We start from the raw sequence: 72,089 nt of genomic DNA on the forward strand, positions 1-72,089 counted from the left end.
GTAATGTTCTTTTAATCTTACCAGAAAAATATGTTATCATTATAATCTTATTTGAGGTTTCATTAAGCTTCATTTGCATGTTTAACTCTATTTAACAATCTATAAAGTAGATATAAAATTAGGCAGTGCTATAAATATGATACAGAATTCATAGTTCAATAGGGGTGTGCGATGGGTTCGTTTTGAGCTCAAACAAAAATTCAGTTTTTGGTTTTTGTAAACCTGTTGACTTTGGTTTTCTCGAACAATGGGTTCAGTTCAGTTTTGGCATTTAGGCTTGAAGTTTTAGGCCAGAAAACAATTATCTAAATTAATGAATTTGGGTTGGGGCCTAAATGTTTTGGTTTTTATGGATCCAGATTGGTTATAATCCAGTTCGTTTTTTATGGTTTTCAGTATATGCAAAACTAAAACCGAACTAAAAATTTAGCTTTTGAAAAAAGCATTAAACCAAGCCACTGGTTTTAGGTTGTGTTCAGTTATGTCAGTTACTTCGGTTACATGTTTGTTATCTTGGTTAATAATAATAAAAATAATTTATTCCAGGTTATTCCTCCCGGGATGGATTTCAGTAGGGTCATCCAAGAAGCAAATGAGGCTGATGGGGACCCACCATTAACCAACACAGAAGGGTCTTCTCCAAAAACAGTGCCACCAATATGGTCAGAAGTATGTAAACATATACATGGTTTTTGTAAAATAATACATGTCATTTTTCATCTCTCTTGTGCATTTGTTTATCAGTAAAACGTTTGTTGCAGGTTATGCGGTTTCTAACAAATCCACACAAACCGATGATATTAGCATTGTCAAGACCAGATCCTAAGAAAAACATTACTACACTTTTGAAGGCTTTTGGAGAATGTCACTCTTTGAGAGGGCTTGCTAATCTTGTAAGTAGACCAGCTTGGTTTATGCGACTATATATGTATGTATTTTTGTTAACTTAACGAAAGATGTCCAAAACAGACACTTATAATGGGAGATAGAGATGATATAGACGAGATGACTGCTGGCAACGCTTGTGTGCTTACAACCGTACTGAAACTAGTGGACAAATATGATCTATATGGTCAAGTCGCGTTTCCTAAGCATCATAAGCAAAACGATGTTCCAGAAATCTACCGTCTTGCAGCCAAAACTAAGGTCTACAAGTTTTGATCATTTGTATATAATATGTACTGATGCAATCCCTTTTACTTATTTGCATATAATAAGTTGTGACTAGAACTTTGAATTATTTTTGTGACAGGGTGTTTTTATAAATCCTGCTTTGGTGGAACCTTTTGGGCTTACGTTGATTGAGGTTTGTTGTTATAGTCTTCCCGATTTGCATAATTTACCTTTTTTTTACTTTAGCACCAAAAGTTGGTATAATTTGATATGTAGGCTGCAGCTCATGGACTTCCTATGGTAGCAACTAAAAATGGTGGCCCTGTTGATATTCATAGAGTATGTTATGTTGTTCCTTTTTATATTTCAAAGTATGCATTTTATATGGTTAACACACCATTGTTCTATTTAAGGAGAGCGTTTGAATTTATGTTTTGAAATTGATTATTTCCATAATCAGTTTTAATATTTGGATAAACAAATCATGCTTCTGAGCATTTTGAAATTGATTATTTATATCACACAAGCATATTCTAAACACACATCCAAACAACCCCTTAAGTAGCATGTAAAAACCAGTGGTCATATATGTACACAATTGCAGGCACTAAACAACGGGCTACTCATCGACCCGCATGATCAACAAGGGATATCTAACGCGCTACTTAAACTACTGTCCGAGAAGACTTTATGGCAGGAGTGCCAAAAAAGTGGCTGGAAAAACATACTTATTCTCATGGCCCGAACATTGCCAGACATATCTAACACGCGTGGCATCATGTCGCATGAGACACCCCGCCTGGAAAACCGACACCCCTGCAGAAGGAATGTCAAAAGACGATTCCTTAAACGACTCACTTCGAGACGTACAAGATGCGTCATTGCTCTTATCCATAGACGGAGACCGATCGTATTCAATTAACGACTCGTCAGATGGTGGTGGAGATATTCAAGATCAAGTGACAAGAGTAATGAGCAAGATGACAAAGCCTCAATCCTCGGAAAAAGTTGGTGACATGAATAGTAATAGTACTAGTAATAATAATAAGTATCCGGTGTTAAGGAAGAGACGAAAGCTGATTGTCATAGCGGTTGATTATTATGATAGCAAAGGAGAGCCTGAAAAAGCTATGATTAATGTTATACAAGAGACGTTTAACACGATTAAAATTGATGCGCAATTCGGAAAAGGAGTAGGTTTTGCTATATCCACAGCTATGCCATTATCAGAACTAGTGGATTTCTTGAAAAAGGGAAATATTAAGGTGCATGAGTTTGATGCTATGGTGTGTAGTAGTGGAAGTGAAGTATATTATCCGTGTGCTTGTGAAGAAAATGATGAGCTCTATCCGGATCCGGATTATGCAACACATGTTGAGTACAGATGGGGTTCAGATGGTATCAAGAAAACCGCTTGGAAGTTGATGAATACGCCAGAAGATCAAGACGGAAAATCTGGGAAACCTTTAAAAGTGATTGAAGAAGATGCGAAATCTAGCAATTCACATTGTCTGTCTTTTCTGATTAAAAATGTTGAGAAGGTGTAAAACATAAGTTATAAGTTGTATAGCTGTATAATCCAACTGATTTGTGAATAACCTTTTTTATGATATTAATCTTGCAGGCAAGAAAAGTGGATGATTTAAGACAGAAGTTTAGAATGAGGGGTCTTAGGTGCCATCTTATGTATTGTAGAAACTCTACAAGAATGCAAGTGATTCCTCTCCTCGCCTCTCGAGCACAAGCGCTTAGGTAAATCATTTCACTCGCGAATGTGTAGATTTGGGTTCGTGTTTCGCCTTTAAACGGGAAACGGGCCAAATGAAAAAGACTTTAGCTCAAAGGTCAAACTGTCACATGAGTATGGGTTGAAAGTAGTATTTTTTTTATATTTAATGCATTATCTATTCAAAATTTAGAAGTTGAAAATTAACATAAACTGATCCGACTCATTTCAGTACGCATGTTAAAAGTTAAAACGACCCTTAACACAAATATGTTTTAACCAGTTGCCTAACATTTAACTTTATTTGTTATGGTCAATAGGTTTTTCTTTGTGCGTTGGAGATTAAACGTTGCCAATATGTACGTGCTCCTTGGTTAAACGGGTGACACAGATTATGAAGAACTCATATCGGGGACACACAAGACGTTGATTCTAAAAGGACTTGTTAAAACAGGTTCTGAAGGATTGCTTAGAACCAAGGGTAGCTACTACAAGGAGGATATAGTTCCTGAAGAGAGCCCTTGCGTTGCCTATATTAATTCAACTAAAGCCGAAGATATTGCAAGTGCATTAACGGGACTTTCTAAATGTGACTCATGATCATGAATATTTGATGTCAACCACTTAACTTTAACTTTTTTTCCAACCTGTTGTGGGCGCGGTAATAACATGTATCAATAGTGTCTTACGATATGAGTTTACATCGAAATTTATTTGGCTAGATGGTCGGATTTTCACTCTTGTAAGTTGCATTTCGGTTGTTAATGTATTCATTCTACAAATATGCACATGTAAATACATTACTGATCTTGAGAGATGATGATCTACAAGAACAATTTCATTGTAATTGTGAAAATAAAAAGTATTATGTGTGTCATGTTGATACATTTCTTTGTTATCTTTTTTCAAGTTATCGAAGTCGGCAAGTCGATGATAGAGTGTTTTCTCCTTTTAAGGAACCACCTTGTGTATCAAAACCGGTCAAACTAAACCGTTAATGCGCATATTTTGGAACACCAATCTTGTAATAAAACTAGTCTCATCCATAGGGGAGATAATGTCTCATAAGTAGGGGCAAATTTATGTAGTCCCACAAGGGCGGAAAAGGTAAACAAAAAAAAAATTGGAGTGAACCTTTATACAAAACTAACAAGTGGTGTAGTGGTTAAGGCTTTGGTTTGTAACAACAAGGTCCTAAGTTTGAATGCTCTCGGTTTTAACCTTTAGATAATTATATGAACTTTTAGTAATTTTGTTATTTTACTGCCGGTGAATGTTATAGGATTGAATAAATATTGTCCAAAACATCCAATACCTAAAAACTAATAAATAAATGTTAATGTGAAAGTAGTTGTCTTTATGTTATTATTGCTTATCCTTTTCCTTTTTAATATTTTTTTCTTAATAATATACCAACACCTCAGTAGTCTTGTAACTAAATTGTCATATTTGTTCATAAAGGTTGTAATATAGTTTTACAATGTTGATTATATCTTAAGACATTGGTAAAAAACTCAACCTTAATTATGTATATTTAATCATGAATAATAAACTAGGCATCAAGATCAAAGAACTAAATTGTAATAATCGTGATCTATGATGAGGAGATGATACTATGATTCATTCTAGTTATGATACCTTACCTTAATATGATGGGTGATTTTGGATAGAATAATCAAATGGTGTTTCTTAAGGAGTTTATATTTATCTCTTATGATCAATCCTAATGATTGATAATGATGATGAGTTAAGAAAACTCCTTTTATCTATATCTATATCTATATCTATACTAGACGAGTGCCCGTGCGATGCAGCGGGATATACAGACCTTAATAATCACGTAAGAGATTTTTAGGTGCTCATCGTTCCATTTAAAACCGTGTATTAAGAATTCTTGTTTTAAACTCAATTTAGTAGCGAAGTACAAATGAAACCGAAATCTAACCATTGTTAATCGTTTGTTTTTGTTGGGTTATAATTTTCAACGATTTGGTTTCAGTTTTCGATGATAAAAAACGGCTTGGCTCACGGCTTAGTTTAAAACCATCAAAACCGGACCACAAACGATTATACGTAAGATGTTATTTTTTTAACTGAAAATAAACTATGACAATATAATACTCAAATTAAAGAGAATTAAATGCTCGTTTTTATGGTGCAATTTTTTTAAAAAAAATATTAACGTATGAAAAAGTTATGACCGTTTAAAAATCGTGGGGGAATTTGAGTTAAAAGTGAAATTATAAATAATATATAGTTAAAGATGGAGGATAAAAGTGGTAATTATTCTTTAAATTTTCAAATGTTGATTAAAGTTGAGGGGGCATTGTTGTAAATAATTTGAAGAAATATGAAAGAAACGTTAAATTAGTGTTAGAATGTCTACTATGCCCCTATTTAAGGTTTTACAATGTGCTTGAAAATTTATAAATTACTTAAAATTGGGTGTCGGGTGGTGCATTATATATAGTATAGATTATATTATTAAGGAGGAGTGATGGTAATTTCACGATTAAAGAATGAGGACATATACGTCTTTTCGTAATAAGACAGAAAAAGTAATTTGCCGTTTCGTTATTTAAGCGTTTGGTATAAATTCATGAAGCTTCATTATTTATGAAATTACCCTTCAATCTTTTTTAGATGCAAAAGGTTTACTTAATTAACGCAAATAAAGTTTTAACAACACTAAATAATAAAAAGCCCACTAACTTCACAACTTTATTATAGGAGTCTTATTAACTATTATTAACTCGTACGTTAATTTATAGGAGTCTTCTCAATCCCTACTCAATTAATTTAGCGGTTGATTGCAAAAATGATGAGGCTATTGAGTGGTTCAATTAATTTAGTAATGATTAAGGTTATGAATCGTTCAATTCGGCAATTATGGTATCAATTCAATCAAAACATGATTAATAATCCTCTGCTTTAAATATGCCCTCCGTGGTCTAATCCAAACCAAATTGTTATTTTTTGTTGTTATCACAAGTTTCTTCTACAGCCTGCACACCAGTCCGAAGTGGCCGCCGTGGCTTTATGTCGCGACCGGTGACTCTATCGACGATCGTCGTTGAGTTCTTTGCTCCTTGGTATGAAACTATATGTTCTCGATTTATTGTTATTTTAATTTTATATGGATTTGATATGATTGAATGGTTACTTAAAAACCTAATTGTTGTCTGCCATCGTGCTTGAAGAAACACTAAGTGACCCGGTACAGATTATAGATAATCTGGGGGGTTAAGTAATGTTTCCCACGAATGAGGTCTAGCTGAGAAGGCTGCTCTTCAGGAGACCTGCAAAACAAACACCGTAAGCTCGTTACTGAGAAGGGGGGGGTTCCTCCTTGTGACCACCCTCCGGCGTGAGAATCAGACTAGGTTGCTCTGAATATAAGTGTATATTAAGAGATTGCTAGATAACTGGATAGCAGATGATCTTACCATTCCAAGATGTTGGAGTATTTATAGCCGAAGGTAGGTTTTCTAGAAGGTACAGCCGGCTGAATAGTATTCCTGTTCAACCAACAGTGGATTACGCACAGGCCATACTGGTTGGTGGGTAGGTTACGGCCAACAGTAACAAAGTCGGCTGCACTATTCCACCAACTGTAGGCTATGCACGTCCCACTTACTGTGGATTGTACGCAGGCCATGCTGGTTGGTGAATAGGTTACGGCCAACAGTAACACTATTCCACCAACTGTAGGCTGCGCATGCTCCACAGTAAGGGTTGGTGAGTAGGCAGCGGCTAATAGTGACAAACAGTACTAGAGGGTGCTCCTCCTCGCACTGTTGTCGGTGAGCTGTCACCCTGTGATTGGCTCATGGGCTGTTCTGGTCAGATCGTCTGTCCTATCCATACCTTGGTAGGTATGGTACAAAAGATCTTTCAGAATCAGACTGGCTCATTTGGGCGGGATTGTTCCCGCCTTGCTCATTCCTTCACGTGACTGCTGAAGTAGCTAGTGTCTTGTGCGTGTAGCCCTGCTGTCTGCGGGTAGCCTTCCCTGATGGCTTGTATCCGCAACTGCGGGAACAGGCGGGGTACTTCACCATTGGGAGGCTTTCCCTGCGTGTACAGCTTGCGTACTGCGCGTAAGATTCTATGAGCATGGTGGGTCCTGCGGGAGCAGATGGCCTTTGCGCAGACGTCCCTGTTCAAGGTGAGTCTTGCGGGACCAACTGGTCTCTGCTGGGACCTACCTCTTCAAGTCCCCCCAGTCCAATGTTCTTCTCACAAATGTTTAGTAAAGTGAGGTGAACTTTTGGACTTTAAGCAAGGGGTTTTGTAAAGTGCGTGAAGCGTGTATAAGTGCTACAACCAATTTTTCGAGGGTAGAGTACCGGGTTTCTACGTCTGTTAGTACACGGCTAACATAATAGATTGGCATCTGGATGCCCTTTCGTTCTACTAGCAAGACTGCCCCGGTTGCTCTATCTGTTGCGGAAAGGTATAGGATTAACTCCTCTCCCGCTTGTGGTGCTGTAAGCGTTGGGAGTTCGATCAGGCGTGACCGAATCTCCTGAAAAGCTGCTTCCGCTTCTGGTGTCCAGCGGAAGTGCGTTTTCTTCAAGCAGTTTCTCAGTGTTGACACGAAAGGAAACGACTTATCCGCATGGTTTGCCAAGAAGCGATTAAGTGCGACTAGTCGCCCATTCAGTGTCTGAGCCTGTTTGATGGTGGTAGGTGATTCCATTTTAACAATGGCTTCGACCTTTTCAGGGTTCGCTCTAAAGCCATCTTTAGTAACAATGACTCCCAAGAACTTCCCTTCTTCCATCCCAAATGAACACTTGCTCGGGTTGAGCTTCATGTTTATCTTTCGGAGCGTGTTGAAAGTTTCTTCAATGTCTTTCAACATCGCCTCAGGCTCGAGGCTTTTGATGACCAAATCATCCATATAGACTTCCAAGTTTCTCCCGATTTGGGCATGAAACTCTTTGTCCATTAGTCGTTGGTACGTGGACCCTGCATTCTTAAGTCCGAATGGCATCATTTTATAACAAAATGTACCATTGGGCGTCCGAAATGCGGTTTTGTCCTGGTCATCAATGGCCATGTGGATTTGGTGGTACCCCTTATACGCATCCAAGAAGCATTTAAGGCGAAATGGCGCCAACGAATCCACTTTGAGATCAATTTCTGGTAACGGATAACAATCTTTGGGGCATGCTTTGTTCAAATCTTTGAAATCTATGCACATGCGCCATTGTTTGTCATTCTTCGGTACCATTACGGGATTTGCAACCCATGTTTGATATCTACTAACGCGTACGATGCCTGCGTCAAGGAGTTCCTTGACTTGGGTTCTACACGCGTTAGTTTGTTCAGGCCCCATTACCCTGCGCTTTTGTACGATTGGCGTAACAGCCGGATCGCATTTGAGCTTATGCTCCGCCTTACTTCGGGGTACACCAGTCATGTCAGCTGGTGTCCACGCAAAGATGTCAGCGTTTTTCTGCAGTAAGCGCTTGAGTAAGGTGCGGGTGGGATCAACAATTGTTGGTCCAATGGTAACGGCCTGGTCGGGGTATTTGCCATTGAAGGCCCATTTTTCTGGTTCAGTGACGGTTGGTTTAGCCTTCTTCGGTTTGGGTTTAGATGAGACAGATGCAATGCATACCTGGGGAATGCCAGAGATCATTGCTACACCCTCAGCTGTTGGCCATCCCATCATGCCGTGGACTGAAGATACCACGGCGTTGAATCTTGCCATCCCATCTCTTCCGAATAGGATGTCGTATGTGTGGTGTGGCTTTTTCATCACGACAAAATCCACGTCTTCTGTGCGTGAATGATTCCCATCAGTAAGAGTAACGGGGAAAGATAGGATACCCAGGGGTGTTTCTGTACTGCCATCAAACCCTTCCATTGAAGCGTAGACCGTTTCCAAGCGTTCCTTGTCTTCATCATCCAGCTTATCAAAGAACTGCCTGTACATCACTGTCGACGAAGCGCCGTTGTCAGCAAGAGTGCGGGAGGTGATGTAGTGCCCCAGCTGGCTTCTGACGACGATGGGGCCTTCTTTGCTGGGGCCTCCTGGCACTCGCGGGAAGCGCACCTCAGCTTCCTTCCACGCGCATGGTTCTATCACCCGTCTTTTACTTCCTCTGACCTTGCCATGAACCATGTTGATGCTGATGTCGACGGGCTTTCGTCCGTTACCTCTGTACCGGTTGTCATTCCTTCCTCCCTTCCTGATCGATGCCACGAGATGTGCAAGCCTTCCATCCTTAACAAATGTTTCAATAATATCCTTCAAGGATGTGCACTCTTCAGTACCATGACCCTTTGTCCCGTGAAAATCACAGGATTTGCTTTGATCCGCATTAGGTTTCTGCCGGATCGATGGGGCTTTGGGCCATGGCAATTTTTCCGTGGCAAATATCTCCGTGACGCTCTTTGTGAGTGGCGTCCACCGGTGTTTTCGATTTGAAGGGTGTGTGTTGTCCCTTCCGCCAACAAGAGGGCGAGAGCTGGATGAGGTGTCAAAGTTTACCCTTGACTGCCAAATACCTAGCCTCCTCTTTTTGTTCTGCCGGGCGATCCGGACATTGTTCTCTCTTGTCCTCTGCGTGTAGAGGTGCGTACTCTGGGGAAGGTCCCTTCCCAGTTGCTTTTCCGTCTCGGCAAAGCGCTTTGTCGCCGTCATGATGGCATCCCATGTGGATGGCATGCCATCCTTACCCGTCAACGTGAGGATAAGTTCTGGGTATTCGGCGCCTTGGATGAAGGCGGCGCGAACCAGATCCTCACTTATGTTGCCGAGACTAAGCTTTTTGGAGTTGAAGCGAGTGATGAAGTCTAGTAAAGATTCATCCTCCTCTCTCACGCAGTTGAGGATCGTCCACTGCTCTTCAGTGTACTTCCTCTGTTGGCTGAAGTGCTGGCTGAACTTGTTCTGAAAGTCCGCCCAGTCATATATGTGGTGGATCGGTAAACGATCGAACCATGCCCTGGCTGCTCCGACCAGAGTCATCTGGAACATGTAGCACCACGTGGGTTCCGTCCAGTTGCTGACGGTAGCCCCCGCAATGAACCTGTTCAGATGGTCGTCTGGGTCGGATAGACCATCATAAGTGCCAATGTTTGACATTTGTTTGGCACTTCTCGGGGCGATTGCCTCCGCAATGTCTCTTGCGAATTTTGACCTTCCTGCATTTGTGGCAGTTGGTCTAAAGGTTTTGGAGAAGTCACGCGGGTTTCTCTCCGCGATTGGTTTAAAAGCTTCCCCAAAATTCCTTTTTGGTTGGACGTCCGTGTCCTTACGCTTCCCTTTCGCCTTATGGCGAGGGTTCGCGTCGGTATCAGACTCCAACTCGTCTTCTGAGTACTCGCAGTCACTGCTCATATTGAGGTGTTGGCGAGTACTGGTGAATTCGTCAGCCTGTTGAGCTGAACGCAAGCGTTCATCCAATTCGGCTTGGAATTCTCTTTGCCGTGCTTCGGCCCACGCCTTCACTTGATCTAGTGTTTGGCGAGGGACCTTCGTTCGTTTTTCCAGTTGGGTATCGGTGAACCCCAATGGAATATTTACTCCACTTGCCCCGGCTTGGGTAGTCGGGGTAGTGTTCGTAAGGATTGTATAACCGCCGGTGTTCCCCCCAGTTGCTGGGGTGGTTACCGGGGTTTCTTGGTCAGTTACAGGCCTTTGGACCGGAGTAACGTTAACCATTTCTTCAGAAATTGTGAAAACTAAAATAGTTCTAGCTTTTATGCACGGATGGCGCCAATGAAGAAACACTAAGTGACCCGGTACAGATTATAGATAATCTGGGGGTTAAGTAATGTTTCCCACGAATGAGGTCTAGCTGAGAAGGCTGCTCTTCAGGAGACCTGCAAAACAAACACCGTAAGCTCGTCACTGAGAAGGGGGGGTTCCTCCTTGTGACCACCCTCCGGCGTGAGAATCAGACTAGGTTGCTCTGAATATAAGTGTATATTAAGAGATTGCTAGATAACTGGATAGCAGATGATCTTACCATTCCAAGATGTTGGAGTATTTATAGCCGAAGGTAGGTTTTCTAGAAGGTACAGCCGGCTGAATAGTATTCCTGTTCAACCAACAGTGGATTACGCACAGGCCATACTGGTTGGTGGGTAGGTTACGGCCAACAGTAACAAAGTCGGCTGCACTATTCCACCAACTGTAGGCTATGCACGTCCCACTTACTGTGGATTGTACGCAGGCCATGCTGGTTGGTGAATAGGTTACGGCCAACAGTAACACTATTCCACCAACTGTAGGCTGCGCATGCTCCACAGTAAGGGTTGGTGAGTAGGCAGCGGCTAATAGTGACAAACAGTACTAGAGGGTGCTCCTCCTCGCACTGTTGTCGGTGAGCTGTCACCCTGTGATTGGCTCATGGGCTGTTCTGGTCAGATCGTCTGTCCTATCCATACCTTGGTAGGTATGGTACAAAAGATCTTTCAGAATCAGACTGGCTCATTTGGGCGGGATTGTTCCCGCCTTGCTCATTCCTTCACGTGACTGCTGAAGTAGCTAGTGTCTTGTGCGTGTAGCCCTGCTGTCTGCGGGTAGCCTTCCCTGATGGCTTGTATCCGCAACTGCGGGAACAGGCGGGGTACTTCACCATTGGGAGGCTTTCCCTGCGTGTACAGCTTGCGTACTGCGCGTAAGATTCTATGAGCATGGTGGGTCCTGCGGGAGCAGATGGCCTTTGCGCAGACGTCCCTGTTCAAGGTGAGTCTTGCGGGACCAACTGGTCTCTGCTGGGACCTACCTCTTCAGTGCTGAAGCTTGCAAAAGTAATTTGATGCTAATGATATTAATTATTGTGAATTTGAACTTGAAATCACTTCATGTATGTTTGTAGATCGGTTTTTGCTTTTGATTGTTTGTAAATTTGCGAGGAATCTTTTGTGTGGGTGTAAGCGTTAACTTGGTTGGAGCACGTGTCAATGGATGAAGTTGAACGCAAAGGAGGCAGTCTGGATGAGGCTTGAAGCTTGCATCAAATTGACATCGACAAACTGGTGTGCGCGGTGGTGTCTACGTATATATTTATTCATCCAACATCCGCTAATAACAAGTAAGTCTTTGATGAGGTATACTAATATTTTTCTCACCATTATTTCATTACATTGATAATACCCTGTTTTTTATCTGTGATGATTATGCTTGCACCTATTTGTTAGAAGTTATATTTGTAGGATTTTAATTGTGGTCCTTTATTCTACAACCACCTTGAGGTTCTCAGCTCCCATCATTGGCTAATGCTAGAGCCATGGTTACAACTATAATATGCTTATAGTATCTCATTATCACATTAATCTGTTAGATACTTTATTTATTATTGGTGATTTTTTTAAGAATTGATGCTTTATTATAAAATAAACCAGGAATCATAAATAAACTATCCCATATTTTGAATCTAGAAGTGATGAAACTCTCCCTGTGTGTTTTCTGATGACGTTGTGTACCTAGACCGTTTCATAACCCTGCATATTTTATGTTTAGTGTTTTATGTGGTAAGTTATTATGTTTGTCAGTGATGGAACCACACATTTTTTTAACTGTGCATATATTTATGTATATATATTTGCTAGAACTAATTTGGAAGCGGCCGGATTCTCCAAGTTACATTATGGCGTGAAGCATTGACATAAAGTTAGTATCGTCGGATTTCCAAGTTTGCATTTTAAGCTTGCAGCTTTGCTTTTTGTATTTTATTAGTGGTTTTGATGTAAGGGCGTTAGACGAAGCACTTTTATACATGTTGATGATATGTGCTTCGTTTTTTCCTAAATATGTGGTTTTTGTATTTTAAGTTTGATATTATATTTCTTCAGAACTTAACTTGATGTTTGACAGTCCTATTATATTTCCTAAATATCTAATGGGTAAAGCAGGAGCTGTTAGGTATATATTGATATGGGTCGGGTTTGCTTTAGTTTGATACGCTTTTTGTTTAAAGTTTGATTTACTTATTTACGTTGGTCTCGTCAGTTTATTATTTAGCTTATTTTTGTTTTTCTATAATACTGATTGGTGAATTTGGAAAAATTAGACTTAAAATATTTTTAATGTCCGTTAGCATCATGGAACATCCATATTACCCACGAGTGGACAACAAGAAATGTCCATATTTATTATAAGTTAATGCGAAAATACAATTTGAAGCTCATTACCACCTTCAATTTGGTCAATAACATGAAAGAATATTTCTATTCTCTACATGAGTACCTCTAGGCATGCTAGAATAATGGACATGGCCGTTGGGATTATAAGCTAAAACTTATGCAATAGTTGTTTTACTTGGTTTTAGGTAACGGGTCTAAGCAAGTTAGCCTATGACTCGTAACATGTTGGGACACTTTTATGGAAGAACTACTAAAAATAATATATATCTGTTATTATTAATGATGCCTTTGTTTTTTTATAAAGCAATATTATAATAATACTTCCTTTGATATTTGAGATTTACACTTTAGCTGCCTTTCAAAAAATTGGAAACGACAGACTTTAGCTATTTTCAGCCTATTTGACCCATTAGCAAAAAGATGTATTTGAATGTGTGACCCATTTATAAGGGAACGGGACAAAATTGCTACTTATGTTCTTTTATAGTTGGCGAAACGGACAGGTTAGATTAGTTCGTATGGATTGGTATGAGTTTGTGTTACAATCAATTGTTTTGAAAAAAATTACTTTTGGTTCAATCAAGGATTCTCATTCAATCAATCATACCTAGTGAAGTCCCACCAACCGCAAAGCTATAGGTAGGGTCTGGGAAGGGTGGGATGTAGGCACACCGTACCTCTATCCAAAGGGATAAAGAGGTGGCTTCCAGAGAGACCCTCAGCTCTAAAGTACATATGTATGAAGCAGTATAAAGGAAGTCAAAGTTCAACAGTAATAGTAATAATAATAGTAATGAAAATAATAATAATAATAATATATGGAAAGAATATACTAATATTATATATATGGGAAGAATAATACTAATACTGATACTATATATGTGACCATAAAAGGTAAATAGAAGCCCTAAAGAATTCCTTTCTCCCAAAAAATCCTTAACTCTAATTCTACTTCTTCATGAATTCATATCCTCAACCATGTCTTCGGAAAGGTTTAAGTCTATCAAATCATACTTAATCCTCTCATCCCACGTCAATTTAGGTCGTCCTCTACCTCTCCTCCCTTCTACAGTAATGTTTTCTACAGATCTAACAGGATTCGTCGGCTGTCTTCTCTTCACATGTCCAAACCATCTCAATCTCCACTCTCTTATCTTGTCTGCTATTTTCGCCTCCTCTAATCTCTTTCGAAACACAACGTTTCTTATTCGGTCTAACCTTGTGTGCCCACACATTCAACGTAGCATTCTCATTTCTGCTACCTCCATCTTCCGCACTTGTGCCTTCTTGATGGCCCAACAATCCGTTCCATATAACATTGCAGGTCTAACCGCAACCCTATAAAATTTTCCCTTTAGTTTAGTTGGGAAGCTCTTGTCGCACAATATACCTGTGGCTGCTTTCCATCTACATCATCCTACCTGAACTCGATGGGTCACATCACTGTTTAATTCCCCATCGCTCTGAACAAATGATCCTAGATACTTGAACTTCGTTACCTGCGGAACCACATGCCCTTCAATGGTGCTCTGTACATCCTCATTGTCATCCCCCCCCCCCCCGCCAAAATCACAGTGGAGGTACTCCGTCTTAGAGCGACTAATCCTTAAACCTTTTGTCTCTAAGGTTGTTCGCCACTCCTCAAGCCTCATGTTTAGATCTTGTTTCATCTCAGCCATTAACACAATATCGTCTACGAACATCATGCACCACGGAAGCGTCCCCTGAATCGACTTTGACAACTCATCCAAGACTACTGCAAAAAGAAACGGACTCAGTGATGACCCCTGGTGAAGACCTACCTCTACTGGGAAGAAATCAGTATCCCCCACTGGCGCACGGACACTTGTTGCACTCCTGGTATACATATCCATAATTATCTCTATGTATTTCCTTGGTACTCCTCTACCCTCCAAGCACTCCCAAAGCACCTGTCTTGGCACACTGTCATAGGCCTTTTCTAGGTCAATAAACACCATATGCAGGTCACGCTTCTTCTCCCTAAACTTTTCCATCGATCTTCTTAAAAAGTGTATTGCCTCTTTGGTGGAACGCCCCGGCATGAAGCCAAATTGGTTCACCGTAACCTGAGTTTCCCGTCTAAGTCTAACCTCAATCACTCTTTCCCATAGCTTCATAGTATGGCTTAGAAGTTTGATTCCTCGGTAGTTACCACAACATTGGGCGTCTCCTTTGTTCTTATAGATAGGAACAACAACGCTGCTCCTCCACTGGTCTGGCATCTTACCATATTTGAAGATAATATTGAACAGAGTAGTTAACCACATGACTCCTTCCTCACCCAAACACTTCCACACCTCGATGGGTATGTTGTCTGGGCCAACCGTCTTAGCCCTTCCCATCCTCCTAAGTGCAGTCTGCACCTCTTCTCGAGTGATCCGTCGGCAGTAGCAGTTATTCAGTTGTTGTTGTTGGACGGTTGTGTTGTCATGTTCTTCTTGGTAAGCTCTCCCATTGTTAAAAAGATTGTGAAAGCACGTTTGCCATCTTAGCTTGATGTCCTGCTCCTTGACCAATACACCTCGATGGGTATGTTGTCAGGGCCAACCGTCTTAGCCCTTCCCATCCTCCTAAGTGCAGTCTGCACCTCTTCTCGAGTGATCCGTCGGCAGTAGCAGTTATTCAGTTGTTGTTGTTGGACGGTTGTGTTGTCATGTTCTTCTTGGTAAGCTCTCCCATTGTTAAAAAGATTGTGGAAGCACGTTTGCCATCTTAGCTTGATGTCCTGCTCCTTGACCAATACATGCCCATCTGTATCCTTTATGAACTTCACAGGCCCTAGATCTTGCCTTCTACGCTCCCTATCTTTGGCAATCTTAAACATAGCATGTTCCCCTTCTTTTGTTTCTAAACGTTCATACATCCGTTTATAAGCTGCATTCTTTGCTTCTGTCACTGCCTTCTTCGCCTCCCTCTTGGCCGTTTTGTAGATCTCCCTCAATTCCACTCGCTCATCTTCATTCGTGCACCTCATAAGCTCCCTAAAGCATCCTTGTTTGTCCCTTATCTTGTCTTGTACGACATCATTCCACTACCAAGACTCCTTATGCCCACTTGTCTTTCCTATTGTGACCCCAAGAGTCTCCTTTGCTATTTGAATGATCTTTGTCGCCATATCTTCCCATATATGAGTTGAGTCCCCATTTAGTCTAGCCCTCGTCTGCAGTATTAGTTTATCCTTAAACAGTAGGAGATTTTCGTCATTCAAATTTCCCCATCGAATTCTTGGTGTACCTTTCTTCTCTCGAACAGTCAGCTTATTTCTGAAGCCTATATATGTCACCAGCAGTCGATGTTGAGCCACAACTGTCTCCCCAGGTATGACTTTGCAGTCCTTCCACCAACGTCGGTCTCCTTGCCTCATTAAAAAGTAGTCAATTTGCGTGTCGCGTCCGCCACTGCTAAAAGTGATCAAATGAGAATCTATTTTCCTAAAATAAGAATTTATAATCCCTAGATCATGGGCCACCGCAAACTCTAGGAGATCTATTCCGGTCTCATTCCTATCACCAAAACCGAAACCCCCATGTACGCCTTGAAAACCATCATTAGCCTTACCAATGTGTCCATTAAAATCACCTCCTATACAAACCCTTTCACCCCTAGGTATGCCCCCTACCACTGCGTCTAAGCAAACCCAAAATTCTCTCTTTTCCTGGTCACCTAAGCCTACATGAGGCGCGTAGGCGCAAACTACTGCCACTACTTCCTCTCCTAGTACTAATCTCAACACCATAATCCTGTCATTATGCCTAATCACCTCCACCACACTAGTGTGTAGTTCCTTAGCCACTAGAAACCCCACTCCATTCCTAGCTCCATTAGATCCCGAGTACCACAATTTATACCCATTACACTCAGCCCCTCTATGCCCTTTCCACTTAGTCTCTTGGAGGCATGCTATCTGAACCCTGCGTCTTTTAAGCACATCTACCAATTCTAGCAACTTACTATTTAGTGTTCCTACATTCAAAGAAGCCAAACGCAAAATATACTCCCTATCTTTACCTTTTCTTACACCCCTCGTTTCAGGACATGGTCTCATGTGATAGTCATGGTTCCTACTCTCTATGATTGCAACTAATCACACAAACATAAGCAATATAACACCCGATCAAAATGGTGATAATAATAATAATAATAATGGGTAGTACTAATAACAATAATACTAATTATAATAATAATAATATACTACTAATAATATTAATAATAATATAATAATAATAGTACTAATAATGAGCAAAGTATAGCAAACTTGATGGAACGTCAGTTCTGGTGGACTTCGTTGGCCGGAAAAAGAAGAACCAGTGGAGGGGAAGGATAACCCAAAAAATCCCTCGAACGGTGACCAAAAAAACAACCGCATTGTTCTCCTTTTATGACAACAGTTGCTTCTTGCCGGTTGAGAAGTCGCCTGAGGACTTGGTCGTATGGATCTAGCTTGTTCGTACAACCGAGATGCCTCGCCGGAACTATCTTTCTGGTCTGGAGATCGCCCGAGCTGGGAGACCTGCACAAACAAGATCCCACCTACCTTTTGCCCTGTGAAGCTTCTGGCCGAAGCAAACTCTTGCCGAAGCAAACTCTAACCTTTCGCCTGAGCTTTTGACCTGCACAAACAAGATCCCACAAACAAGCAAACTCTAGGGTCGGAGGAGGCTCTATCCAACGCAAGCTAGCCGTAGAAGAAGCCTTCTGCCGGAGAAGATGGCCGGAATGGCCGGAGGGATTTGGCTGTACGGAGGGTTGAACGGTCGTATGTACGGAGAGAATTTAGGAACTATTTTTTTTAAATCATTTTCTAGCTAAATTAGGAGAGAAAATATTTAATTCTTTATTTTTTATAGTGTAACTGAGGTAATTAAGATTAATTTGAGCTACTTTTATTTATTTTAAAGGAAGACTTATTATTATTATTTTTATTTGAATTTGTAAGGTAATTTGTCAATTCATGTTTTTTACTTAGTAGGAACGGACTGATTATTTTTTTTGGATCTCAGCATTTAATTTTAATGAAATAAATGCGCTTATTGCAGACATAGTGGGCAATTACCCGGCATGTTAGACCATGTGTAGTCATAAAGCTTCACATCCAGGGGTTATGCGCCACGTGGCGCCCAGTCAGAGTTATGGTTTTGTACAAAAACAGGCTGTAGTCATAACTCTCCACATCCAGGGGTTATGTGCCACGTGGCGCCCAGTCACTTTTACACTTTTTGTTTTTTTTTAATAAGAATAATCAAATAACAATAATATTTTATTAAATAAATATTACAAGAAAAAATAAAATGAGGTTTATATATAGATGGAGGATCCGAAAAACTGTTGGTAGGGCCGCCCGTTCCTCCTCCACGTCCTCGGCTTGTTGGTCGGGCCCGAAAAACTGTTTATATATAGATGGAGGATCCATATATAGTGAATTTGGTGTAAAGGAATTTTTATAGAGTTAAAAGAGAAAATTTTTATAAATTTAATGAGGTTTGATTGGGGATGAAATGGTTTAATATATAGGAAATATATTTTTTTTTTTTTAATTTTCCAACGGTCAATTTTGCAACGGTAACTTTGGATTTCGTGCCATTATCAGCGTTGTATATAAAACGCTTGAAAAATTGAAATCAACATAACGCAAGGGGGGCGGTGTACCCCCCGCGTTATGGCTCAAAACGCAGGTGGCAAAGCCACCACTACATATGGTCTTATTGGTGTTGTAGCTCTGTGGGTAGTGAATGACGTCATGCAAGGAATAAAGGTAAAGGCTCATTTTCTTTTCTGGAAATATTTTAAATGAAACATCCATTATAGGTTGACATTTTACGATAAGCAATATACTTTTGGTAGCTCTGGGCCATGTAGTTCTTGTGTTTATTAGCGTGTTTAACCACGCCTAGAGGCTAGAACCTTCAGCAATTGTTGCTTGAGTTGTACTATGCATACGAGGGAATATTTATAAACTTTTAGCCTATAGTTAGCCTTTTCTTTATATATAGGTAAACTTACACTTGTGAATAAGGTTTATGTATTGACGCCTCATTTATTAGAAAAAAAAAGAAGAAGAAAGACAATGGTTTAGTTTGCCTTTTAAGTGAATTTTATTATGTTGGTTTCCTACTTGCAGCTATGGGATCCTGAAAATAAGGCTGCATCTGATACAGATTATCTCTTGGTAATTATGTAGTGTTGCTTTCAAACTCATGTTTTCTTAAATTTTTATTTTTTTTAATCAGGCTGCCTAGAAACATTTGACATAGAGGATTTTGACAATTTCGATTGAAAAACGGATCCGCATGTGGGGGGTATTCAAGTTTATTTAGGGTGAGGTATGTTTATGAAGCCTAATAATCATACCATTGGAAATGAGCATTTCTCTCTATGTTAATGTGTGTGTGTGTTTGTTCAGCAAGATATATTTGTATTTATACCAAACATTATTCGAAGCACATTTGTGTATAAATAACATATTAAGAGGGTCGACTGCCACATAATGTTTTTGACAATCATATTTAGTACATAATTAAATGGGATTGCAGTGATCAAATTAAGACATGTACATGCACCAATCAGCCGGTGTCCCGATGATTGAGTGTTATGTGCCTTATGTCCAAGGCTTGATGCAAAACTACTATCGAGCCGGGGGTCTCACCGGAAGCAGCCTCTCTATCCCTATGGGATAGAGGTAAGGCTGTCTACATCTTACCCTCCTCAGACCCTACCATAGCATTGCTATTGGTGGGATATACTGAGTACGATGATGATGATGATGAAATTAAGACATGTACATACATGCATCATTTATTTAAATTTGGGTAGGCAAACAACAAACAATCTTTCATGCCTTAAAGCTTTATAGGATCTGCTTGAAGTTTGTTAATTACCTTCTAAATGTAGGCTAAACCGTCATTGTAACCACAAAGAATATGGCATGTGTCATGGCTCAACTTTGACTGCAAACTTAGTGTGTGTGTGTGATGATTGGTGGTTGGAAGGAACGTTTTGGTTACCTTAACACAGCGGAAGTCTTAACTTAAGTCGTTCGGGTTATGACAGATGCCGATAGCCAACAATAATAGACAATTAATAATAAAAGCATCATCTTTTATTATAAGAAAATATTTTACAAAATCATAGTTTATTACACGTGCTAATGCACGGTTTACAATACTTCACTTTTGTTCAAACATCCCACGCTCTCATTTCCAGGCCACCTCGAAATCTTCACTTACCTGAAAAGCATATTAAAATAATATTTGGGTCAAACACGAATGTTGGTGAGTTATTCCCGAGAAAACTTATCATATAAATATAGACAATTTATATATAAACAACACATGAATATAATAGTGTACGGCCATTATACTCCCAACAATACCGATCTTAACACGGTATAACACAATAACGAAACCCGCATTTTACCTTTAAACACAAAAAGAGTTAGTTGTAAACTAGCTAAGAATACAACGCGTGTATGACTACCAATTTGATAACTCGAAACGTATCATACTCGAAATATTCCCACTTTTAACCCAACGCGAATGGAAGTGGGGGGCGTCACCCCGATAGATCTACCAACATTTCTGTGCCCTCAATTCGGTTAACAGTTATTTAACCAAATTGATTCATCCCACAATAACGACAATTTGTAAAGTATAATGCGCTTTCAAAACATATATATATTTATAAATACGAATATAGATATACAATATGCTTTTCGGAGGAAGAACTTACCTTTGAATCCGATGTTTGTATAAACGCTCGTGTCCTATATTAGTACACGTTCGTTAATTTTAAATTCGGGTTTGACCAAAAATGGTTAACTATATAATGTTTGACCTATATATATATATATATATATATATATATATATATATATATATATATATATATTCTTATTCTAAAAATCCATACAAGCACACAACACATAAAGTTTACTACTTATAATTCTATAAATACATACTTAAAAATATAAACAAGTAGTAATCAACTAATAATTGTTTTATTTAATTATTTAAATTACTTATTAAAATTTATAAAAATTATTACCTTTAGTTGCTGGAGTGTTTTGAAAAATTTAATTTATTGTTTTATTTAAAATTTTAACTCTATTATAATCAGTTTGTCGGTATTGCCGGTTTCGTCAGTTTTGAGCTTAAAAACGAACCGGTTGTTATTTTGTGAAAACTTTTAGTTTTAAATTATCTAAAACACTTTTTATATAGTTTTTAGTCAATTTTTATTAGTTTTCCAATAAAAATGTTATAGTTTTTATTTTGTTGCCAATTTCTTAAAAAGCCACTTTTTGACGTTTTCGCGATACGAATCGGGTTGGTTTAAGTTTTGCTATTCTTGACTTTTCTTATACTTTAACTTATGTTAAATATAAGAATATTATGACTTTAGGAGCTGTTTTAATTCAGTTCCAAAATTCATGTCGGTTCACTTTTAAAAGTCGAACTTTCCGACGGTTAAAGTCACCGACAATCTATTTAAGTCACAATGTCAAAACCAAACCATTTGGTACAGCAAATATACATATAATAACAAGTAATATATTATCCTACCCATGTTTGATTATCTAACACCAAGTATGCACACAAACAATTCTTTTTCTACACATGCTCAAGCCTTAGCTTAAGGGGAGGAGGGGTGGTGGATGTGGTGGCATCACTCATCACACACCCCACCCAATCAAATGGTGCCACATCACCAACCCCAAATCCATCACATGTGATGGTTTTTTACTAGGGGTGGTGGTGTGGTGTGGTGTGGTGGTGTGTGATAGAATTTTTTTGTTTTTTTTTTGCAAGATTAAATGTTACAACGATAAATAAATAAATAAAAACCGACAAAGAAATGGTTGATATAGGCCTCGTCACGTTTCCGCCAACTTAGCCGACTTTTATATCATTTTTATAGCATTCAAAAGTTCAAGGTTTAATTCGTAAATTATTCTAAATTCTGTTTAAAAAAATGTGAAAGTTAAGGGGTTAAATGTGTAAATTATATTTAAAATATAATAATAATAATAATAATACTAACAAAACCCACAGCATAACTCCTTCTTCCCTGTTAATTTTCCGGCAATCCATCACCTCCGGCGACGGCTGCCCCCCAACGGTCATAACCACCCCCCTCCCAACGGCTCTTTTTCTTGGAATCAACCCTTCATCACGCGTGACACCCATCACGCAAGCTCCCTTTTTTCAGCATAACAAAGGGGGCGGCGGTTTTGAAAAGCCCATCACGCGTGATGGGGAGGCCACCACGCACCGCCCCGTCCGCCCTAAGCTTTCAACTATACAATGAACATGTTATTTTTATAGTCTCTACAAGGTGTTTATGTACCAAAATTTCCAGATCTTAATAACCCATATTAACCTCTTATTTCATCCCATTATCATCTTTTAAACAAACACATTCTTGATTCTTTAACAACAAAGTTTCTATTACTAGTAAGTAGCAATTTTTAATAACCTTATTATCATACCAACGATCTTTACTAAATTAATCCTAACCACAAATCTTTAATCATCCACACAAGATTATGTTCACTTATCAAATCATCTTGCAAAACATCTTGTACAATTTACAAAGTTCCTTTTATTAAGTTTAACACAAACTCTTGTTTATCTAGGTTATCATGTTTCATGCATCCTAGTACTTCTAGTAGATTTTATTCTCTTCCATATGTCCCATTCAATAACTTAGTTTGTCATTTTCAATCCATATAAAAATCAATACAAGACAAGTATGAGCTTTATGGTCAAAAATCAAATTTTTTGTATTACTTGCATGTGTAAGTAACTTTCCAACAAAATCAAATCTCTACACTTTTGTCAACCCTTTTCCAAGATCTTTTTTATCTTTTCAAAACCATTATTATTATTATTCTTACAACGTTTTCAAGAAATCAAGTATGTGGGTTTTCAAAATTATCATTCTTTCTTTGACCATTTTACCATTTAACAAGCTTACAACTTCAATCAACACCCAAATCAAAACCCACGGTTCTAATGGGTGTTTTTACCCATAATCCATTTCCAATCTTTTGACCATTTACACATTTATTTCCATTATTAAAACAATACTTAAACCCATTTGTTAAACAAACTCAAGTAACATCAATATGGACAATCTATACAAGCTAAAATGCAACCATAAATAGTCATATAATCAACAAAACCCATCTTATAAATTCACATGCAAACTCACGGGTCACTCACATGCATGCATACATCCACATTATACTTGTATGCATATTATCAAACATACCAAAATCAAGCTTTAAACATCAAATAGCAACTAATATACACAAATCTTGAAGTGGGTTACCTTGGATTTCGGATTTGGTGCCTATGGAGGTGATAATGTGGCCTTAAGTTACCTTATGGTTCCCTCTTTGGCTTCCTACTCCTTGTTATTTGCCTAATCCTCCATCAAAGCTCCTAATATTTAACAATGGTGTAAGGTGGTTTTTGAAATAGTGATGATGGTGAAGTGGTGGTGGTAACCGGTTTTATAGAGAGAGAAAGAGGTATAGGGTTTATGAGTTGGATGATAGAGTGTGAATGTGTCCATGTTTGAAGCTTCCAAGTAATCTAGGTAATCATTGTATGTGTGTATATATTAATATAATAATGCAAGTGGGTGGTTTTGTGTGAGAGTGGCGACCGTAGAGGTGGTAAGGGAGTGGAAAGGTTTGTGATAAATAATAATAGATGGTATTATCTAGGTGTTAAGGTTTAACGTATCTCGTATTTTATCTAGCCAAACGACATTCGTTTCTAATAATTTTTATCAGACTTTGAGAGAAATTGGATTACAGTCAATGTCTGCCTAAAAACATAATTTTCTGAGAAACTTGGTGTCAGGTCCTTACGGTGTCCTCTACTGGCTTTCGGTTACTTATTTTCTAATTTTCGCGATTCGAACATTCTAAAATTAAGTTTAAATACTATCTCTAATATCCTAACATAAAATTTAATTTTTCGAGGTCATCTTGACATGTTTATGAATTTATCTGTTTCGAGACATTACCCAGTGTCAATCTGTACAGTGTTAGTTACATGACAAAATTGAACTTTTTCGGGTTTCATATTTTAAACTCAACTAAAATCAAAGACTTTAGATAAAAATATTATTCCTATGTATTTATCTTACTAATTAATACGCGATTACGGTTAAGATAATTACCAGATTAGTATAATTTTTGGCGGTTGTCACAATACAAACGCCTACCGATAAATGAATCCCATGGCATTTATATCACCATCACAAACACTTTGTGATTATACAATGTCCCTTTAGATGACTAAATGTTTTGCACACTAAACGTATCATGGGTTTCATTACACAACACATTTATTCAAATACCCGTCAACACAAAAAAGAGAATATGTCAGAGCGACTTCCTTTTAGTCCAATGGGGGAGCTCTATGTTAACATGCATTGTACTTCGTCATTTCACATGCTTGGTCTGTGTTTACAAACGTTGTTATTAAATTTCACACAATAACGGACGAGGTTAAAGAGATAGCGTTCCCTCCTGTGTTCCATCAAAATTATTTTTTAGGGCCCATTTGGGAAACATTGACAATTACATCCACTTGCTCTTAACTCATGAAAGCCACAACATATCATACAGCCTATGGTCCGTGCTCCAACATAAGTGGATCTCTATGTAATAACCCCAACAATCCCATCCATATCCTTGCCATGGCCGGCTCCGAGAAAGCAAAACCAGTTTTGGGCCGAAGGCGAAAATTTTTTTAGGTCTTAAGCAAAATGAGTATTTTGTTGTGTTTAATCAATTTAATTTATATATGGGTTACTTGGTTATAATTTGGGTTGTGTAAAAAATTTTGTATGAAAATATGATTAAACATGTCTCAGATGAATGAGACTAGAACTCATAACATTTTGGTTGAAAGTAATACCCCTTTGCCACTAGACCAGACTAATGGTTATTGAATGAGTTTAAACATTAAATATACATATTGTATTTAATAAAAATACATATAATTAAAAAATATATATTATCTAACAAAAATGTTGCACTAGATCTAATGCAACTTCACCTAATGCAACTTTTTTTTTGTGAAATAAAGGTTGCCTTAGGCCAACTTTTTTGTAATGAATGTATCAAATATATATGCATATGTCAGTATTTTAGTAACCACCTCCACACAAAAATCAACAGCCAACAAATCATATGCACATGCGGCAACACGCTCGCACTAATAAGTGATAACTCGTTACACACCACACCAAACGCTACAAAAAAATACAAGAGGATAATTTGCGCAAACCCGCAGCAACGCGCGGGCACTTATGCTAGTTCTCTATTAAAGGTATCTAAAGGTAAATCTTAATTGCTCGTTTAACTAAACGCTCCTTAAAATAATCACTTTATACAATTGTTAAATCAAGTAAATGTTGGGGACTAGTTATGTCATATCGGTAACGTTACTCAAATGATCTTTAAGATCACATTCACGAGTTATTTCCAACATACAAGAGATGCTCTAAACTTAAGAATGCTAAGAGCATTCTCATCCGGTCCTCTATCCCTATCTCTATAATTACACTAAAATACACTATATTTCTCTCTTCTGTTTAATTAAATAATATTTTTGATACCTTTATCATTACAGTTTTCTCTCTCCTCTACTCACAACCAATTCAACAACTATTAAAAAATAAATAGCGGCAAACTTTTTCCCCAAACTTACAAAAAATCACTACATTTTCTCTCTCCACACTATAATTTACACTCACAACCACTCAAAACCCCACCCTATAATTTACAAACTCTCCTCACATAAATTTAGGAGATGGGTTGTGAATGCTCTAACCAGAACATCAAAGCACCATCTACAGTGGCGGATCCAAGAATTTTTTCCAATGGGTTCACTATTTTTAGGTGCTCGATTTCATAGGAATGGGCATAAAAATTTTCGGGTCGATGCGACGGTTTGGGTCAAGCAAGGTTAATCACATAATAAAAATACGATAAAAACGTCTCCATTAAAAAACATAGGATAATCCACATGCCTTTGTCATTGGTGTAACTTTACGAGTGAGCTGATAACCGTGTTTTTTCCTACAATTAAATCTACCTTAAATTTTCTCTTAATTTCACAAGTCATAAGCATATAAAGTTTCATAAACATAAATACAAATGTTGCAATTGCATACACCTTTACATTTAGAACAATCCTATTTGTTTATTAGGCCACATCTTCATCTTTTTTCCACATATCTAGATTCTAGATATATAGAAAGTTTATACATCCGTAAATATATTATTAACATTTGCTGTATGGTGGAAGCTGTGATTGAGAGTGAAAGAAAGTAACCTTAAATCTGTTTTGAATAAAAAATATTTGAAAATATGCAACAAGAGAGAGAAAGTAACCTTAAATCTATTCTCAATTACAAAGTAACGGCTTAACCACTAGAGCATTTATATAATTTGTTTATGGGTTCACTCTAGCCTTTTATATGGACTTTCTACGAAAAATCCGAAACTCAGTGGGTTCCCGTGAACCCGATAAACCCACATTAGATCCGCCCCTGACCATCTAATAGACTAATTATCTCAAGTTGTTGAGTTTGCTTATGTCAAATCTTTTGGTTTTCTGTGACTGATGGTTTTAAAAGGACCACATAAATTTTTGACATTGTAGACTTAATGGAGATCTCATTTTAAGTTGGTTACCAAAGCCCTCTTCTATGTTTTCTTGACCTCGAATTAGTTATAATTTTTGTGGCACTATCTAATAGAAGGAGTTTGCCTGCATTGCGTTAATTGTAGTAAAAAAATCTCAAGTTTTCTATCAGGAAGTGTTGCAAAGACATAGTCATCTTTAACCCGTTTAGTGGAAAAATCAAAACTGAGAGGGCTAAACGTAGTAATATATCTTACTAGAATGGTTCAAAATATATCTTCTATATGAGGTCACAGATTTTAGTTCAATTTAGGCCCCTAGAATGTTTGAGTCGCCTCTGCCCAACTCTTGATGAGTTGGTATTATATAATAGTACTTTATGTCAGAGGTTTGAAACATTACAAATGCAAAATGGCATTGAGATTATCTTATGATGCATTTTATCTATAAATTCGAATGTAATAGAAACGACGGCTATGTAATTGTCTTTGTTTTTCTCTCTCACAACTTTGAGTTATCTGTTATGCACTATATACAAGTTTATCGTGATGTTTTTAAATGCTATTCTTAACATAGGAAGTATAGCTTGTTGTGTGGTAAAAGTGGAAATGTTTCATAATTTGGTGTTTATTTCGTAAAGAGAGAATGGTTATTTTGGTTCATTCGGTTTGTTGATTTTAACTATTTTGGTCCAATCATCAAATCCTTAACAGTTTTAGTCATTAAAGTTTCAATTGTTAACGATTTCAGTCCAATTGACAAACGACATCCAACTTCTCCGTAAAAAACCCCCCCACGTGAGGGGTATTTTTGTCCACCCATATATAATTTAAATAAATTACTTTCTCACCTCACATGAGGGATATTTCCGTCCACCCCATAACCGTCTTTAGGGGGGAGATCGTCCTCGTCTGATCACCTGGTAGGCCCGATTTTAAAAAAAATTATATACATATAGGGTGGGTCATTGTATAATAATTAGTTATCATACATTACGTACGCAAGAATACTAAGTATCGATTTCAATTTAAAACTCAATCACGAGATGACAGCTTCGTAAATAACCCAAAACTAATTTCGCAATCAAATCCATCGATTACAAATCGACTATATCATAAGGCGTAATCCATTTTTTGAACTTTGCAATCTAAGTCATCCAATTTATCAACTCTAATCAGAGCTCAACCACGAAATCAAGTATAAAAACCAAAATAAAAATGAAACGTCGTTTAACTCAAGAATTGACTTGAGATTCACATTTCACTGTATAAATCAATGCATAGGACCTATAAACAATTAATTGAGTGTAAAAGTCAAATAAATTCCATTTACGCATTCTATAATTGAGATTCATAATTGCAAACAAAGATAAATTGTACAAGTTTTGGAAAACATAGTGTGAAAAAAGCTTAAAAGAAAATTGCTGACCTAAATGAATTAAAATTACACTGGTAACAAAATACACACTACAAAAAAAGGCCAGAACAAAAATAAAAATGTTTCAAACTAAATTGTTAACCTAAATGAATTATAATTACACTTAGAACAAAATACACATTTTACAAAATAACACTCAGATGTTGACCTAAATGAATTCAAATTACACTCAGAACAAAATACACACTGCACAAAAAAAACTCAGAACAAAATTAATGACCTAAACGAATTATAATTACACTCAGAACAAAATTGAATTAAGATCGTAAAATAATAGCGTTTTGTTACTCTCAATTCATGTTCAGTTTAATAGCCTATCCTCGCTCTCATCATTTATCTGATAATTGATTTACGTTTTCACAAACCAATACGTTTGATTTTGAATTTGAGTTTGATTTTGGTCAACAATTTGAAGTGCTTTGTTCATAATCTTAGATATGAAATTAAGCTTTCTCTAAGAAGAAATTGATCATTGAATGTAACACCCCAACTTAGGCAGATGATGCATCGGGGCAGTACACTGATTGTTCATAGCTCAAAGACGTTATTGAAGTAACAGTAATATTTAATTTCTATAATCAAATTAAAAGTACACATTTTGTCTGAAATTTAAATACAATACATCGAATAGACTAACATATTTATTTAAATAATATTTTATAGGTTTCATTCAATTTTATTCTGATCTTCAATGATCCTCGGCCTGCAGCACATTTAAAATAATATAACTTTGTCAATAATAATGATGGTGAGAGTTCATAATGTTTGTATATGTATATGAGTTAAGTGCTATTTTAGTACATGTGGTTTGGCCAACAACACAACTTTAGTACCTATTCTTTATTTTGTGCAAATGGCTACCTCGGTTTCAAAAAACTTGCATTTTTAGTACTTTTTTCTAACCCCGTCTATTTTTTCCGTTAAGTTAGGGATAATTTGGTAACTTCGTTATTTTCTGTTAAACACTTATATCTTGTAAACCCTAAATCCCCAAATCATAACATCAAAATCCAAATTCTAAATCCCCAAACCCTTTCTCCATATCATCATAGGATTTGAGGATTTAGGGTTTACAAGATATAAGCGTTTAAAATAAAAGAAAAAAACAAAGAAAATAACGAAGTTACCAAATTATCCCTGACTTAACGGAAAAAATAGACGGGGTTAGAAAAAAGTACTAAAAATGCAAGTTTTTTGAAACTGAGGTAGCTATTTGCACAAAATAAAGAATAGGTACTAAAGTTGCGTAGTTTGCCAAACCACAGGTACTAAAATGACACTTAACTCTATGTATATATTATGAAATATCAAAATTCAAGTGTCAAGATGTAACGTCTCAATCACAAAGTAAAAAAGAAAATAAAAACATGATATTCCCGTTCGCTTGACATAAGCCAAATTTAGTAAGGACCCCCCCTACGCTCGGAGTAATATATGAGAAGCACCGTGCATTCCAACATAAGTTGAAGAATTAGGCGGTGCAAGTATGCCTCGACAGACCCTCCCACTTCGAGTTTGCGTTTATGTACCAATCACCATAAAACAATAAACACCTTGTACATATATCACGTAATTCACAAGCAACAAATACAAACTAGACACATATGTGAGCTGAACTAGACGGGTTCGGTTCGAGGCGAGCTGAACCAGACAAGTTTGGTTCTAGGCGAACACAACCAGGCGATGGATTAAGATTAAGCGAGTGATTTAGATTAGGGGGTTATGAAAACTCACATGATAAGGTTAAGCAAGTGAAAGATGGATTAAGCACTTAAGCGAGCTGAACTAGACGAGTTCAGTTTGAGGCGGGATCCTATTACATAATTCTAGGTTCAATACAATGTTCATGGAGAAAGGGAACATGAGTGAGTGAAAGATTTGAAAGAAAAATATAGATTTCACTATAATTAGTTATTGTGTTTTTGTCGTAAAACTTTTAAGTTGGTAAATTTTAGTTTTTATTTAAGAATTGGGTTTCAATAATAACTAATCATGTTTATAAGCTTGACCCATTTTAAGAAAAGCCGAAACGGGCCTAGAAGTAAGAAAACAAGTTTAACCGAGTGGTTCGGTTTTGGTCGGACACGAACACAACTTTATGTCAGGTTCGTTTCCGACATGGCAAAAGATGTTATATATTGATTAAGAGGTGAAGAGATGAGTTTTCAATTAGACTGAAACTTTTAAGATGGTTTGATAGAGGGACCAAAATAGCCATTTGTTGTTTCCTAAATTGCCCTAATAACACTCACTACAACCTTGCGTTTCTCTTCTTCCGCCTGCATCATAGCATTACCTTACCATAAACCCTAACTCTAATCTCAACCTCAACAATACGATGGGCGACGCTGTTACCGGCGGCGATGATCGGAAACCGGTGAAGCTTCCGATTGCCGGCAAACGAAACATCCTAATCACCAGCGCCTTACCTTACGTCAACAACGTTCCTCATCTCGGAAACATAATCGGCTGTAAGTAGCACGTATACTCGATTTTGATGTGTAAACTGTTAATTTGAGCTTAATTTTGTGAATTCGTAGGTGTTTTGAGTGCGGATGTGTTCGCTCGGTACTGCCGATTGAGAGATTACAACGCCATATACATTTGCGGCACTGATGAGTACGGAACCGCTACCGAAACCAAGGCTATGGAAGAGAATTGCACGCCTAAACAGATTTGCGATAAGTAATTGTTATCATCTCTTTATTTCTTACATGATTTTGATTCAGGTCACCTAGGGTTTTGATGCCTCTGTTTGATAATTTAGTCGATATATCGGTTATCAGTAGATATTTGACCGATATCAGTTTTTTTAGGTCTTGATTGTCAATTTTTAGTGTTTAATGTTAGTTTTCTAAGTCTTAATCAGTTTCCACTTGCTACAATTGTTAGTGTTTTGTAACTTGCAAAAAGGTGAATTTGTTAATGGCAGGAGAGTATACTGAATTGTTAGTGTTAAATTACTAACTGCATAGAATTTAGTTAATAGTTAATTTTTTTTTTTTTGGGTATCATTTTAGGTATCATGCGATTCATAGGGACGTGTATAAGTGGTTTAATATAAGTTTTGATGAGTTTGGACGAACTTCAAGTCCACAGCAGACTGAAGTTTGTCAAGCAATTTTCAAGAAGTTGTTGGAGAATAACTGGCTTTCAGAGAATACAATGCAACAGGTGTGCTTAACTGTATTTTTGGGGTTATTTTTTTAACTTGTGGTTTGTATTATATATTAATTATTGGGAGATGAACAGTGAATTATGAATCTCTTGTTTACAATGCAGCTTTACTGTGATACATGTAGTAAGTTTTTAGCTGATCGGCTTGTGGAGGGCAGCTGCCCGACACCAGGCTGTAATTATGATTCTGCAAGAGGAGACCAGTGTGAAAATTGTGGCAAGCTGTTAAATCCAACAGAACTCATCAATCCTCGATGCAAGGTTAATTTACTGTTCACTTATATTTGATGTATTTTGATCTATTGTAATAGATAGTAATCTTTCATAGTTTGACACTTTAACTTATGAGGATGGACCTTTTGAAACTCTTGATCAAGTTTTTTTGGTAATGTTTTAGGTTTGTGCAACAAGCCCTCGAATCCGTGATACAGACCACATGTTTCTTGAGCTCCCTTTATTGGAAGCTAAATTACGTGAATACATTAGCACGATGTCAGTGGCCGGTTCATGGAGTCAAAATGCTATTCATGCCACAAATGCATGGCTTAAAGAAGGTTTAAGACAACGCTGCATTACTAGAGATTTGAAATGGGGCGTTCCGGTCCCACTTGAGAAATTCAAGGACAAGGTAAATTAGCTCTTATATATAGCTACAATTTTATTGTTAACTGTGTTTCATTATATATAGTTACGATTTCATTGTCTAGGTTTTCTATGTATGGTTTGACGCACCTATTGGATATGTCTCTATTAGTAATTGCTACACAAACGAGTGGGAAAAATGGTGGAAAAATCCTGAAAATGTTGAGTTGTATCAGTTTATGGGAAAAGATAATGTTCCATTTCACACTGTAAGTTTACTTTTTTAAAATATTCTAGTCGTCTACAAATACATTGACTTTAATTATAATGAAAAATACACATTTTTAGGTAATGTTTCCTTCTACACTTATTGGGACTGGTGAGAATTGGACTATGATGAAGACTATTAGTGTTACCGAGTACTTAAATTATGAATCAGGTTTGTACTATACTGATAAACAATTATGGTTTTTTGCTTTTGAGTTGTTACTTTATGTTTGTAATCGTTTAAAGATTTTTATGTTTGTTTTGATACTTGTGTAGGCAAGTTTTCAAAGAGTAAGGGTATAGGAGTGTTTGGAAATGATGCTAAGGATACAAATATTCCTGTAGACGTCTGGAGATATTATTTGTTAACCAATAGACCAGAGGTACTGCATTTGTGTCATATTTGATTCATAGCTCCATCATTATGTTGATTTTATTAATTTTATTTCACTGCGTTTTGGTGTAGGTATCGGATACGTTATTTACATGGGCAGATTTGCAAGCAAAGTTAAACAGTGAATTGCTAAATAATTTAGGCAATTTCATCAACCGTGTATTGAGCTTTGTTGCTAAAGAGACAGGTTAGTGGTTGGTACCATTTAGGCCTGTAATTGAACCAGACGGACATCAACATAGCATGTTCATTTGTTCGTTTAACGTTAATCGAACAAACAATCAAAAATGAAGAGTATTTTTGTTTGTGTTTATTTTTTTAAGAAAATGAACGTGTTCGTGCTTGTTTATGTTCACTTTCTAACAGTATAAATGAATTTGTTGAGCCTAGAAAATACTAAAACAGAGCTAAATTGTGACGGGTGATTGTTGAGCCTAAAAGTTGCAAACTAAAACTGAGCTAAATTGTAACGGGTGATTATTTTCATAAAAATAGAATGCATGTTAACGGGCTTAAAAGATTTTAATGAATATATGCGCGAACAAACGTAAACTAATGAGCATGAACAAACTTTCACGAACACATATGACTGAACATGAGTACAATCTGTGCATGTTCATTCATTTTAATAAATGAACATAAAAATGTTGTTTGTGTTTGTTTGTGAGTTTATTAAGTAAACGAACTTCCCACCGAACGCTTCATGAATGGTTTACTGAACATTTGGTTTGGTTTAGGCGTAGTGGCATTAGAATCCAGGCTATGTAAATTAGCAACATTCTGTCATTTTATTTATTCAATGCTTTTTTTCTTTACCACTGATTGCATATAAATACTGTCTATAATCGACAGACTCTTCTGGCAAAGCGTCGGGATACAACTCTATAGTTCCTGAGGCTCTGGGTGCAGAGTCACATCTTTTAACAAAAGCATTGGGAGAGAAAGTTGGTAACTATGTTGACCAATATGTGGATGCCATGGAGAAGGTGAGTTAACATACTGGGATATATTTTTATTATGATTCTTGTTATTGTTATTATTATTCCTTCACACCTTTTTATCTTTTACATACATGCACATATATATATATATATGGCTTGGTATCCTTTCAGAACTTAAAAAAAGTTTAGAACTTTTAGGAACTCATAGCAACCAGACATTTTTTTAAAATTCTTTTATATATTAACGTTGTTTGAGACTAGTTTATCATATTTAAAAACCAAAAATTTGATTACATATATAAATTACAAGTTTACACATGTAAAATTTATGTAATAACAAATTTACATGTGTAAAAAAATCTAGATATGTGTAAAAACAAATTTCATAATTGTAATCGTAAATACAGATATAAAAAGTGATAAAACTACACTCAATTATTATTAACATACAAAATTTTTTATAAAACACGTTAGTTATTAAGAGTTCTTTAAGGCTCTTAAATCTTTTCAAAAGTTTTGTAATGATACTCATCCTAATGTGTGTGTGTATATATATATATAAATATATATATTGGTATCCTTTCAGAACTCAAAAAAAGTTTTAACTTTTAGGAACTCATAACTAACAAACATTTTATTTTACTTTTTTTTATATATTAACATTATCTGAGACTAGTTTAATCATATTTAAAAACCAAAAATTTGATTACATATATAAATTACAAGTTTACACATGTGTAAAATTTATGTAATAACAAATTTTTTATGTGTAAAAAATAATTTTCATAATTGTAACCGTAAATATAGATCTAAAAAGTAATACGACTACACTCAAGTAATATTAACGTACAGATTTTTTTATAAAAAACGTTAGTTATTAAGAGTTTCTTAAGGTTCTTAAATAAAGTTCTGTAATGATATAACAAATTGTTCTTATATACTCATCCTATATATATATATATATATATATATATGCATACACGTGTGTGTATATATAACAAATTCTCATTGGAAATTGTTGTAGGTCAAGCTAAAGCAAGGATTGAAAATTGCAATGAACATATCTGGTGAGGGAAATGCTTATCTACAAGTAAGTTCACAATAAAAAAAATTAAATTAAGCATGTTCGTTTAACTTTTATTCGAACAAACAATTTAACACGAACGACTAAACGAAAGGGGTTTTATTGTTTGTGTTTGTTTGTTAATAAAATGAACGTGTTCGTGCTCGTTTATGTTTGTTTGTTAACAGCATAAACTTAAGGTTTACAAACGTAAACAAACTCAAATAATTGATATAGATTGATGAACATAACTGAGCTAAAAACCAATCAAAAGTAAATGTGAACGTGTCAAGCCTAAAAATTTATTAAAAGTAAATGTGCACACGAATAAACGTTATTGTCTTTTTCTTCATGCAGGAAAGTCAGTTCTGGAAGCTTTACAAGGAAGACCTTCCGTCCTGTTCTATAGTCATGAAAACTTCAGTGGGGCTCGTTTATCTTCTTGCATGCCTTTTAGAACCATTTATGCCATCGTTTTCTATTGAGGCAAGTAATTTTAAATTATTATGTTAGTGTAAAAAGATTAGTTTTTACAAACTCTTTTTATCATATTATTGTTACAGGTACTCAAGCAGCTCAATCTGCCACCTCAACTATCACTTTCTGATGAAAAAGGGGATATTGTTAAGGCTAAAACTCCTTGGAATATTGTACCCGCCGGTCACAAAATTGGGACACCTGTCCCATTGTTTAAGGAATTGGTACGTACATTTGTTGTTCTTGTTTTTTATTTTGCTTTTTGTACATATGTTTTTTTTATTCAATTTTTGTGTGATGTGCAGAAAGATGAAGAAGTAGAATCCTTTAGAAATAGGTTTGCTGGAAGTCAAGCTGACCGTGCTGATCGGGCTGTTAAGGAAGATGCTGAAGCAAAGAAACTTACTGAAAAGCTCAAGAACACAAAAATATCAGGTGATTCATTTGTGGCATGATTTCATTTTTAGTGAATAAAATGTGGCAGTTCCATATATACTCCTGAAAATTTGCATTATATCGTACTTGTCTAATAACAAAGTTGATTGCAATATATCATACTTGTCCAATAAAAATGTTGATACCAAATATGCCCATTTGAATTACTATCGTTAGTTTACGTTTACGTTCGTTTATACATTGATAGGCATCGGACCAGGCGACAAGTATGATATTGAAATAAAATGAAACGGGTAGAAACAGATAGATCTAATGCTCGTTTGTGATACAGAAATCACCACACAAATGAACTGTAAGGCAACAACACCCAATCAAAGATACAGGTACACCATTACGTTTAGTTAATCGGGTCTAAGATCACTACCTAACACATCACAGCTGAACTAGCATAGACGGATCAATTTAACTCATAATCCAATGAGATAAATCAAAACAAAACTTTTCCATTCTAAACTATCTCATTTCATCCCTGGTGAATTACTTACATGGAAGAAACCAGAACCAACTACACCATGTTCCTAGACCTTAGAGAAATTGGAAACTAGAGTACTAATTAACATGCAAAAAGTACAAATTGAAATAGCATAAGAAATAAAAAGTAAAAAACAAAACAAAACATGGGAACGTGTGGAACTTTGTTGTAGTTCATGCTGACCCGTCTTTTGAACCCGATATATATGACTATTTTATCTGATTGTACCAACGACTACAGTTTCATTTTGTGGCATTTTACTGGGTCGCAATTGCTATCACTATTCATTGAAAATTTTCAAGTAGTTACAAATATCCCATTACAAACATGGTCTAGTACATTAGTTTTTTAGATCCATTAGATTGATGTATGCATTTACTTTTAATTGGTTTAAAGCTCAATTATGTTCAATTATATTTGTGAACCGTTCGTTTATACTGTTAACGTACGAACATAAACGAACAAAAACATCTTTTTCTTAATGCATGAACATGAACAAGAAAACTACGTTCACTTAGTTATTTGTGTTTGATTGTTTGTTTGGTTAACAAACAAATATGAACATGCTATGTTCATGTTCATTCAGTTCATTTACAAGCCCTAGTTATCTCAATGCAAGTTTTAAGTGAAAAATTTGTTTATATGATATTAAGATTTTTTGTTGGATAAATGTCGTACGATACCAAGTTTTGAGGGAGATATAAAGTTATATCATAGTTTATCTACCTTAAAGTATTAATGTTTGTATTATATGAATTTGCAGATAAAACTGGGAAGAAAGAACGACCAGCTAAATCTGCAGGTGAACCCAAAAGTATGCCTGTGGAACAGGAAGTCATAATTAGTAGACTCGATATACGTGTTGGAGTTATTAAGGAAGTTCAGAAACATCCGGATGCTGATTCTTTGTATGTGGAAAAAATTGATGTTGGTGAAGAACAACCTAGGACTGTTGTTAGCGGCCTTGTGAAATTTATTCCTCTTGAAGAGATGCAGGTTCTTTTTTCAACACATCTTAGCAGTTAAATATTAATATCAACGCTACACATAACTTTGTTTTTAGGATTAAAATCATATATAGCCTTTTTAAACTTGAAAATTTTCATATATGCTTAACTTTAATGAATTTTTACTTAAAACCATTTTGCCCCTTTCGATTACTTTTGTTTAAATTGTTTTTGATGAATGGGTATACTTGATGTTTTAACTACTCTGTAAGGGTATATATAATCTTTCTAGTTTGTAGGGGTATATATGAAGTTTGATACTTTTAACTATCTTGTTTTTTTATACAGAACCGGAAGGTGTGTGTTCTATGCAACCTAAAGCCGGCAACCATGAGGGGAATTAAGTCACAAGCTATGGTTCTTTGTGCTTCAACTAGTGATGGCACTAAGGTATAGTAATCTTTCTTTCTTTTCATGTGTGTACAAGTATATAACTAGCCAATGGTTAACCGTCTGTGTGAGTCGGTTTGATTTCAGGTTGAGTTGGTGGAGCCGCCCGAGTCTGCTGTGATTGGAGAGAGGGTTAAGTTTGCTGGTTTTGAGGGTGAGCCCGATGATGTTTTGAACCCCAAGAAGAAGGTTTGGGAGGCACTGCAAGTGGATCTACATTCAGACAAGAATCTTGTGGCTTGTTATAAAGATCTACCATTCACTACTTCTGCGGGTGTTTGCAAGGTTTCATCAGTATCTGACGGGTCGATTCGATGAATGGTTGCTTTGCATTTTTGGAATGGAACGGTGTTGTGTTTGTTTTATTTATGTTTTGGGATAACACGAGTCAGGTGTTATAGGTGATTGATGCGATTACTATATACTGTTTTTGAAGATTTTTTGCTTTTATAATTATAGTTTTCAACAATGTTTTAAAAGCCGGTATTTTACTTGTACCGGATTGGGCTAAAAATGGTACAACCGGGTTATACTGGGAGGTTCAACCAGCTAAATAGTTTACCTTATAATTTTCTATTCTATAAATGAAACTTCAATACAAAAATAACTCAAAACTAAATGATTTCTATAACAAAAAATAATTCAAAAGTTAATCCATATTAAAAAAATAATACAAAAGCACTCAATTTAAAAAAAAACAGTCCAAAAGTTTACTTGTATGAATGTTAATTGATGGGTTAAAAGTGATTTTGGAAAAAAATGGACCACAAATGTAAAAAATTTCTCGGCTTAAAACCGGTTTGTCGGTAAAAACCGGTACTTTAGACAAAATCCGCCGGTACGATGTTTTAGCAAACCTGTCAAATTGGTTTTCAAACTTAAGTTGACGTTGGGTTCAGAGCTTAGTTGGACATGAAATCTTAGTATATGATTACATGATATAACAAGTAAATGTAGGTAATACAAAACTAATTTTCCCCTTACGCATACATATTGCATTTTAACAGGGTATTTAAGTTATCACAAAAACATCCAATATATATGTGTAGGTATCTTAATTATGTGTATGCTATATAATTCATCCAGTAACTTTCTTATTTCTGGAAAGTATGAATTGAGTTATGATGCAGGTGATATTTGAGGGATGTGATTAACACACTTGGGCTTCAAAAAATAATATAAACAATAAAACCCATTCAATTTAAATCTATTTAAATAAGAATCTCAATATTACAAGTCCACTAATTTGACATGTTAACTTTTATCATGACTTGAATTGACACGTAAAGCTTTGCAAGATATTTACTGTTATAATAATATTTTTTTATAGAAAAATATGATATGGTGGATGAAAATGAATAATGCTTAACATATATTTCTACTACTAGTCAGTGTAATAATATTTGTAAATTCTAACCACTACGTAAGGAATGAGGTTATTATCATAGAGGGCAAAATCATGCATATTACATGGGCCTACTTTGATACGAAACATATCTGCTATGATTTTTTTGTGTTTATTTATTTCTTTTCTTCTTTAATTATTTTGTGGATAGATTTGACATTTTCCCTAAAGTTCATTGCCTATGTTTATCATTTTCTTAATACCCATTCGGTGGGTCATTCAAGTAAAATACACGAAATTATTGTTGTCTTTGTGTGCAATTTAAAATTTAACAACAAAACAAAAAGGTAAAATAAAAATATTGTACTATTTGTGTGCAAAATTTTTAGTGGGCCCGTCCAATTTGCACCTTTTATAGTTTTATATATTAACTAGTGTTGGTGTTAAATTATGACGGGGACGTAAAACCGTGACAAGTAGCATCAATATCATACTAGTGTTGGTGTTAAATGTAAAGCATTAATTACACATGATCAATGATTAATATTGATTTATTGCATTTAAATCATTTATTATATGAACCATCACCCCATAATAATAATAATAATAATAATAGTGGAATCAAATAAACGGTTTTATACCTCTACAACAAGGCAGGATGTTAATACTGGTATATAAAACACAAGGTGAAGATTATAAAACTTTTGTTTTATTTTCGTGTTCAATTATTGAATTTCAAGAAAGAAACTTGTTTCACCCCACGTGTGTATAGGCTAGCATTATATATTTATATAATCAATATAATTGTTGTATTCCATAATTTATATTAGAACCTTAACAATATAAAAAAGAATTAATATAAAGTTGAAACTGGATGTTGATTGAAAACATTTAAAAAACATTGTCAAGATATGGAGATTTGTCAAATATCTTTGCAAAAGAATTTCAATATTTTAGGGCATTTTTGGGATTGAATTTTAAAACAGTTTATAGATTTATTAGTTTTTTTAAAAAGCTAATAAATTAAAAAAAATGTTTAAAAATCACAAAAGCCATTCTTATTTTTGTTTTTTAATAAGGTTAAAATGACTTTTTGAAAAATCTAATAAGTCAATAACTTCTATATCTCAAAAATAATAAGTCAATAACTTCTATATCTATATGTAAGTTTATAAATCTATAGTGCTTTTGTAACTATAACAAACCACAAAACAAATTAAAGGAAAAGTAAAGAAACAAAAGAAGAAAATTCCATCCCACATTGATAGAGGAAAGAAAAGGAGAAGCTTCCACCATAGTATAAATAGGAGTGTAAGTTTCTTGTCCCACATCGCTAGATTATAAAACTAGTAAGCTCTTTATAAGAAAGAAAATTTATATGTTAATATTCTTATAAGACAAATCACACCCAATGGTCCTAGCGGGGGTGCAAAGCACCCGTACGCGCACGGGCACGAGCGAAGTGCGATGGGCGCAATGTGGTGCTTTGATGGTGCACTTCGCTCTAGGGCTGTCACTTTTACTTGAAACCCAACCCGAAAAAACCCGTACCCGAACCCGAACTAACCCGACTCGAAGACCCCGAACCCGAATCGAATTAAGTAATTCGGGTTGGTTCTCGGGTTTGATTTAGAAGATTTGGGTCAACCCGAAAAACCCGAATAAACTTTTAGTTATGAAATTAAATATATTTTTTATGTGTAATAGGCTAAGTCTTAGTCATTAAAGTTATCAGAATCTGGCTCTAATCGACAGTTGTTATTCTAACTATTATGAATCGATTGCTTATTATTAATTTTATGAATTGAGTTTATTACTAATAGCAACTGTAATCGAACAACCAAATCACGACCGATTGAATACGATTATGGTTCGAGTTAGTTTTACTCTTCTATTGAATTGTTTTATCAAGTTAGGTTAGTTTTTTATTTGATTATATGTGTTATAAGTAAAAAAGAATATGTTGTTTTAATTTTAGCATTATAGTTTTTAAAATTTTTTTGGTTTTGTGTTTTTTTTCTAGGATACTCGAAACCCAATTAACCCAACCCGAAAAAACCCGAACCCGAATTACCCGAACCCGAAAAACCCGTGCGAGATTTGGGTTGGGTTTCGGGTCAAGATTTAAAACTTTGAAACCCGAATAGCCCGACCCGAAAACCCCAAAACCCGAAAAACGAACCCGAAGAACACCCCTACTTCGCTCGCATTGCCGTAAGCCGCTTAAGGACCGCCTTAGTATTTTTGTGAAAAATCAAGATTTTTAATAATCTACCTATCGCGATACGCGACGGGTTTGGATCAACCTCATCGCGTAACGCGATGACGTGTAACGTTATCCAGAAATATTGCGGCGTAGCGATACGCCCTATGTTTATGGCCATCCCGTATCGCGATGGGCTTCAGAATTGGCTATAAATAGATTGGCCACGGGACATTCAATCTTGCACCAAAATTCTCCTTTCTCTCTGAATTTCTTCACACACATATATAGATTAGGATTATAGTATAATACCCGAGTGTCGTAGCGATATCCTATCCGATCGAAAGAAACTTATATACACAAATCCAAAAAGCTCTACCTATTAAGGTAAGACATTGTGCCATCGTGTAAAGTTTCTACTCTCGTGATTATCGTTATGATTATTGGTTTTATACTAATCTAGGTATACTACATTTTGTTTATCCTAGGTGCTTAATACCAGAAGGCGTTCTTTAATTATAAACTAGCAAGGTGAGACATTCGAGTTTTTGTACAACTCACATTTGCGTGAGACAACTATTTCCCGACACTGTCATGATAATTTTAAAGCCTATAAAACTCATGACAGATAGTCTAAATGATTTCAAATATATTTTTAAAGTATTTTAAATACATTACAGTGATTAAGTCTCTGTAGACTTACGGGATGATTACTACTGGTATTGTGGGGTTTTGTATACAATGCTTGCCTACTAGGGTATTACACGTTACTTATTGGACAAGTGTTAGCCAATAAGTAATATGACCACAGTCATAGATACGATCGAGTGACAAGTACCTTTCGGTAATTTGTAAGCAGGCAGATGTAAAAACATCTTAATGCTGGAAATGTAAAAACGTGTCATTTACAAATGAATGTACTCACCAACATTTCTTGCTGATCAAATATTTTAAACATGTTTCAGGTGACTTGTTAGAGACCAAGGAATGATGCCTGCGGGCTTCCAGTTTAAATAAGTGGCTTGTCACCAGAATAAAGAAACGTGTTTTGTAAATTAGGGTTTATCCCTATAAAAATTATGTTTGTATCAAAATGGATTAAATTCCCAGTTTATTATAATAACAATCGTGGTGTTTTTATAACTCTGATCCTTTTTCCTAACTACGGTTCTGATGAAAATTTCCGCTGCAATATAATTTAATAAACACCGATACCACCAATCAATGTTCACGACTTCCCTCCCAAGGTATAGGGGTCGGGGGCTGTGACAGTAACATAGAACACGCATGTGTGTTTTTTTCTAAGCGATTGATCGAACTCATAATATGTTTCAACCGCATTAAGTTTCAAAGTGTGTAACAAAATTCAGAAAGTTTAATAACTTGTATAGAAAAGACAATGTCATTCGTATTCTTTACGATTGTTTTTTACTTTAAAATCTTGTGATAGATAGAATAATAGTGAAAAATACCAAAAAAAAAGAAAAAGAAAAAAGAATATCAGTATAAACGAAAAAGAAAATAAAGAAAAAAAAACTAATTAGTTTTTTGAAAAAAAAAATATATATGTTAGAAAAAAAACACAAAAACGATTAAAAAAACACCAAAAAAGCTAGTTAAAATAGGTAAATATGTGATTTTTAAAGATATAGTCATTAGATTTTATTATAATAAATTAAAATGGGTAAGTACGTAAAATTTTGAATTAAGGATTAAGTATGAAGGGTTTAGAACGGAAAATATGCAATTGTTGGTTTCATTTTTTAAATTTTTTTAGCAACGAACAAAGCCCGATCACTCGGGTTTAGTCACCAAGACCCTTCGTTGTGGGCTGTAAGGGAGCGATTTGGGGGATGGAACACCGACGAGGGGCGCATTGGGGGTGGTGGGATTTGGAACCCTAATTCAATCGCTTGTATTTTTCTCTCGATCCCCTCATCTCCCGACCACAACCACATCCAAATCTGGAAAACCCTAATGAAAAATGTTTAACTAAAAACGATAATCTCTCGGCATATCTACCTTCTGTTGGCACTTAGGTTGGCGATATTGTGCCCCACCCCTTTGAACTGGATCTGATGTTAAATTGTATTGTACCCCTTTTAAACAAACCACCGACGGTGGTGGTACGGTTACCGCTGCCACATACTACCCTAAATCAAATGCGGTGGTCAGCGATGAAGACGAAAGTGGGTAACATCGTTAGATGTGGTGGTGTGGCTGGTTTATGAAGACGATATTGGCCCGTGATGAGGTCGATGATGAAGAACACCGTAAATCTCTCTCATAGATTCTTATCACATCACGATTTTGATAATGATGTGAATCGAATCGGCTATACGAATGGCCACGCCGAGATAGTGATGGTGTAGCGCAAATATGGATTTGGTTCCAGATTGGGATGAAGAAGGTGACACCACTAATCAAATAAAGAAGCCATTCCATAATATTAGATAATAAAAAAGGACAAAATTTGTAATTATTTTGATTTTAGAAACACTCTCCGTCTCACACCAATTCAGGGGAAAGTCCACCTGGCTGTCAAATAAAGAAGAGTCGGCATAAATGATAAAACCCTAACAAAAAAACACAGTCAACAGAAACACGTGGAGCTTCTGAGCACACTGGACGACTTCACAATCAAAGAAAACTGGGACGAGTTCTTCAGCATCAGAGGCCAAGATGACTCCTTCGAGTGGTACGCCGAGTGGCCTCAGCTTAGAGACATTCAAATTCAAATTGAAGATGTTCAGATACTTGTTCCCGGTTGCGGCAACTCTCGGCTGTCGGAAGAGTTATACGACGCCGAATATTGATTTCTCCAAAGTGGTGATTGGGGACATGCTGAAGCGGAATGTGCGTCAGAGGCCCTCTATGAGGTGGAGGGTCATGGACATGACAGCTATGCAGGTACACAAACACTTGCTGTGCCTCGGTTTCTTAGTTAGTTACTATTTTTTCAGCTCATTTGTTATTTATTGATTACTTTATATGAATTTATAATATGTTGGGCTCAATAACTAAACAAGCTTTATTGAGGTCAGGCTCAGCTCCATTTTAATTGATTTGATATCGAGTTTCGAGCTTTTTATCAATTTTATCTTCTGTGGATCGGCTTGTTTGCACTCAGGTAAGTGCTGTTATCGAAATTGTATCTTGGCATTGCTTTGATGACTTTGATGTACAGGATTTATTTGTGTGAATATAACTTGATCTTTAGCTAAACATCACTTGTGAGGAACACCGATTTAACCAAATTAACTGACAGAAGCGTGTATATATATATTTTTTTTGATGTTCCCATACAAATCTCGGGTTCCGTAACTAAACAAGCTTTATTTGAGGATTAGACTCGACTCACCTCGTGTCGAGCTTTTTACCGATTCGATCTCTAGTAAATCATGAGTGGATCGGCTCGTTTGCGCTAGTGCGTGCTATTATCGATATTATATCTTGGTATTGCTGGAGTAATGGTTAATGTACTGGATTTCTTTGTGTGAATATAACTTAATCTTTAGCTGAACATCACTTGTGAGAAAAAACCGGTTTAACCAAATTAACTGACAGAACCGAAGCGAACTAGCTTATCCAAACTAAAGACACAATAAATCTACTTTCACACACTCTAAAATGACTAGTTTTAATATATTTAAAGAATTTTGTTTCAGTTTTACTTGTATCAAACCTTTTTTTTACTCTCTGACTGCTGTTACTTTCCAGTTTGCAGATAAAACATTTGATATTGTTCTTGACAAAGGAGGATTAGATGCTTTAATGGAGCCTGAGCTTGGCCCTACACTAGGGAGTCAATATGTATCAGAGGTCTCTTCAAGTCAATAATGATAGCATTTTGCAAATAAACTTCATTTTTTGATAATATTTGAATGAATATTGGCAGGTGAAGAGAGTTCTGAAAGAAGGTGGCAAGTTTATTTGTCTCACCCTTGGAGAATCTCATGTTTTAGGTATCAACTCACCTAGATTCCCTTTTCCTGTTTTATATTATAGTATTATGATTCACAAACTTTCATCGAGTGTTTTTATCTCTCTTTTTAGGCATGTTTTTCCCAAAATTTCGTTACGGATGGAAAATCGATATTCATGTGTTGCCTCAAAAACCATCTAAAAGTTCCAAGTCAAGTTTAAGAACTTTTTTGGTGGTTGCCGAGAAAACAAGTCCCACTACACTGCAAACAATATCAACTTCTTTTCATCATGATATACTTGGTAGCAGTGATCAGGTACAAGGATTCATTAGATCATATGACTATATTTTATTAGTCTTGATATTATTGGAATTGTTTTGCATGTAATAATGTAATATTATTGTGCATACATATAGGCTCGTGGGCTTACTGAAGCACTTGAAACCGAGAACAAAATCAGAACAAATTGGTCTAATGGTGACGATATACTGTACTCACTTGAAGACCTAACAATAGGAGTCAAAGGGGATCTATCAGAGCTTAAACCGGGTCTTCGTGTACAACTCACTTTAGGTGGGCCCAGGCAGTCTCGTTTCTGCTACAAATCTGTACTTCTTGATGCCAAGCAAGACTCAGACGAGTTTGCATATTATTGTGGAGTTTTTCTTGTACCCAAGGTTAGTCTTTCATTGTACTTGCTTACACTTTGTACATCTCAAGGAAAACATACACATATGTATATATGTGTATGTGTGTATATACACAATTACACATACATATAAGGGAAGGTTCTAGGCAGAACACAGTTTTCTGTGAGATCAGAAAAAAAACAAAATAAATTATTCATTTTCTGTTTTTAAAATAAAAAAATAGCTGTAACACAATGTTAATTTATCTTTTCTAGTATTCTAAAAGAAAATATAAACAAAATTATGGTTGAACTACAATGTTTTTTTGTACCTTTTCTGTAATAAGTGAAAGTTTCAAAAAATATGAACCAAATTTTAAAAAATGAAACGATTTAGGTTTGTTAAATTGTTCTCTCAATACTATAATGTTTTGTAATAAACCTCGGCTCTCCCTGATAGAATTGGAAGTGAATAATATTATTCACGTATTGTTACAATATAAATACAGCAAGGGGCTCCATTATTCATGGAGAGAAATAATCAAAATACATTAATCTAGGAGAGAAATAAGCAACTAATAAATACAATATTGACTATTGACTAAATTTGAATTTGATCTTATCTATTACCCCCTTCAAGCGAACATGTGGAGAACCGACTCTTAGCATTGTGCGAAACCGTTCAAAGAGAGGTTTCGGAAGGCTTTTAGTAAAAATGTCAGCCACCTGAAGCGTTGTTGGAACAAACTTGGTGTAGAGACGTCCTGAAGACACGAGTTCACGAACAAAGTGATAATTGATGTCGATGTGTTTGGCTCGCTTGTGAGTCACCGGATTCTGACTTAGAAAAAGAGCACTTTTGTTGTCACATAGCAACGTGGGTCGGTCAGGAGGTAATGCATGTAACTCACGTAAAAGATGAGTTAACCAAATAATTTCAGCAGCAGTGTTTGCCATTGCTCGATATTCTGATTCGCAACTAGAGCGTGAAACAGTAGGTTGTTTCTTGGCACTCCAAGATACAAAATTTCCACCAAGATAAATGAAATAACCATAATTCGAACGTCTAGTTTCAATGCAGCGCGCCCAATCAGCATCAGAGTAACCCACTAGTTTCGTAGTTTTGGGTTTATCAAACGTTAGTCCAAACGAAAGTGTTCCTTTGACATACCTCAAGATACGCTTAACAAGATGAAAATGGGCTGTTGTGGGCATTTGAAGAAATTGGCTCGCTTGATTTACCGCGTAGGACAGATCCGGCCTTGTAATTGTTAGGTACTGTAAAGCACCTACTAACGATCTGTAAAAGGTCGGATCATGAAACGAAGTGCCTTTGGAAACGAAAGTATCTGTAGTGGTAAGCGGTGTTGCTACAGGTTTTGTGTCAAGGAGTCCGGCCCGTGCAAGTATGTCATATGCATATTTTGCTTGGTTTAGGAAGATTCCCGAATCAGTATGAGTGACTTCAAGACCCAAAAAATAATTTAACGAACCCAAGTCTGTAATAGCAAATTCGGTGTGAAGCCGTGTAGTAAACTCTCGGATAACTGCCTCATCATTACCTGTCACAATAATGTCATCCACATACACTAAAAGATTTATAAGTACTGAGTTCTTTTTTAAGATAAAAAGTGAAGTATCGGCTCGGCTACATTGAAAACCAAGGGTATTTAAAAAGGAGTTGAGACGTTGAAACCATGCTCGAGGAGCCTGTTTAAGGCCATAGAGAGCCTTTTTCAAGCAACAAACATAATCTGGGTAACGTGGGTTTATAAAACCCGGTGGTTGCTCCATATAAACCGTCTCAGTGAGAGTACCATTTAAAAAAGCGTTTTTAACGTCTAGTTGATGTAAACGCCAGTTATAAATAGTAGCAAGAGCAAGAACCACCCGAACCGTGGAAGCTTTGACAACAGGGCTAAAAGTTAAGGAGTAGTCTAAACCCGGAACTTGAGTGAACCCTTGAGCGACGAGACGGGCTTTATAACGGTCAACTGAACCATCGGCTTTATACTTGGTTCGATAAACCCATTTAGAACCAACAACATTTGAATGCCTTGGGCGTTTAACAAGTTCCCAAGTTTTATTGTTATGAAGGGCAGTTATCTCCTCATTCATGGCGGTCACCCATTTCGGATGTTTTGAAGCCGATTTGAAACCTTTAGGGTCATGAGCAGCAAAAAGAGCATGATGAAGGGAAGAAGTACTGACAAATGATAGGTCTGCATGATGCTTTGGTTTAAAAATACCCGATTGAGACCTAGTTGTCATTGGATGAACAAATGAATTCGATTGTTGATGTTGTGGAGGAACAGGGTTGGAATTTGAGGTTGAGACGGTGGAAGTGTGTGTAACAGATTGGGGTGGTGAGGTGGGAATTTGAGCCGAAGGGAAGGAGTGGGCTGAAGCAAGTGAGGGTGGGCTGGAAGAAGTATGAGAGTTTGGGCTGGATGAGTTAGAATGTGTCGACAAAGGACCTGTAGATTGGTCTTGAGAGGATTGAGATGTAGATTGGGTTGGTGCGGAGTTTGTGGATTGAGTTTGTGTGGAAGGTACAGGAGGATTTGTGGAATCCACATGAGGAACAGTGCACAATATGCAAGTGGATGAATTATTTGTCATGCATGAATTTAATGGTTGTGGTTTGAGTGGTGATTGTTGGTTGGACATGGTTGGTAGTAAAGATCCAATAGTGTCATCAAAATTTGAAAACACGAGCTTAGCATCATCAACTGGTGGTATAACACCACTAAAGGGAAATGTGTCTTCATCGAATTGAGCGTGCCGAGTGATGTAAACTCTAGAAGACACAGGATCTAAGCATCGATAACCTTTGTATTTGGGGCTATAGCCAATAAAAATACATGATGCACTTCATGGAGATAGTTTATTTTTGGCATAAGCCCGAAGATATGGAAAAACCCGACAACCAAAAATTCGAAAGTTTGCATATGAGGGAGGTTGAGTAAACAGGAGCTCGAAAGGTGATTTTTTGTTTAAACCGGAGTGGGAAGACGATTGATAATATAAGTTGCAGATGTGAATGCATCTACCCATAAGGTGGCCGGCGCATGAGAGTTTAAAAGCATGGCAAGACCGGTTTCGGTTATATGCCGATGTTCGGCACGACCGTTTTGTTTGGGAGTATGAGGGCATGATAAACGATGTTGAATGCCACTCTGATGTAATAAAGTTTGAACCCGATTATTTGTAAATTCAGTGCCACCGTCACTTTGAAACACTTTGACGGTTCGAGAAAATTGGTTCTGGACAAAAGCTAAAAAAACCGTCAATACATTGTAAAAGTCGGATTTTGCTTTTAAGGGATAGAACCATGTAAACCGGGAAAAATCATCAACAAATATCACATAATATAAGTAGCCATCAGTTGAAACAATAGGTGCGGGTCCCCAAAGATCACAATGTATCAAATCTAAAACATTCAAAGAACGTTTATTATTCAAATCAAACGGTAAACGATGTGCCTTAGACAATTGACACGAATAACAAATTCCCGGTTTGGGCAATAAAGAAGAAACACACAAATAACCAAGTTTATTTAAAAAGGAAATGACATCAAATGAAACATGTCCAAGTCGACTATGCCATCGTTCAAAAGATGCACGAAGATGGTGTGACGAGAGAGCAGCTACAAATGCTTGTTGTGCGTGTGAGAGAATGTAGAAGCCATTCTCACACCTGCTTTTTGCTAGAACCGCTTTCGTTTTTCGGTCCTGAATATGAAAAAAATCGTTAGATAACAATACATCAACAGGTGCATCATTTGTAAGTTGGCTAATTGAAAGAAGACTTTTTGTGAGATGTGGAACAAGGACATTTTTTAACGACAAAGAGGAATTTATGGAGCATTTACCGACTTTTGTAACCGGTAAAGAATGACCATTACCAAAGGTTACATAATCATTACCCTGATGTGTGTGCAAGGCATCAAGACCATCATCCGAGGGCGTCATGTGAGCGGTTGCACCAGAATCAACACACCAATCAGGAGTGTTATCGTTGACATGACATTGGGCATGAAACGCCTGAGCAAGATTTGCATCAAGTGGAGCAACAGCCCGCTGAGCAAAAGTCGATAAAGAAGGACAAGCATTTGCATAATGACCGTCTTTTCTGCATAATTGACAATGAGGCGGATGTCGGGGTCCAGACGAGCGACCACGACCAGATCTGGATCCACGATAGCGACCACGACCAGATCCGGTAGAGTCACGGGTTTGTCGGGGCTGAGCAAGATAAGCAGCTTGAGGCACCGATGAACCATGGAGAGATAGCATAAATATCTCTTGGTTTTCGGCCTGTGAGAGTAGATCACGGAATGGTAAAGGAGGCCGAACGGTACGCTGGGATGTAGAAAAATTCTCAAAGGAAGACCCTAGACCGCAAAGAAACCAGTGGGTTTGTCACTGTCTTCAACCGGATGCCCAATTGCAGCAAGTTGGTCACAAAAGGACTTGAACTTCCGGCCATATTCGGTAACAGTGGAGGATCCCTTTTGCAATTGCCGAAGGGAATCCCGAAGAGTGTGCATACGTTCCAGAGAGTGATGGCTATAGGCTGCCTCAAGGGCTTGCCAAACACGTCGGGCCGAGGTAAGACCAATGGCTTCAGCCATGGCCTCTTCGGTAAGAGACGAATTAAGCAACAAAAGAACTCTCTGATCAGCCTCTTTCCAATCAGTGAAGGCTGTATTTGGGATAGCTTTACCATCAACGGTGATGGTTTCCGGTGGCGGTGGAGTGGTACCATCCACATGACCATTGAGTTGTAGGTACGAGAGAACCTGTGAAACTTGATTTTTCCACATGAGATAATTTGTGGATGAGAGTTTAATGGTGATTAGGTGAAAGAGAGAGTGTAAGGGAGTAGCGGACAAGGCATTTGAGGAGGAGTTGGAGGTTGTCATGGCCGGAGAAGAAAGACAACAGAGGATGGCGGCTAAAAGAACAGGGAGATTTCTTTTGGATTGCCAATTAGGCTGATACCATGATAGAATTGGAAGTGAATAATATTATTCACGTATTGTTACAATATAAATACAGCAAGGGGCTCCATTATTCATGGAGAGAAATAATCAAAATACTTGAATCTAGGAGAGAAATAAGCAACTAATAAATACAATATTGACTATTGACTAGTTTTGAATTTGATCTTATCTATTACTCCCTATGTATATGTAGTTATGTGTGTGTACATATTGTAAAAGTCAGCCTATGTATATGTAGTTATGTGTGTGTACATATTGTAAAAGTCAGCAACCAGTTGGGTAGATTTTATTATCAAATGTGTAACTATATCTTAGATTTCAGACTCGGGCTCATGAATGGCTCTTCTCTTCAGAAGAAGGACAATGGATGATTGTTGAGAGTTCAAAGTCAGCTCGGCTGATAATGGTAGCGATTTTGAAACTGCAATCACAGTCGTTTTTTTATTTATAAAATTACCCTTCTAATATATAGCATCAAAATTAATTATTATGCCTTAATTTTAGGTTTTCTTAGATGGTAGCCATACTGGCACCGGCAGTGAAGATATACAGGCAAGTTTTTATGTTATTATTATTATGTCATATGTCTATCCAATATTTATGACCATTAACTTAGTGAACTATTTTTCTTTTTTCTCTTTTCTTAGAAGGATCTATCTCCTCTTGTGAAACAACTAGCACCTGCTAAAATTGAGGACGCAGCTCAAATTCCGTACGTTGTTTTGGTACCATATATTTTATTTACCTTTTCTTTTAAAAGATACCTACTAATGCTGAAATCTTGAATAGATTTATGGCAGCAAGTGATGGGATCAAGGAGAGGAAAGTTGTTCATGAGGTTTTGGATCATCTCTTAATAATTTATTACAATTTATAGAGCGTTAATCTGCTTCAAGATGATTTTTTTAATCTTTTCATGTGCTATGAGTCATAAAGCTTGGTTTTTATTAATAGGTCACATCTGAGTTGACTGGTCAAATAATTGTTGATGATGTGGTGTATGAAAAAGTTGAAGGTCTACTTGGTCAACTATCATTCTCCAATGACCTTGTATTTCGCCGGCTAACTTTTGAGAGATCAGAAGGCCTGGTACAGTCTGAAGGTTTACTAACAAGTGAAGGATCTCAAAACAAAGTTGGAGGAATTGAAAATGGAAATAAGAAATCTAATTCTTCGTCAAAATCAAAGAAAAAAGGAAACGATAAAAGAAAAGAGTCTCAATTGCCGGTAGTAGGTGCAAGCAATGATCTGAGTGTTGATCATGGTTATATAGCAAGTTCTTATCATTCTGGTATAATATCTGGATTTATGCTGATCTCTTCGTACCTGGAAAATATGGCGTCATCCGGAAAGACAGTAAGATTTTTTTGCGTTTACCATTATTGATTAAAGTATCTACTTTATGTTTCTATGCATTTTCTTCATGCTCTTAGTGTGTATGGGTTTCGGTTTGGGTTGTTTTTGGGCTCAAACCGAAACAAAAACCAAAAGTTTGGTTTTTGGGTTTCTGAAAACCGTTCATGTTTCGGTTTTCACAATTGTTTTGGTTTCGGTTTTTTTAGTTTTGCTATCTGGGTTTGAAATTTTCAAACCGAAAAACATGGCCCAAAATAATGAATTTGGGCTGAAACTTTGGGCAAAAGGTTTCTTGCTAATTATGAGTAATTGATTATTAAACATTTGGGCCTAAATTTTTTGGGTTACACCATTTATTAAAATTTATAAATTACTTAACAATTAAGTATAAAAATCATAATAATTTATTTCAATAAGAAAAGTCCAGTTTTTTGGCGTTTACGGGTTTGGTTTTCAATACGTGCAAAACCGAACCAGAAATTTGGTTTGGTTGGGTTTTGGGGCGGGTTCGATTTGGCTATGTCAGTTATTATGGTTTCATGCACACCTCTACTCAGTTTTTCTTGGTCGCACTATAAATTTTGAAGCAAAACACTTGGAATTTGTTTACTAGAGCCTAGAGGTGGCAAATTTGACCCTCGATTTGTAAATGGGTCAACATGGAACATGTTAAATATAAAACGGGATGAATAGAAACCTTTGAGCGGGTCAAATGAGTCAACTGGGTTGGTGACTCTAAATATAAAACGGGACGAATAGAAACCTTTGAGCGGGTCAAATGAGTCAACTGGGTTGGAAGTCACCCAAAGTCTACATTTAACGCATACAAACTCCTAAATTGCTTTATTCAACTTTATGGACTGTTATCGTGACGGTATTGTGTATTGTCGGATAGTTTATATAGAATTTACCTGCTTTTCAGGTTAGGGCGGTTGTGATTGGTTTAGGCGCTGGACTACTTCCTATGTTTCTCCATAGATCGATTCCACTTCTACAAGTCGAGGTAATATTAAGTTTCCAACTAACTTAACCGCCATAAAAGAGGAAACTCACAGCTTAAAATCACCCACTAAAGTATTTCCAATACTTCAGGCTGCAGAGCTGGATCCAGTTGTTGCGCAAATCGCTAGAGACCATTTTGGTTTCAAAGAAGATGAACGCTTAAAGGTAATCCATAATCCACCAATCAACTTTAAGTTATTTACAGCTGTAAATAAACAACAATCAACTTTGAATTACTTGTTAAATACATAAAACATATCAGGTACACGTCACTGATGGAATCAAGTTTGTTGGAGACATTGACCGAGTGGACATACTCATAGTAGATGTGGACTCAGCAGACTCGAGGTTATTAAATACTTTACAGTTATGAATAAAATATTCGATTATTAATTGTAAGTGTGTTTTGAAGTTACTTTTCACCTGTTGTTGCAGCTTGGGAATGGCATGTCCCGCTCCAGACTTTGTTGAAGAGTCTTTTCTCAAAACAGTTAAAGATTCGTTATCGGATGAAGGTCTTTTTGTTATTAATTTGGTATCTCGGTCGGCAGTTATAAAAGAAAGGGTTATATCAAGAATGAAAGGGGTAATCATATTATAATTTATAACACACTTGTCTACAAAGAAATCTTGCACAAATAAATAGTGTTTAGGGTCAAACGACCCGACTTTACCCGCTCTTAACATGGACCGTGTTTGGTTTCAGGTGTTTGGCAAACTTTTCTCCCTTCAGCTTGAAGAAGATGTTAATGAAATTATATTTGCTGTTAAATCTGAGGGGTGTACTTTGCCCAAGCATTACGATCAACTGCAGAAGCTATTAAATCTTAAATATCCTGAGATTTACACGAGCATAATCGATTCTGCAAAGAAGATTAAAAGTCTTGATGGTTGATGTGTTCAAGCTTTGGAACAAAGTGCCATAATGGTTTTTGGGTCAAGATGGTATTTTTTTTGTACGAGTTGGTCGGGTCTGGTTGAGTCACAAACATGTTTTGGAGTTTTATATAAATGTGTTTAATGTTATCTATCTTGTTTTTTTGAAACGATTTAGGAGGTTGTAAACTGAAACAAACTACTCTTTTAAGCTTTATTATTTTTATGTTTCTTTCCTTCAATTTGACATGCAGTTGTATTATAACCATGAATCATTTAAATTAAATCATTTTATAGAACTCAATACAGACTAATGATTCTAAAAAAAGTACTAAAGTTTTAACTGTTAAACCTAACTGTCAAATCTGTAAAACCGGCCGGTCCATTTGACCCACCCAAGTTGGCTAGTTTAGGTTGTTTTTTAAAACCACAAGTAACATTTTGGCTTAGATTTTTCGTGAAAGCTGGGCGTACGGAACTATGGCAAGATCGCTGTATCAACTACTTCAACTTTGTTATCGGAGAACAGTATGATATATTACATTTATTGCTAACAATATTACCAAAAATTTAATTATCTTTGATTTTTATTAAATCAAATTTTAAGTTGAAAGATATAACTCCAAAAAGGTTAATTTTTTGTTCAGTTCACTACTTTAAGAATTCTAATTATCTAAAAAGAAAGTTTAATAATACAAAAAATGAGAATGTTTCAAAGTTCTATTTTGAAATTTGGTTTTATACATAACTTAAATTAACATTTATGTGAAACTGGATTCTGCCACAAAGAGAGGCCAGAACTGAAGTCCAGCACCATCTTAGAGAGACATTTCATTATGCTGTCATAAGGCCCAAATGTTTGCATTCATTAAGGGGCGGTGTGGGATTGCTTATTTTCACTAACTTATAAACTTTTTGAAAAGTAATAAGGTGTTTGGGATTGCTTATATTCTGAGAGGAAAAGTAGTTTCACTTTTGTAACTTATTAACTTAATGAAAAGTTATAAGGAGACAATATAAGGAATCCCAAACCCCCCCTAAAACTTGTCTCTATTTAAAAAAAACTCATAAATTTCATTTTAACCCATTCAACATTAAAACTTTATATTTACCACTTACAAAACTTTTCACAAAATACAATAATTTCTCATTTCATACAAAACAAGCTACTTTTAACCTTCTCATTCTCACTTATAACTAGTATTAACACCCCAGCATTGCGACAGGGGCGTAAAACCGCTAAAAAAACTAATCTGTTTAACCTAGTTACGGTCTTTAACCCATTCAAACCGTTGAAGACAAGAATTGAAGAGGCTTAGACAAACGAAAAGTATATGTAAAAACGTTGAAGCACGCCCACTTCTAAATAATAATTATAATAAAAGTGTAAAGGAAAAGAACTAAAAGTTAAGGGTATAAATAGTAATCATAACAAAATATAAGGGTGAATAATAATAATAATACTAATAATAATAATAATAAAAAAGTGAAAAAGAAAAAGAATAAAGAAAACCTTATTAAAAGTTAAGGGGCTAAATATCGAAGGTGTTGATAAAATATATCAACAAAACCCTAAGTATAACACACCAATGCCACAAAGAGGTTGATAATTATAAAAATGAAAGTTAACGTACAAATAAAATTATCATATTAACGGTGAGAATCACGTAATTTAATTATGTTTATAAATAGTGTAATTATGTAATTACATTGTAATGTAATTAAACTATGTTGTAATTACACTATGTTGTATATATAATTGCATTAACTGATTCTCACAGTTAACACGTTAATTTGATTTGTATTTGATCAAGATCCAATTGTATATATACAAATTATTTTAAATGAATATGTTTAAGACTAACATTATGTTCCAAAGAGACTTGAACTCACCTGTTTAGTTTCTCCTCTTATAAATTTGTTCAAACCTATGACAATCTATTGACGTTTGTTATTTTTAAAATTTTGATTCTTTTAATTTTTGGGATATTGGTTTTTTATACTCTTAACTTTCACCGTTGGTAGATAACACTTCCAACTAACGATTTGTTTCCCACCACTCCCAACTTGTAACTTCATTTCTTTTGTCACTCCCGAACTTAACGGACCCTAACTCCCTTAGTTTTTTTTGTTGACATGACATGTGTTTGCTGATGTGGCATGCCATGTGGAAACTACCTAATTAGAAAAAATAAAAACCTAACAAAAATAATATATATATATAACAAATAATATATATATATACACACATACACATACATACAGACAAAAGCACCACCACCACCTTTCATAGCCACAGTCTACACCACCACTTCAGCCTCTATTGCCACCTTTATCCCTTCCGCTAGCCTCACTTCTTTCACCACCACCACCAGCCTCCACCGCTTCCATCATTACGGGTCATGTTCGAATCAATTTATTGTTTGCATATTGTGATGGATGGTTGGATAATGAAAAATGAGGTAGGTGTTGATCAAAATCCCAAACATAAATGAGCTTTTCTCTAACATCCCATTTTCTAATTTCGGTTAATAAATAAACTATGAGTTATTACGAGTTGGGCTTGTGTTGGGTTAAATAGATATGAGTTATGGACTTGGGTTAAAAAGGAAAGAAATAAAGACCATGGCTTAAGCCCATGACCCATCATATATAAACAATAATTACTCCATTAATCCATTCATTTCACATATTCCATACACCACCCAAAACACACACTTAAGCTCTCTCTAGTTTCTCTTAGCCGAACCAAGAAGGAAAACCAAGCATCCGACCCGAGGTAATGAAAATATGATATTGTATGGACCCAAACCCGCTAGATCTAGTCGCGAAACGATGAGCCGACACCCTAAGCCGTTAAAGTCATGAAATCCGGGTGAAATCGGGTATAAACCGACCAAAAGATGAGCTTAGGGGTCACCCTAGCTCAGATCTGGATCGAACGGGACGAAAAACGATGAAAAACGGTGGAAAACAAGCGAGATCTCTTTTTTCACGCGAGATCGCGGTTTTTCGGCGATGACGGCGCCGGAAAAGTGTGTACGATGATGTCAGAGAATATGCTGACATTCTGACCTAACCCTAATTCGTTAACGGAGAAATAACGAATTAGCGGTAATTCGTTAAGGAAGAATAACGAACTAGTTCCGTTCGTTAAGCAATTCGTTGACCAATTCATTAGGCAGTTCGTTATAAATGCCAGTTCGTTATAAGGGTTCAATTCACTATGAAGTTCAATTCGTTAACCAGACCAAACAAATAAGTCCAAATTCGTTATAAGGACCAGTTCGTTATAAGGTCCGATTCGTCATGAAGACAAATTCGTTATAATAGTCAGTTTGTTATGAAGTAACGAATGGGTTCATTCATTATGAACTCAATTCGTTAAGAACTGGGTAACGAACTAGAAGTTTAATAAAATGACAGAATGGTCCATGGACTTAGAAAAGAATGGTTTAAATACAAAGAAGCCCTCGAACTTTTTAAGTTAGCAAATTAAATAATGATTTAAAATTCTAATGGAAAATGTGTTAAGACAGTTAATGGAAATAAAATTTTTCCAAGTTAACCTGGCTCTGCCCCTTGGACCCTGCTAGGGGATGCCGCCCCTAGAACCTCGCTGCCAAGGGCGCTGCCCCCGGACCCTCCTTCATTGAGGGTAATAATTAAACTAGAAACACGATATGGGTAGTAGTAGTTAATTGATACGTGTAATTGTTATACAGTTAGTTGCGCACGGCTCAAGAAAGGAATAACCATTAACAATGAACGTAACCGAGTTCAGGTGAGTTTCTAGCCCCATTCCTTGTTTTGTTTTCGGGGCTGTGTGCATACTCGATGTGATAGTTAATACACTTATCTTAAATGGTAAGTGTATGCCATGTATGATTTGTATGTTTTATATGTATATCTTAAATGTGAACGAAAGCTTGTCGGTGCGTGAACGATCTTCGGATATTGCATGCACTGCCAAGTGATGGTTTTATGATATGATTGTGTATGTGATGGACGAATGATGTATGTTTGTATGAAACTTACAATATATATGGAAAGGTGTAACATCCTACTTTTGGTTATTATAATAAAATAAATTTCGTTATTTTATAGTGGGTCGTTATCGGTTTAGATAAATAGAATACGAGTTAGGCTAGTGTTGGGTAAATGAATATGGGTTATGGACTTGGGTTAGGAAAGAAAGAAGGAAAGACCATGGGCTTAAGCCCATGATCCATAAATATATAAACCCTTAATATCCATTTAATCCTCATTCACACATATTCCATACACCACCCAAAACACACACTTAAGATCTCTCTCTAGTTCTTCCCTTTTCTCAAGCCGAAACCAAGAAGGAAACCGAGCACCGACCCGAGGTAATGATAGTTTAATATTGTATGAGCTTAACCCGTTAGATATAGTCACGAAACGACGAGCCGACACCGTTAAACCGTTTAAGTCACGAGATCCGGGTGGAATCAGTTATAAACCGAACCTATGATGAGCTTAGGGGTCACCCTAGCTCAGATCTGGATTGAACGGGACGAAAAACGGTGAAAAATGAGCTAAAACTCGTTTTTCCGACGTGTTCGCGGTTTTCTGGCGGCGTTCCGGAAATGGCGGCGCCGGAAAAGTTAATACGAGGTAAGGAGGTGTCAGGGAATGTTCTGACATTCCCTGACCTAACCCTAATTCGCTGACGGAGGTCTAACGAACTAGCTTTGATACGTGTACTAATTCGTTAAGGAAAGACTGACGAACTAGCTTCAGTTCGTTAAGTTCAATTCGTCTGTTGACCAGTTCGTTATAAGGTTTAATTCGTTATGAGGACTGGTTCGTCATAAGGGTTCAATTCGCCAAGGAGTTCAATTCGTTAGACAGACCAGACGAATTTGGACCGATTCGCTAAAAAAGCCAATTCGTTATGAAATAACGAATTAGCCAATTCGTTATGAAATAACGAATTAGCCAATTCGTTATGGAAGACAGAAGTAACGAATGAAACCCAATTCGTTAAAGAGCTTATTAACGAACTAGACTTTGATAAAATGACAGAACAGCTCGACCCCAGCCAGGGGCTCTGCCCCTTGGACCCTGCTAGGGGTTGCCGCCCCTAGACCCCGCTGCCAGGGGCGCTGCCCCCGGACTCCCGTCCGTTGAGGGTTATAATTAGAATAGAAACGTGATATGAGATAGAATAGTTAATTGATACATGTAAATATTATACAGTTAGCCGTGCACGGCTCAAGAAAGGAATTACCATTAACGGTGAACGTAACCGACTTAGGTGAGTTTCTAGCCCCATTCCTTGTTATGTTTTCGGGGCTGTGTGCATACTCGATGTGATTAGTTAATACACTTATCCTAAGTGATAAGTGTATGCCATATATGTATTATGTGAAATGTATGAATGGTTTCTTGTCGATACATGAACGATCTTCGGAATTGCATGTATTGCCAGGAAATGGTTGAGGTTATATGTATGTTGTAAGATGAAGAATGAATGATGTATGTATGAAACTTACGATTATGTATATAGAAAAGTATGTTAAAAAGGTATGGAAGAAATGGTACCGGACCCTAATAATATCCGAGGATGAAGGGTACCGGACCCTAATAATATCCGAGGATGAAGGGTACCGGACCCTAATAATATCCGAGGATGGAGGGCACCGGACCCTAATAATATCCGAGGATGGAGGGCACCGGACCCTAATAATATCCGAGGATGGAGGGTACCGGACCCTAATAATATCCGAGGTATGTAGGGCGAATGCTCTTTATAACGTAAGGTTAGATATGTATGTGTATGAAAGATTGATGAACAAGTTAAGTATGTAATGCGTACCTACGGGCACATGTATGTGTATGTGAAGTAGGTTATGTGATTAACTAGAACTCACTCAGCGTAGCTGACTTTTAGTATGCACGCAGGCAAATAGGTTGAGGCAGCTAGCATGATTGAAGACACATGGCATGGAATCGAAGAGATTGGCATCTCGAAGAAATGTTGTGATGTTTTAAAGACTATGTTTTGTTTTAAATGACTTTGAATGCTTTTATAAGACAAGATTTGAAGATTATGTAATATATTATGGTTGAAGTTTTAATGTTCCGCGAATATTTTAATTAACTTTGATATTAAGAACCGTGTTTATGAGTAAATTTAACACCAAAGTAGGGCTATCGGTAACGGGGCCTTACAAGTTGGTATCAGAGCAAAGTTCGAGAGATTTAAGCATCCTACATGGTTAGACTCGAACAGAGAATGAGATTTAAGTAAGGAAAGAAAGAAGATGCCAGTTCGAGAATGCCATGTGTCAATCAAGCAAGCTCAGTAACGGTAAAGAGTATGATTAAATATGTATGCTAATGTTAGCTTAACTTCTAAAGAAAGGATATGTGTATGTAGGGATAGGATTTCCTGATTGTTTAATTGATTAACTGTTTAATAGTAGAACCAGCACAAATAGACTCATGAAGGGAAGTGTATAGGACACGGAGAGTAATGTGATCAGCTAATCACAGCTGGCCACTGTTATTACCTGTTAGCTTACTATCATTGTACTAAATAGTTACTTGAGTGATAACGTTTGTGTTTTCCTTCCAGAACACGATGGCTGGATCTAGGGCGGTTATTGGAGCAGGGGGCCGCACTGGACGCCGTGGCAGGCCTCGTCGCGTCCAACGACCTTCGGTAGAAACAGCTTCCAATACCGAAGAAGAAGGAAGTGCAGCTGGAGGAAACCTTAACAACAATGAAGGGGTTCAGCTAGATCCCTTAATCCAGGCAGCTATTGTCCAAGCGGTAGCCGCGACTGTGAAAAACATGAATCCGGAGGGGTCTGCAGGGGCCGTGAAAGAACCGCTGAAGGAGCAGGAGGAGGTGGTAGGAGAGATGATGAAGAAGAAAGAGAGGCCTCGAGTGAGGTTAAGTCTGTGAAGGCCGATGGTAGAAAAAGGGGCCGAGGTGGGTGCAACTATAAGTCCTTCAAGGGCTGTGACCCGCCGAAACTGACTGGGTTGGGAGACGTAATCGCTACTCTTCAATGGATAACTACCATGGATAAAATTATCCGAATTAGCGAGTGCTGTCCCGACCAAGCTGTCGATTATGCCACCCAATCATTCGAGGATGAAGCTATGTATTGGTGGGAGAATGTGGAGCAGAGGAAGTCCCGGGATGAGATTAAGGCTCTGAAGTGGGAGGATCTGAAAGAGTTAGTGATGAAGAAGTTCTGTGCTGACGCCGAGGTTGAGAGAGCGGAGATGAAATTTCTGAACCCGAAAGCCGGAACGATGACACATCGTGAGTACACCACCGAGTTCAACCGAATGTCTATGTTGGTGCCCGAAATGGTCAACACCGAGGCTAAAAGAATCAAGTGTTATGTGAGGGGACTGCCACAAAAGGTTCGCATGCTGGTCAGGGCGTATAAACCTGCTACTTTTGACTCTGCTGTAGAACTCCAAGATAGCCGCACCATTGACCGGTATGACCCGAAAATCGATAGTATTCAGTTGGGGTAAGTTTCAAGAAGAGGCTTTCCAGGAGTTAAAGAAAAGACTCACGCAAGCCCCAATCCTTGCTCTACCCGATGGTGACGAGGATTTGGTTGTTTGTACTGATGCTTCGCATCGTGGGTTAGGTTGTGTGTTGATGCAACGAGGGAAGGTGATAGCTTACGCGTCTAGACGGTTGAAAGTCCATGAGAGTACTTATCCGACACATGATTTAGAGCTAGCAGCAGTAGTGCATGCCTTAAAGATATGGAGTCATTATCTGTATGTTACTAAGTGTACTATTTACATATATCATAAGAGTTTAAAGTACTTCTTCGAGCAGAAGGAATTGAACATGAGGCAGCGAAGATGGTTAGAGTTGATAAAGGATTACGACTGTGATATTAAGCACTATCCTGGTAAAGATAATGTGGTCGCTGACGCGCTAAGTCGTAAGAACGAGGAAGTCCTTGCAACAGTGAAGTCATACCAGTTGATTATAAATTCAAGTCTGTTTGATGAAATTACCAAAGTACAGTCAGAGGTGCTGGTAGATGAAGGGCTAGTGAAGAAAGAAAGAATTTTTGGTCAGAAAGACGAGTTGATGGAAAACACTCATGGTGTTAAAACTAGGTTTGACCGTATGTGGATCCCACGCCATGGAGATCTTAGAGGTCGAATCTTAGATGAAGCTCATAAGTCAAGGTATTCGATTCATCCAGGAGCTACGAAAATGTACCAAGATTTGAAAAGAGATTACTGGTGGCCAGGCATGAAGAAAGATGTAGTAGATTATGTCAGTAAGTGCCTAACTTGCTTGCAAGATAAGGCAGAGCACCATAAACCTTATGGAAAGATGCAGCCTCTGGAGATATCAGAATGGAAATGGGAACACATCACCATGGATTTCATAACTAAGCTACCTCGTACAACTAAGCACCATGATACTATCTGGGTGATAGTGGACCGTTTGACCAAAGGTGCTCACTTTTTACCCATACGAGAGGCCATCTCGTCAGAAACGTTAGCAAGTTTGTTCATAAAAGAGGTTGTGGCCAAGCATGGAGTGCCGTTATCGATCGTGTCTGATAGGGATACTCGATTCACTTCGAGGTTTTGGAAGAAGTTCCATGAAGCTATGGGAACAAGATTGAACATCAGTACGACGTATCATCCTCAAAGAGATGGACAGTCTGAAAGGACGATCCAAACCCTTGAGGATATGCTACGTGCTTGTGTTTTAGACTTTGGAGGGAGTTGGGATGATCATCTGCATCTAGCAGAGTTCTCATATAACAACAGCTACCATTCAAGTATTGGTATGCCACCGTTTGAGATGCTTTATGGTAGACGATGTAGAACTCCCGTGTGTTGGGGAGAGATTGGTCAGAAAGAAATGGGAAGTTTAGAAGTTTTCCAGGAAACGTCTTCAAGGTTCGATCAGATTAAAGCAAGAATGAAGGCTGCTCAAGACAGACAAAAGTCTTATGCTGATAAGCGACGACGACCGATTGAGTTTAACGTTGGTGACAATGTGATGCTCAAGGTCTCGCCTTGGAAAGGAATCATTCGTTTCAGGAAGAGGGGAAAGTTGAGTCCAAGGTACATTGGACCGTTTAAGATTATAGATCGTTTAGGTGAAGTGGCTTATAAGCTGGACTTGCCAGAAGAGTTAGAAGGAATTCATTCAACCTTCCATGTTTCTCACCTAAGGAAATGCCTAGCTGATGACACGTCTCATGTGCCATTGATGGACATTGAGGTTGATGAAAAATTGAACTACATTGAGCAACCGATCGAGATAGTCGACCGCAAGGTGAAACAACTTCGTCACAAGGTTATACCTTTAGTGAAGGTGATATGGAAGCATCAAAAAGGTTCAGATGCCACTTGGGAAGCTGAGGATGAGATGCGCAAGTTTTAGACGAATTTGTTTATGTAATAGTTAGGTTTCGGGGACGAAACCTCTTTAAGGAGGGAAGACTTGTAACACCCTACTTTTGGTTATTATAATAAAATAAATTTCGTTATTTTATAGTGGGTCGTTATCGGTTTAGATAAATAGAATACGAGTTAGGCTAGTGTTGGGTAAATGAATATGGGTTATGGACTTGGGTTAGGAAAGAAAGAAGGAAAGACCATGGGCTTAAGCCCATGATCCATAAATATATAAACCCTTAATATCCATTTAATCCTCATTCACACATATTCCATACACCACCCAAAACACACACTTAAGATCTCTCTCTAGTTCTTCCCTTTTCTCAAGCCGAGAAACCAAGAAGGAAACCGAGCACCGACCCGAGGTAATGATAGTTTAATATTGTATGAGCTTAACCCGTTAGATATAGTCACGAAACGATGAGCCGACACCGTTAAACCGTTTAACTCACGAGATCCGGGTGGAATCGGGTATAAACCGAACCTATGATGAGCTTAGGGGTCACCCTAGCTCAGATCATGATCGAACGGGACGAAAAACGGAGAAAAACGAGCTAAAACTTTTTCGGCGGCTTTCCGGCAATGGCGGCGCCGGAAAAGTTAATGCGAGGTAAGGAGGTGTCAGGGAATGTTCTGACATTCCCTGACCTAACCCTAATTTGCTGACGGAGGTCTAACGAACTAGCTTTGATTCGTGTACTAATTCGTTAAGGAAAGACTGACGAACTAGCTTAGTTCGTTAAGTTCAATTCGTCTGTTGACCAGTTCGCTGTAAGGTTTAATTCGTTATGAGGACTGGTTCGTCATAAGGGTTCAATTCGCCAAGGAGTTCAATTCGTTAGACAGACTAGAAGAATTTGGACCGATTCGCTAAAAAGGCCAATTCGTTATGAAATAACAAATTAGCCAATTCGTTATGGAAGACAGAAGTATCGAATGAACCCCAATTCGTTAAAGAGCTTATTAACGAACTAGACTTTGATAAAATGACAAAACAGCTCGACCCCAGCCAGGGGCTCTGCCCCTTGGACCCTGCTAGGGGCTGCCACCCCTAGACCCTGCTGCTAGGGGCGCTGCCCCCGGACCCCCGTCCGTTGAGGGTTATAATTAGAATAGAAACGTGATATGAGATAGAATAGTTAATTGATACATGTAAATATTATACTGTTAACCGTGCACGGCTCATGAAAGGAATTACCATTAACGGTGAACGTAACCGACTTCAGGTGAGTTTCTAGCCCCATTCCTTGTTATGTTTTCGGGGCTGTGTGCATACTCGATGTGATTAGATAATACACTTATCCTAAGTGATAAGTGTAGACCATATATGTATTATGTGAAATGTATGAATGGTTTCTTGTCGATAGATGAACGATCTTCGGAATTGCATGTATTGCCAGAAAATGGTTGATGTTATATGTATGTTGTAAGATGAAGAATGAATGATGTATGTATGAAACTTACGATTATGTATATAGAAAAGTATGTTAAAAAGGTATGGAAGAAAGGGTACCGGACCCTAATAATATCCGAGGATGAAGGGTACCGGACCCTAATAATATCCGAGGATGAAGGGTACCGGACGCTAATAATATCCGAGGATGAAGGGCACTGGACCCTAATAATATCCGAGGATGGAGGGTACCGGACCCTAATAATATCCGAGGTATGTAGGGCGAATGCTCTTTATAACGTATGGTTAGATATGTATGTGTATGAAAGATTGATGAACAGGTTAAGTATGTAATGCGTACCTACGGGCACATGTATGTGTATGTGAAGTAGGTTATGTGATTAACTAGAACTCACTCAGCGTAGCTGACTTTTAGTATGCACACAGGCAAATAGGTTGAGGCAGCTAGCATGATTGAAGACACATGGCATGGAATCGAAGAGATTGGCATCTCGAAGAAATGTTGTGATGTTTTAAAGACTATGTTTTGTGTTAAATGACTTTGAATGCTTTTATAAGACAAGATTTGAAGATTATGTAATATATTATGGATGAAGTTTTAATGTTCCGCGAATGTTTTAATTAACTCTGATATTAAGAAACGTGTTTATGAGTAAATCCAACACCAAAGTAGGGCTACCGGTAACAGGCCTTACAAAAGGTATGGCATGATAGTAGGAAGGAAAGTGAGACCGGACCATAATAATATCCGAGGATGGAGGGTACCGAACCCTAATAATATCCGAGGATGGAGGGTACCGGTCCCTAATAATATCCGAGGAAGAAGAGAGACCGGACCCTAATAATATCCGAGGATGGAGGGTATCGGACCCTAATGATATCCGAGGTATGTAGGGCGAAATGCTCTTTATAATGTATGGATAGTTATGAAAATATATGAAAGAATGATGAAAAGGCTAAGTATGTAATGCGTACCTTCGTGCACGTATATGTGTATGCAAAGTAAGTTATCTGATTAACTAGAACTCACTCAGCGTAGTTGACTTTTAGTATGCACGCAGGTTAACAGATTGAGACAGCTGGTTTGAGCGGGACACATGGAAAGATCTAAGAGGCTGACATCTGAAGATTTGTCATGATATTTTGATATTATCATTTATGTTATGTTTTAAAATACAAGTTAAAAAATGTTTGTAATGAATAGTTGACAATTATTATTATTCCGCGAAAGTTTTAATTAACTCTAATATTTAGAACTGTGTTTATGAGTAAATCCAAAGTCCAAAGTGAGGCGCCCGTAACGGTGCCTTACATTTTCGACGCCGCCACGTTTTTCCGGTGAGTTCAGCCGTTAACAATAGAGCAACGATTCAAGAAAATAAACATTGTGTTTTACTCGTTTCTTTATTCCGATCAAAAGCCCTATGCTAATGTATTCAAACTATAAACACGAAGATTGAATTTTAGCAAAGTAAATTCGGATTGTCTAAGCACTAGTACAAATTCAGTCTACTTGAGCGGTCCACTAAAGAATTTTGGGCGGTCCACTAAACTTTTGGGCGGTCCATATATTAAACCGCTTAAAAGATATATGGATTATTTTCTAATACTCACTAAACCGCCTAAAACAAACAATGACCGCTCAAAAATTAGTCTTCCAACTACTTTTACATTTTGGGCGGTGATTTGAAACAGTCCTTTCCTGTTTTTTCTATTTTTTATGTTTATTATTTGCTTCGTAATTAACTAATATCCTAAAAGTATGTTACGTCCCTTCAAAAGTATTATTATAAATACTAAACAAACCTCATCTTCTTCTGTTAGTGGATGGATGCAGTTCAACTGATTCATAATAACCTTTCAAGTAGGTATGTAATATATATATAGACTTTGATTTTATTTATCGTTCATAATTCAACAATATATTATTTAATTTGGTTTATGTATTAATTGATTATATTTTTGTTGTTTGTAGATGAATATTGAATACTAGTCTTTTCCTATTTCTTTTAAATCTTTGTTCTATCTCAAGACGTTAAAGGTGCTTACAGTTTTAGTTTATTACCTTTATTCTTAATATATATATATCTGTGTCTGTGTCTGTGTGTGTCTTTGAACGTATGATATGTGTGTATAAAAGATTGCCTTTTAGAGTATACCCGTCCAAAATTTATCTAATAAAGATAAATTTTGGATTGTCCCTGTTGGGACTGCTTTCTGAATATTCTATCTCATTAGGACGTGTATACATTTTAATTTGTTGACTATTTAAGAAAAAAATCGACAGTTGTTTCTTCTACTCCTACGGGTGTGTGGCTTATTCGCATACTTGGGGAGTTAAGGGAAAAGCTGCCGATTTTTTCTTAAATAGTTAACAAGTTAAAATGTATGCATATGAGATAGAATATTCAAAAAGTGGGTTAGGATCTACCGCCTTATGTACCTATTAATGACCCGTGCATAAATTGCATATAACTTATTTGATTTTTTTTTATTTTCAGATGGAATGTAGAGAATATTGGATGTACAAAAGTGGACGTCCTTCTGAAATATATATGAAAGGCGTTTATACTTTTCTTAAGGCTTCTGAATCTAATAGGAAGATTGTTGGCTCTAAAATGATTTGGTGTCCTTGTGTGATTTGTAAAACTTTGCAAAGATTTGAAAGTACTAATGATATAGAGCATCATTTGCTTATAAATGGTTTTATGCCTAATTACACTTGTTGGTATAAGCATGGGGAATCACGAATTGACGGTGCCACAACATTAGTTAATTTAAACGATGACGAATATGAAAATAATTTAAATGATGACAATTTAAACAATGACAATTTACATGATGAAAATTTAGATGACATGTTTAAGGATTTAGAGAATGATATTGGCGATGATGATAAAGTAAAACTACAACATCTTTTTGAAGATGCAGAAAAACCATTATTTAACGGTTCTGATAATTCAAAACTTGAAGCTGTTATGAAGTTGTTTAACGTGAAAGCGAAAAATAGATGGAGTAATACAAGTTTCATAGAGTTGTTATTTGCTTTGCATGACATGCTTCCGAAGGGTAACGAGTTACCTATTTCGTTTTACCAAGCAAAAAAATGATGAATCCGATGGGATTGAAAGTTGAAAGAATACATGCATGCGAGAATGATTGCATGTTGTATAGAAATGAGTTTGAGAACAACCATAAATGTGTTCACTGTGGTAAATCGAGGTACAAGAGAGAAAGTAAAACTGGTGGATATGATAATAATGTTAAGAAAAATGGACCACCGGCTAAATTATTATGGAATTTTCCGATTATACCGAGATTAAAAAGATTATTTTCAAACGAGAAAGAAGCAAAATTATTACGCTGGCATTCGGATGAGCGTATAAATGATGGAAAATTAAGACATGTGGCAGATTCACCTCAATGGAGAAATATAAATAGCAAATACCCAGAATTTGGTAATGAAGTTAGAAACATAAGGTTTGGGCTAAGTTATGATGGAATCAATCCTTTTGGACATGGTAATAGTCAACATAGTACGTGGCCAGTTCTTCTTTGTATCTACAATCTTCCACCATGGTTATGCATGAAACGGAAATACATAATGATGTCGTTGTTGATTCAGGGTCTGACACAACCTGGTAATAACATTGATATTTATTTGTCCCCTTTAATTGATGATTTAAAAACTCTATGGACTTCTGGTGTAAATGTGTATGATGCTTATAAAAGGGAATATTTTGAATTACATGCCATGATTTTTTGCACCATAAATGATTTTCCAGCGTACGGTAATTTGTCTGGATACACTACGAAAGGTAAGAAAGCTTGTCATGTTTTTGAAGATGAGACAAGTTCAATGTATTTAAAACATTCTCAAAAAACGGTATATATGGGACACCGAAGATTCCTTCCAACCGGTCACAGTTATCGCAATAACAAGAAAGACTTTAATGGAAATACTGAGACTGGAAGAAGCCCGAAGAAAGTTGATGCATTTTCAAGAGTTAAAAATCTAAATATCGTTTTGGGAAAACGAAAACGAACTAGTTTTAAGAAAGGAACCATTTGGAAAAAAAGGTCGATCTTTTGGGACTTACCATACTGGAGATATTTAGAGGTTAGGCATTGCCTAGATGTTATGCATATCGAAAAAAATGTATGTGATAGCTTGCTCTTGTTAGACATTCCAAAAAACAAAAGATGGTATCTATGCTCGTAAAGACATGGTAGAAATGGGAATACGTAAAGAGCTTGCCCCTGTTGATTAAGGTAATCGCATTTTGCTGCCACCCGCGTGTTATACAATGTCAAAGGCAGAGAAAACAAAGTTTTGTAAATGTTTACACGATATTAAAGTTCCATCCTGCTATTCTGCAAACATTAAAAGGTTGGTGTCCATGAAAGACAATAAACTGTTTGGTATGAAGTCCCATGATTGTCATGTTTTGATGACACATATGATTCCTATTGCAATCCCTGGATTGCTACCAGAGAGCACACGACATACCATCACAAAACTTTGATGGTTTTTTAACATGATTCACTCAAAATGTATTGACCCCGACGAATTGAATGCATGGCAAAATGAAATTATCATCACGTTTTGTGAACTAGAGATGTACTTCCCGCCGTCCTTTTTTGATGTGATGGTTCACTTGGTGATTCATATTGTTGGAGAAATCAATGCTTGCGGTCCTGTATTTTTGCGTTACATGTACCCTTTTGAAAGATACATGGGTGTCTTAAAGTCCTATATAAGAAATCGTAATCGACCTGAGGGTAGTATTGTTACAGGGTATGCTTCTGATGAGGTGATTGAGTTCTGTACAGACTATTTGGAAGGCGTCAAAAGTATTGGTCTGCCACAATCTCATCACTCTGGTAAACTTCAAGGGGAAGGAGGCGATGGTATGAAATTGTCCAACCCTCGTAAGGAAAGTCTAGAACTTGCACATTTTTATGTCCTAAAACATATGAATTGCCTTGCTCCGTATGTCAATGAACACTTGAAGTTATTACAATCAACATACCCAAATAAGAACAAAATGTGGCTTGAAATTCAGCATAACAAAGAGTTTTCTTCATGGATGAAAAAAAAGGCAAATGATGGTCAGTTAGATGTTGATACAATTGTGAAAACATTGGGGCACGGTCCTGAAAATAGAGTAAAATCTTACCAAGGTTATAAAATTAACGGGTATACATTTTACACAAAAGATCAAGATGAGAAAAGTACAATGCAGAATAGTGGAGTTACAATAATAGCATCCACAACCAAATTCGATAGGACGAGTCGTGATACAAGGTTAGAAATCGCCAAAGACTCTTATTATGGTGTCATCCAAGAAATATGGGAGCTGAATTACAGAACTTTCACTGTCCCTATATTCAAGTGTTAGTGGGTGAATAACAACTCAGGTGTTCAAGTTGATAAATATGGCTTTACACTTGTCAATCTTACAACAAATGGCTATGCATCTGAACCATTTATTCTCGCTTCACATTGCACACAAGTGTTCTTTGTAAATGACTCGAGCAAACCAAGATACCACATCGTACTGCAAGGTAAACGACGTTTCCTTGGTGTTGATAATGTTGTCGACGAGGAAGAATACGACCATTTTGACGACCTACCACTATTTTCAGTTGGTGTTCAACCGTTAGATAATCTAACTGATGGCGCTACATACTTACGATCTGACCACACTGATGGGATATATGTTGATCCTTCGTCAAGTTAGACCAAGGTTCGATATGTATATAATTTTGTTGGTATTATAAAATTTTAAATTGTTGTCACTAACTAAAATTAATTTTTAAATAAATATAGGAATTTGTAATCAAGGCGCGGCTTAAGACCCATAAGGAATTACATGCATTTTTGTTGCAAAGGATGTGGCTCAAGCATACGAGATCGAATCGACAAATATTTTTATGCAATTATTATTATTATTATTATTATTATTATTATTATTATTATTTATGAATTTCTGTTTAATTATAGGACGTTATACGACTGCTGTCAATTTTATTTTTTTTAAATTTTAAGCATGTTAATTTAACGATGTCATTTTAGGTATATTTTTGGTATTTTAACGAACGTAGTTTATACAAACAGGACTCACGTTCACTCCTTGTTGCAACGCTCGAGTTTACAAATAATGGCGTTAGCTCGTCGAGTCATGAGCGGGCTCAAGTTTTTGTGCGAGCCGAGCTCGAGCTTAGCGTCTCAGCTCGTTAAATAAAATCGATCCGAGTAGGCCCAGCTCGGCTCGTTTACAGCCCTACAACGCGCACACAGTCTATGGATAAAAACTAAAATAAAATTAAACTTTTTAGTTAAGATAATGATATGCAAGAGGATAAACTCAAAGATTATATATAACTAGCTTTAGAAACCCGTGTATTACACGGGATAAATTAATGTATAAATTACAATGAATAATTTAATATAAATAAACAAAATATAATTAAGTATCTTCATATTATGTAAAAAAATGTATTACAAATATAGTCGTTTTATATCATCAAAAAAATTTGAATTTTAAATCAAGAATAAGTTGTTCAACTATCGGTATATAATAATGAAGCAATGCCACTGGAAGAAACATTTAAAACAATGAGGTCTTTCGATGTGAAAGATGTAGCAAAAGTCTTTCACAAAAATGTTACACGTTTCATACCCGACCATAGACAAAAAATACACCAGATTTTCCTTTTTAAACAGCTTTCATGTTGTCCTTATAAACACACTGTTATTCAACTATCACAATAGTCTTATAATGAATATAAAAAATGGAAGATTTGTCTATGATTTTTAAGACTAAATATTTGTTTAAATATAAAAAAAGTTTATTATAACTTTCTTCAATATGAAGATGTCTCAAAAAATTAAATGTTTATGTACTTTTTAAACAAAAACTCTTTTATATATACATTTCAATATTAAAGAAAATATATTTATGACACATATATATTATATTAATATTTTTTTATATTAAGTAAGTTTAGAATATAATTTATTGTATTAATAATTTAATCAATGGAGTTTAATACTATATTTAGAACCAATATTTATTTTCTTTGCCATTAATAGAAAGTGATTTTGGAGGGAATTTGATAATGAGAATCAACCTTAGAATGACATGTGTCAGAATTATTTTCTTTTATTAGTATAGGTAGATAAAACAAACTCCACCGTTTCTTTACATTTTTAACAAACTAATTAAACATATATAACATATTAAAAATAAACATGATTTAACATCCATAACCCACTAAATTGATCTCTTCTTTGAACCGTCCAAACACAATCACTAACCGTCCAATTCAAGCCTTAACCCGCCAGAATTTTCATCCTCTCGCGCCATAATCACAATTTACAACCCTTAACTCACCAATCAAGAAATCACCATCTGAAAATAACTTCTCCTCTCCTCCATAGCGAACACACAGGTCACATATATGTAACTGTAACTTTTCTTTTTTAATCTTCATTATTCTTTAATTTTGTGTAAAATTATGAAAGAAATTCAACATTGGTTCAGGAATTTAGGTTGTGGATTTGTGTAGGAGCTAGCTTATAGT

At 36.7% G+C, this 72,089-nt stretch overlaps 2 protein-coding genes and 1 pseudogene across 4 annotated transcripts in view; all 3 read left to right on the top strand.

Moving 5' to 3' along the window:
- The window catches only part of LOC143532761 (putative sucrose-phosphate synthase 2), a 5,869-nt pseudogene extending 1,991 nt beyond the window's left edge, over nucleotides 1–3,878 (top strand). The window contains exons 4-11 of the transcript XR_013135242.1: nucleotides 547–669; nucleotides 762–893; nucleotides 970–1,146; nucleotides 1,253–1,306; nucleotides 1,390–1,452; nucleotides 1,718–2,654; nucleotides 2,738–2,865; nucleotides 3,160–3,878. The product of XR_013135242.1 is annotated as a putative sucrose-phosphate synthase 2 (transcript). The remainder of the gene's footprint in view (nucleotides 1–546; nucleotides 670–761; nucleotides 894–969; nucleotides 1,147–1,252; nucleotides 1,307–1,389; nucleotides 1,453–1,717; nucleotides 2,655–2,737; nucleotides 2,866–3,159) is intronic.
- A 26,510-nt stretch (nucleotides 3,879–30,388) lies between these two features.
- On the top strand, nucleotides 30,389–37,760 carry LOC143533307 (putative methionine--tRNA ligase). Its single transcript, XM_077028135.1, has 17 exons — nucleotides 30,389–30,545; nucleotides 30,615–30,759; nucleotides 31,095–31,248; nucleotides 31,357–31,512; nucleotides 31,649–31,879; nucleotides 31,959–32,102; nucleotides 32,182–32,272; nucleotides 32,377–32,483; nucleotides 32,567–32,681; nucleotides 33,347–33,480; nucleotides 34,460–34,525; nucleotides 34,856–34,984; nucleotides 35,062–35,199; nucleotides 35,281–35,410; nucleotides 36,667–36,899; nucleotides 37,199–37,300; nucleotides 37,388–37,760. The coding sequence occupies exons 1-17, from the start codon at nucleotides 30,413–30,415 to the stop codon at nucleotides 37,616–37,618; spliced, it is 2,439 nt and encodes an 812-aa protein (XP_076884250.1). The 5' UTR covers nucleotides 30,389–30,412; the 3' UTR covers nucleotides 37,619–37,760.
- A 5,900-nt stretch (nucleotides 37,761–43,660) lies between these two features.
- LOC143533318 (uncharacterized) lies at nucleotides 43,661–53,871 on the top strand. Of its 2 annotated transcripts, XM_077028152.1 has the most exons (15): nucleotides 43,661–43,758; nucleotides 44,569–44,670; nucleotides 44,747–44,813; nucleotides 44,905–45,089; nucleotides 45,191–45,451; nucleotides 50,733–50,816; nucleotides 50,915–50,962; nucleotides 51,058–51,122; nucleotides 51,200–51,248; nucleotides 51,365–51,766; nucleotides 52,689–52,769; nucleotides 52,859–52,933; nucleotides 53,031–53,116; nucleotides 53,204–53,354; nucleotides 53,475–53,871. In XM_077028152.1, the coding sequence occupies exons 1-15, from the start codon at nucleotides 43,690–43,692 to the stop codon at nucleotides 53,661–53,663; spliced, it is 1,914 nt and encodes a 637-aa protein (XP_076884267.1). In that variant the 5' UTR covers nucleotides 43,661–43,689; the 3' UTR covers nucleotides 53,664–53,871. The 2 variants fall into 2 exon arrangements, with proteins under 2 accessions (XP_076884267.1, XP_076884260.1); XM_077028145.1 differs by lacking the exon at nucleotides 43,661–43,758 and having other exon boundaries at nucleotides 44,172–44,670.
- The last annotated feature ends 18,218 nt before the right edge of the window (nucleotides 53,872–72,089 follow it).

Source organism: Bidens hawaiensis, unplaced genomic scaffold (assembly GCF_021521415.1).
Source record: "Bidens hawaiensis isolate Kalapana, Puna unplaced genomic scaffold, B.hawaiensis_p1.1 tig00000702_1, whole genome shotgun sequence".
In the NCBI taxonomy this organism is placed as follows: Eukaryota; Viridiplantae; Streptophyta; class Magnoliopsida; order Asterales; family Asteraceae; genus Bidens; species Bidens hawaiensis.

Coding starts and splice junctions, on each gene's coding strand:
- LOC143533318 (XM_077028145.1), top strand. CDS start 44,479: ATGACTAGTTTTAATATATTTAAAGAATTTTGTTTCAGTTTTACTTGT. Junction 45,452..50,732: donor GAGTTTTTCTTGTACCCAAG/GTTAGTCTTTCA, acceptor CTTAGATTTCAG/ACTCGGGCTCATGAATGGCT. Junction 53,117..53,203: donor GTGGACTCAGCAGACTCGAG/GTTATTAAATAC, acceptor CTGTTGTTGCAG/CTTGGGAATGGCATGTCCCG.
- LOC143533307 (XM_077028135.1), top strand. CDS start 30,413: ATGGGCGACGCTGTTACCGGCGGCGATGATCGGAAACCGGTGAAGCTT. Junction 30,760..31,094: donor CCTAAACAGATTTGCGATAA/GTAATTGTTATC, acceptor GTATCATTTTAG/GTATCATGCGATTCATAGGG. Junction 31,249..31,356: donor CAGAGAATACAATGCAACAG/GTGTGCTTAACT, acceptor TTTACAATGCAG/CTTTACTGTGATACATGTAG.